This window comes from Falco peregrinus, chromosome W (genome assembly GCF_023634155.1).
Source record: "Falco peregrinus isolate bFalPer1 chromosome W, bFalPer1.pri, whole genome shotgun sequence".
In the NCBI taxonomy this organism is placed as follows: domain Eukaryota; kingdom Metazoa; phylum Chordata; class Aves; order Falconiformes; family Falconidae; genus Falco; species Falco peregrinus.
In genome coordinates, this window is record NC_073743.1 from 26,068,189 (window position 1) to 26,123,468 (window position 55,280).

The window sequence follows — 55,280 nt, forward strand, 5'->3', positions numbered from 1 at the left end:
TCTTTGGCTGGTCACCTTCTGCAACAGGAATTCTTAACACTATGGTACACCCCATTGTGATCTTATTGATCAGTTTAGGAATTTCCTTAATACTAACCATTATGTTATATTTGTGGGTTTGGAAAATGTTTAAAAGGGTAACACTTATGTATGATGCTTTATATAATTCGGGAAGACTGCTTAAGTAAAAGAATTTACTTAATTTAATAGAAAAGGGGGGATTGATATGGAGAAATAGTGTGAAATGGGGATAATGGACATGGATTGTGATTGTATGTGTCTGCTTAAGGAATGTGGGTATGGTGACTAGTCATGGGTGCGGTGACAACTACAGTTTTGAGGAGACACCTTTCCCTCCTCCTTTAACAAAGGGGAGATGGGGAGACGCCTGCCCCTCTTCCTCTAACAAAGGGGAGACGCCTGCCCTTCTTTCTCTAACAAAGGGGCTATCTAAAAGAGAATGAGAAAAGATGAGAGACATTCAAATGCTATCTAGAGGGAGTGAGTGCTAAGTCTCCTTGCTGGAGAAGATTGGATGGTCACAAGGACATGAATCACCTACAAACCTGCAAGACCACCACATTCCAGGAAACGGACTGATAAGCTAATTAACATACGAAGCGGGGTTTAGGTAACGAATATGTATAGGCGTTAATTGAATATTCATTTGTTCATTGTATAAATGTGAGATGGTTCGTCACTTCGGGTATGCACGCTTGTGGAGGAGCGATCCCCCGTGCATCTGCGCGCAATAAACATACCTACTTTATAACTTTCGAGTTATAGAGTCTAATTCCGCACGTCACTTGGCTGCTCACCCTGCCAGTCAATTCCCAATTCATGTACAGGTTTTTTTCCACTTTCTTCAAGATCACCCTGTGCATCTGTGGCTTGACTGCCACGCTGCAGGCGGGAGGGAAGTGTGAACCAAAGTGAATTCTCACTGGAATCACAGCGAGTGCCTCTTTTGTGAACATGCATTCTCTCTACTGACTCACACAAAAAAAAGCAGCTCTCCCTGCAGACTCCATCGTGATTCCGAGCTGCAGCCCAAACACATGCAGCCCCACTGAAGAGAAAGCTATACATCCTCTGGTTGCTTCATACCTGTCATATACACACTTCATTTTTCAAGTGACCTACATTGACTTTACATCATACCGAGACACACGACATTTTATTCTTTTCAGTGGCACTCAGATTTGCATCTATGCAATCAGCAGCTGTGTTTAATTTAAAAAGCCAGCCCAAGCAGCAGCCTGATAGAAAGCCATTAATACTGTGAAATAATTGAGAGATGAAGAAACGATTGTGTGACCTGACCTTTCCCACTGATCAGCTGGGGAGTGGTGCTTCCCTGAGAGCAGATGCAATCAAGAGCTGATAGAGGTGGAACTGATTAACAGGGCAGATATTATTTGAAGCACCCATCCTTCCCAAGGATGGGGAGAGGGGATTTGTGTAAACTGATCTTCTTTCCTAATGAAGGCATAAATAACAAAGCCTGCAAGGATCCCTCTGCAGGGAGCCATCAGCCCTGCACCTGCAGCAGCAGGGTACTTTGCACTTATGGTACTTATATGGTATATGGTACGTCCCGTTCAGAGGTCTTATAGCATGCCACACCATCAGTGCATTTACCCCGTGGTTCTCTCAAGAGCTGTGCAGAGGATGTTACTGGCATTTTAAAGAAGAGGACACAAATTGGAGCTGAGAGGTTAAGGCTGAAAAAGGATTTTGTGGCAAATCCAGGAAATACAGCTCCCTCCTTCCAGATCCTCACCCCATCCACGACACCAGTCTGCCAGCAGCACTTAAAACACCCACAGATAATAGCTTTCAAAAAGCATGGTGACAACTGGGCATCTTAATCCATACCACTGTCTCTCACCACTCCTGGTATACATATCTCTGTGACAGATAAAAATCTGGTGCTTTTTACTTTTGACCCATCCTGTTAGCAGACATTTATCAATTGGGAGCTTACGGTATATCACAGGCAAGTATGTTCCACCTCCTTAGTCTCATGTTTAGACCATTAATTATGGTATATCCTTATTTTCCATTTAAAAAGGCCAGTTTCTAGACACTGATTCAAGATCTAGCTTTTTCATGGGACTGAATCTATTTTTCAACATGTGGAGTTTTCTTTTGCCACTCCAAGGGTGATAGCTGACTGCAGCCTGCACTGCAGTCATGGTCCATGGCTTTCCCTTAGGCGTCCTCCGGAGAGCCCTGCTTTCCAGAGCACGGCTCTCTTGATCCCGAGGGAGTAAAGACACTTTTCTCCTGCAGCCCCAGCTCTGGAGAGGACCATGGGTTTCATGTGAATCCTTGGCTAGGTGAATTTGGGGCTGGCAGGGAGCAGCTCCTGGTGCTTTGTCTCAGGTCCCCACACCTTACTGGCCCCACAGAACATACAAGGAATTTACTACCCACCTTACATGTTGTCTTCCAAGTGACCTTAATTGTAATTTCAAGACCTCAGCCCTTGCACTGAATCTGCCCCCAGCTCTATACTAGCTGGAAATGCCCTACATTTGCCTATGTTAAGTACGGTCAACTCAGGATCACAAGTCTCTACACAACCACCAGCTTCCAATCCCATAATTAATTAAACCTTATCATCCCTGTATGAAGCCCAGCCTTAGATGCAATACGTGTCACCATGCAAGGGAAGTCAGCATCTCTGACAAGTACAGGTACACAGCCCTGGTGCACTCATTGGGGGATGTGTAGGACCCCATCCATGGGTAGCACACACTGCCACTGGCACAGATCTCACATGGGCAGACACCAGTTGAGTCAGACCTGTCCCCAAGAGTCACAGCATGGTCATGGCTCCATATAAATAGATGGGATGGACTGACCCCAGATTTTAATGCCAGAAATGAGCCTTTATAATCACCTGCTATTTTTAGCATCTGACTCAAGAATCTCACAGAACAGCATTTATAGCCTACTCCAAACAGAAGCTACCTTGTAGAGGGGCAAACACATTTGGCTGCTGGACTGCAGGCAAGGGTGTAACTACAATACCTCTGCATGCATATGCCCATGGGCTGCTCTCTGCATTGCCCCTCTAGAAAACATTTGTGATTCAGTTCCCATCACAAGAACCTTTCTACTAGTGAACATCTGACATCTTCCAGTGGGTTTATCGTACAGATCTTCTGTGTGGTCAGGACACCTACTATGGTACACATACACATTATTGTGTTAGTGTAATGGGCTGGAAATGCAGGGACAGGGCCTGTGCTACCAGCACACATGGTCTATGTGCATCCTAATGCCATACTAGAAGCCCAGGGCACACCAGCATCCTTGCCCAGTGCCCTGGTCTACATGGAAAGGAAACTGAGGCAGACACTAGAGATACAGATGGGTCTGGGTGTCAGGGGTAGGACTGCAATCACACTATAAACCTTAGGTCCGGACTAAGGTCCAGAGCTTTAAATGTTGATAATCAGGCACCAAATGTGATTAATGTCACTGCATGAAAGCCCTGCACACCTCCAGGGGTGGCCTATCTGACAGCAGAAAGATGGCTCTCAGAGGGCTGACCCTGGGTTTTTTGAGGCATTTCACAGTGCACGGATCACAGCTGCCTTCTCTGTTCCTCGGCTGCAGTCACGGTGGAGGCCCCAGAAACAGCAATAAGAACCTGACAGTGCTATACAAAACTCCTAAATGCAACATGGTGATTTCCAGGCTCATGTTTGACCAGGCGGTAAGATAACCCCTGCCTTCAGACATACATACCATTTAACCACACACTTAACACCTCTGCAGCTTGTTCACACATTACGTGCTCACGGTCTTACCACCAGCATGACAACTGTAACAAAAGGAATTCTATTTTTAACCCAATTACTGTTGATAGCACACCACAGACATTATGGGAAACCTGTGGGCTATGTTTCCTGAAGGACAGCTCAGTCACCAGACAACAAGCCATGCTCCCAGGGCCAGGTGACGCCACCGTCACGCCTCCAAGACCCACCTTGCTGGTGAGAGCCACCGACTTCACCTTCCTGCACCCCCTGCTGCACTTTGTCTCCTGGCTCTGCCCCATCTCTTCCCCTTGCTGGAGCAGCCCAGCCCAGCTCAGCCCCAACTCTTCCTCCTCATGGGATTTCTTGATGGCTGGCAGCCCGCCTAGAGGCAAGCAGGAGGTTATCATATAACCTATAGCTAGACACTTTGGGAAATAGAGAAAAAAACAAAACCAAAATAAAGCTGGCAGATGTGCTGGCTGGAAAGAGAGGACACGGCCAGGAAAACCCAAACTGGTGGCAGCTACCGCCAGCAAAACCCTCCTCATGATGTGCCTATTTCCCACTGAACAGCAAACAACAGTGATAAATATATGTAATGTTTCGTTGCTAAAATGATTTGTGCTTTAGATAAGGATACTGGACTCCTCACTGTAATGCAGGCATGTAAATTACCAGTTCACAAACTCAAGCACAGAGACAATAACTGATGTGGCACAAATTGTCACTGCTGCATATTTTTAGACTCTTGTAGGCGTTTGTAGTCATACCAAAGTGCCTTGATGATTTTTCATGCATTTTTCCAGCAGGAATGAAGATGGCTTCTTGAACTGGAGTATAATGACCAGTGTGCAAAAAAATGACCAAGTTACTGTGTTTTCCCCTGAGGGCAGAACAGATTTGGGGGGGACAAGAGCAATTCTGAGGCTGCACGGCCATTTCTTCTGCTTTCTCTCTGAAGGTCTTTCTGATGTCAGCCAGAAACATTTTTCATTACTCTACCCATTTTACCATGCTCTTAAGTAGAGATGTACTCCTCACAGGTTGCAGAAAGATTTCACTTACAGAATTTTAGGCATGGGCTTTCTCCCTTGCACTCCCTGAAGGCGTGCAACACAAATTAAACCCAGATGCTTTAATTTCATTATAAAGGAAAACCTCTGAAAAATTGATTTGAGTGGGTAGCAGGCTCACAGTTCCTACAAGATCAGTGCCAAGTGGTTCAGGAAATAATGTTGTTTCTCCCCAGGACTCTGGCAGGGCTGAACCAAGCCCTGCAGTGAGCTGGGACTGAGGAGCAGTGGGAGAGCTGGAGGACAGCACTTGGCTCCTTACAGTTCTGCCCATTGCAAGGATGCTCACATCCAACAGCTTTCTTGGGGCTGGGGACAGGATTCTAAGATGATGCTCAGACTGTGGTTCATCTCTGATTAAATCAGGGTTTGTTGGGAGAGAGAGGCAGTGAGAGCAAGGAATGACTCCGTTATATGTGAGGCATTTGCCATCATGGAGAAGCTTTTCAGCAGCTTCCACCAAAAATCCTCATCTCCAGATTAAACAGTAAGTGCCTCAATGTAATGATTACATGTTGATGGTTTTTTAATATCTATAACTATATTTGCCTGTATGTGCACACGTGTGCAAATGTGTATCTGCAAACAGGCGTCTCTGTATAATAACACCCACAATCAGACTCAGATCTGCCTGAGGCCACATATACTTTAAAAAGTGCTTTTTGCTCAGAGGTTTACTCTAAGGGCTCTACAAGCTGGATGAAATTTCTAGTGCCTCCACCCGCAGTGCTTGGATGCTTTTCATGGCCTGCTTTTGGGCTCCTCTGATAGGAGGATTCATGAGATACAGAGGGGAAAAAACAAAATGTATTAATAGAGTCATCCCGTTCTTAAAACCACCATGCATGCCTGGGTGTGCACACAGATTGCAGGACCCAACCTTGCTTTCAAACTGTCCGTATTTATTTTTGGCTAGTGCATAGTGAGCCCTGGGCTTCAGGAAGTGCTGTTGGAACACAGTACAGCAACATTTCATGTCTCTGAAATCGCCTGTACAGAGCAACTCGCACCACCAAGATGGAAATGTGGTTGTGCATAAGGTTACAAGCACTGAGTTTTCACTGCATTACAACTTGATGGGTCCGAAAGGCATGGTGGGATCATTCAACTTGAACCTACGCCCCCCAGCCTGGTGGTTCATCTCATCCTTGGCTGTCTTGGGAGAGAGGGCTGCCAGCAGTATGGCTCTGCTCACTTCTGTCAAGGAGGCTTTACTGATATGAGGGAATTGTGCCCTGTGATGCTTGGAAAGGGCTTGGACTATTATCTTGAAAATAATACATTATCCCTGTTGGATCAGTTCCAGTATACGTTGCTGGTTTTCCATTTGAAAGTCATAATAATAACTCACATGCATTTAAAATCAGTTTGCTGTGATTTAGTGACAAGGAATGCAAAAGGCAGTCATGTAATTATGCTCCAGGGACAATGGGTCTGTGTGAGCTTAATGTCAAGGCCTTCTGTGCACGAGGTGCTGGCGTTATTTTGGATATCTATCCCTTTTTCTGGAATGGATCCCTGCAAATGGAGGTGAGGGCAGTGGGCAGCAAATGCCAGGGGCAGATAGAACAGGGAGAGGGGTTGGGGTGGAAGGTAGGGACAGGAAGGGGTGGGAAGGACCCATCCAGGGCAAGGTGGGGGTCACAGGTAGGCAGAGCAGGAGTGCTCAGATCAGTCAGATCCACACATGCAACTCCTTCCCAACACTACACTGCTAGGGAAGGATATCGGTCCTTCCTCCCTCTCCCCTGCCCTGCCTTGGGGGTCTGGCCAGGAGTGCAACTGGCAGTCTGTAATACATAGAGCAATTCAAACATCAACACAGTGGTCAAAGGGGGCCAAAGAATCAAAAAAAAATGTTGGGAATTAACTGGAAAGAAAAAGAGTAGAGCAGAAAATGTATGTATGCCACTGTAGAATTCAGTGGTGTGTCACCTTTTGGACAATGTGTGTGGGTCTGTTATACCCATGTCCAGGAGCAGTAAGGATGAAGCGGTGGGAACCCATGGAGTGGGAAATGTGGGACAGGTCCTGTGCAGGTCAGCCTGGAAAAGACGTGAGTGGAGACAAACTAAAAAGTTCTGTAAAGTCCTGAGGTGCACAGATGAAGCTACTAGTCTCCACTACTACAAAATTCAGAAGGCATTGAAAGAAGCTTTCTTTCATGTTGGCATGAATGATATTCCCTGTTTTAAGTGATCAGCATTTCCTGGTTTCCAGAAATTTAATCTTGAGCCCTTTCCAGGTCTTCAGAGGTTTGAAGTATGGGATCATAAACATTATGTACCAGAGGCAACCTTAATTCCCCTTTAACCAAGTTCTGTTTCAGAGTTTTGCACTGAGTGCCAGCCAACCAGCCATTTCCAAGGGCACCTGGAAATGCATCAGAGAGGTCCTGCCTGATTTTTAGCTCACTGTATGGTGAAAAATCCCCCCATGCCAAAGAATAATTTCTATAACCATGAGGGATGTTACATACCACAACGAGCCCCACTGTATGTCCACAAACAGAAAAGCCAGCGCAAAGCAGGTGAAGAAGGGAGCATCCATGCAATGTCACGTCACTGCTGTGCTGTACCACATCCCTGTTCCCAAGGGCTCTGTCTAACCTTGCCACATCACTCCCAGGGCTGGCACAGGGCACATCCGTGCAAGGACAGAGAATGCAAGAAACAAGAAACTCTCGGTAGCAGCCGGCTGGTGGCTGCCCCGGGGCTTCCCAGGCACCCCAGGTATGCAGCAGTCCCAATTTCTCACCACTCCACTGCTAGACAAGCTTTTATTAGAGCCTGCTAGGAGTTTAGGTAAACCCATTAATTATTTTTATTACTGCCTTAGCAAAAGCATTCCCACTCTCAGCTATATCAGGAAAGTTTTATGGGTTCATATGGAAGAGACCAACCCTGGCATCAGTAAATTCTCATTGTTGGATTATTATATGTTGTAAACAATCTCTTTGGTGTCAATGTTTCTTGTCTTAGATGCTATCAGTGATTCTGTCCCACTCATCCATCAATTAATGTTCATAAGTAAAATCTACCTAGCCAATTAATCTCACTAAGCAACTCTGCTGTGTTTGTCATCATGGCATCTGAATGCCCAGTACAGCAATTGCAATCAAAAGGTAGAGATCATCCACCACAGTATGATTTTTCTCTCATTCCCCAGAGCCAGCCAGAAGAAAAGAGCAGTGAGAGACAAAATAACACTCTTGCTGCTTTTAAACATCAACCACAGCCTCTGAGGACCTGGAGAAATGGACCTCTCTTATTAAACTGTAAATTGCTGGTGCCGTATCTAAAGAATTATGTTGGACTGTTTATATTTTGCTACATTAAATCAGCATTGTCTTTTTCTTTTCTATTTTACCCAGTTTGACAAAAGAGGTGGATTGTGACTGCTTGTGTTAGTTAAATTGTTCAGGACATGCGAAGCATGCCCAATCAGTTGTGCCCACCTATCTTTCTATGTTAAGGAAGAGCTGCAGAGGTAAGATGCTTTCCCAACCCCAAAACACTTTTGAGGAGCCAGGCTGGAAGCTGGCTCCATGCCCTAACTAATACTGGTAGCTTCTGCGATTGTTAAAGAACTTATAGATGTTTTGCCTGAGGTTGGGGGAGAAGGCGAGTTCTTGCAAGTACTTACTGTGTAGGAAGGACCAGATGGCAAAATACTACATCAGTAATAAAGCCTCACCAGTAGTCCACTTGCAACATAGCTGTCCCATAACACAGTTAGAAATATAGTGGAACTGGGATCTTATTGTGTTTCATAGGTTTTCTCAAATACCTGAGAATAGTTGCTATGGGCACAGCTAAAGAAAGATTCTAGCAAGGTTTAGACATGGCCTTAAAACACTATATTTTCCTCATTATTATTTTCATTCTCAAAAAGAACTTCTAAAGGATTTCAGGAATACTTAGTTTTTTCAATGCATGCACTGTCTGCCTGGGGAGAATGCCCTGAAGGCCTCCAGCAGGCATCCTCCAGGCCTGGCCATACCATCTGGAGATGATGCCATCTCAGAGTTGTGCCAGTGGGAAAGACCAGGGCAGCAGATAATTCAAATAGGGAATAGCTGTGTAAATACTTTCTAAAGCAAAGTGTGTGGTTGCCCATAAAAGCATTTCTTTGCTATGCTGGCAAGTGTTAAAGAAAACCTGCAGCGCCTGTCATGGCAGTGCCACCTCATGCTCCTGCGGCTGGGCTCTGAAACATGGATGCAACTGGGAGATGTAGCTGAGAGTGGGCTAAACTGCACCGTTTAAAGGCAAACCAGCAGATTCAGGCAGCTCTCAAATTCAGCCAATGCCTGGGAGTTCAAAGGAAGGCTAAGGGGTTGCATGCTCCTCCTGGTGGGGGGAAAAGCACAGCTAAGCTCCCGGATCACCAAACTTTCAGAAAGGGGATGTCTCTGCTAGAAGAGGGAAGCCTACGAGTGTACTGGGAAGAGCAGAGATGGCCAAGTCTGTATTACTGAATTGCTGAATTGCTGCTGCAAAGGGTTAATGTGGATGATGGGGCAGAGCGCACCCTCAGCAAGTCTGCTGATGACACTGAACTGGCAAGAGAGGCTGACATGCCAGAGGGTTGTGCTGCCATCCAGAGGGACCAAAACAGGCTGGAGAAATGGGCTGACAGGAACTTCATTAAATTCAACAAGAAGAAAAGCGAAGTCCTGCACCTGGGGAGGAACAATTCCAGGCACACCCAGCTAGCAGGAAAGCAGCTTGGCAGAAAAGGACCCGGGGTGCCTGGTGGACACCAAGTTGACCATTAGACAACAACATGCCTTTGCTGCAAAGAAGGTGAATGGTAAACTGGCCTGCATTAGCAGGACTGTTGCCAGCAGGTTGAAGGAGTTGATCCTTCCTCTCTGCTTAGCCCTGGTGAGGCCACTCCTGGAGTGCTGTGTCCAGTGCTGGGCTCTCTAGTACGAGAGAGACAGGGAACTACTGGAGAGAGTCCAACAAAGAGACACAAAGATGATGAAGGGACTGGAGCACCTCTCCTATGAGGAAAGGCTGAGAAAGCTGGGACTGTTCAGCCTGGAGAAGGCTCAGAGGGGTCTCATCAATATACATATAGATAACTGAAAGGAGGGTGCGAAGAGAGCGGAGCCAGGCTCTTCCCAGTGGTGCCCAGTGACAGGACCAGAGGCAATGGGCACAAACTGAAACTCAGGGGGTTGCCTCTGAACATCAGGAAACACTTTTTTTCCACTGGGGGTGTGACAGAGCACTGGCACAGGTTGCCCAGAGAGGCTGTGGAGTCTCCATCCTTGGAGATATTCAAAAGCTGTCTGGACACGGTCCTGGGCAACTGGCTCTAGGTGACCCTTCTTGAGCATGAGGTATTGGACCAGAAGACCTTCAGAGGTCCCTTCCAACCTGAACCGATCTGTAGTTCTGTGAATCTAATTGCTCCACCAGCATGTGCTCTTAACACATTACCCTTTCACATTAAAACTTTCTTAGCAATGAGGTGGCATGGAGAAAAGCTGGTAAATGTTGGTTGACGTTTATTACCTCTTTCCAGTTCTCAACTTCTGGAGGCAGGGACAAGCAGTGCATTCCCATATGGCAACAGGACTGTCTCTGGAAAATGTGTGTTCCCAACACGGTGATACGTGATCCTCGGCACGGGACCAGCGATGGTGGCAACAGCGCATCTGACGTGGACAGAGGCACAGGATGTCCACATGGCCTTTTGTGGCTGAAACACATTCTCCAGCTTTCTGAGGCCATGGGAAATGCTGGTTCCTGGTTCTTCCTGTAGGCAAACCAACCTTTTTGAGTAGGAAAGCCAGCTCCCAGATCCCTGGTAATTGCTTTTGTGGTAAATACAGTTGGGGCTGAATAGCACTAATAAGGATAGATTTTCTGCAATTAATTATTTTCAAAAAGAACTGGGATTCAGCCAAATGCTAACGAAGTCAGATGGAAACGGGAGCTGGGCCATGCATGAAGCAATGAAAAAGCTTTACCAGCAGTTTAAAAACTGTAACATTTTCTTCACAAAACTAGATGGATACATCTTTCTGCAGCCCTTTGCAGTCACTTTTCACACTTGAGCTCTCCATTCCTTCTGCAAATGGCATCACTCAAATCCTGCACTAGTATTTTAAAAGAGAAACTGATCTAAGAGGAAAGACTGCCGTACAGTGGGAAAGCCTGAGCCAGAACTTGAAAGTACTAACAGAGTGAATGAGAAATATCTTGTTTAGTCTGAAATAACTTGCTTAGCGTGGAAAATAGGATGGGGAGAAAGGCAAAATGGAAATAAACCCATGCAAGCAGGGGGACTGCCTAATATTTTTTAAGCATCAGATAGAAAAGAGATGTAGGGACTCAGGGGCTTGCAGGGCTGTATGTTGTGCTGTCATGACTGGCCTTAGGTTAAATAAATGAGAGGGGCTGGTGGTTTTGATCCTACACCCACCTGCAAGAGCAGCAATAAGCCAAGGTAATGAGAACTGTTTGACCACACAGAGCTACCGGGGAGTGGACGGCAGGGTGAGTGGTAGACAAAATCCCTGTGCTGACACATTGCTAGTGACTGGGATGACTGGTGGTCTGTATATTTCAAATGAGACCATGTGGATTGTCAGCTCTTTTTTTCCCAAAGGTTTTCAATCCTATTTTGGAGTAACAGTCAAAGTGTATGGCTCATCCAGCACATGGGTATTTACTATCTGGCAGCCAGGTTCTCAAGTTTTTGCTGTATAGAAATATGCTCGCCTCACTTTATGCACCTTCTGTTAGGCATGAATAACAGCTTCCCTGAAACCTTCCCATTCATGTGCAAATAAATAACATGGAGGTCTTGCCAATGTCTCCTCCATATTTCAGGAAAGCTCTGACAGCCTCCTCTTTTTCCAAATCACCCAGCCTCTATTAGAAGCATTTTTTTAATTATTTTTTTTTTAAATCAGTTGTTTGGAATTGCTGGGTTTCAGAGTCCAGGAGAGGGTAAGGCAGACAACTTTGCTGGGGACAAACAGATGAGAGCTGTAAAGACCAGAAAAGGGAAATGTATAATCACCCTGATAAAAAGTGTTCTTACAATCCGTACTAAGTTATTGAGAAATAACTAGTTGCCTTCACGCCCCTTGACGGTGGGCTGCCATTAGCCAGAATTATTATTGTGCTTTAACCTGGCAAGTAGCTAAACACCACACAGCTGCTCACTCAGCCCTCCCCCCCAGGGTGGAACAAGGGAGAGAACCGAGTCACTTGACAGAGAGGGCTTGCAATCAGACTCTAAATTGGAATATGCATTGTCCAAAAACCTACAACGCCCAAGAAAGCTTGTGTTTGTTTCTTACTAGCTGGTGGAGGCATTGCTGTTATTTTATTGATCACATCTGTTGGGATCTCACAACATCCATCTTGCCATTTTATTCCTGAAAACTGGGTCTTCTGTACAGGTCCCTTGACCTTGCTTTGTTTCATGGCAAAACTGGCTTGCAGAAGGGTTTGGACTATTTTCTTCCCCTTCTCAAACAGGGTGACAACTTACTTCTCCCAAACATTGTACTACTTTTTCTGGATTCTGGGCTCGCTCAAGGGTGAAGTTCCAAACCACTAGAGGTGCCCACTGTCCTAGGCACTTGCCCATACTACCCCACACACCCTGCCACTCATAAGTAGCCAGCCTCAGGGCAGATCTCTGGGTGGTATTCTTAAATAGTTGTTTTAACCTTAAACAAGACCTGGAACACATTCAGGAAGCATAGCAATAGGAACATGCTGATTTGAACATCCGGAGGATATTTAAAATTCTCAAAAGCTATTGTAATTAGCCTGAAGGAGAGGGGGAAGGTGGAGGAAGGTGTCTCCCCCATAGATTGGCTCTCTGAGGAGAAAAGGTAAAAGGTGTAATTACTAATGTTTTCTGATAAACAGCTCCCAAAGCACAGAGATAATGGCAATGCTGAGTACAAATACCAGATTAGTTTCATGATCAGCAATTCTATCATAGCATAAGCCAGTGTTACAAAGTACAACAAACCGATAACCTTAACCCAGCCCCCAGAGGTGATAAACAGCACAACAGGAAACATATACAGCAAGTGAGGTGCTGGACAGTGCAACCCTGAGAACAAGCGCAACAGCTCTGAGGGCAAATAAATCAACATTGTGACCAGCAACTATTAAATTAATATAATAAATGTTTATAGCAAATTTGTTTTAACACACTGTGGTCAGATCTGTGGTTATCTCAACCCTTCCTGCCCCCGTGTTGGGCACCCAGAAAAGACAGTCGTGATTTAACTTGGCACATAGCTAAACACCACATCACCACTAGCTCACTGCCCCCACCTCAGTGGGATGGGATGAGGGAGATAACTGGGGAAAAAAAGTAAAATTCATGGACCGAGGTAATAACAGGACAGAAGTTTAATAGGACAGAAATGGAAGGGAAAATAATAATAATGATAATAATGATGATGAAGATGATAATAATAATAATAATAATAATAGAATTAAAACATACAGAACAAGTGATGCGTAATGCAGTTTCCCATCACCCGCTGACCGATGCCCAGCCAGTTCCCGAGCAGCAGCCCCCGGCCAGCTTTGCCCCTGGTTTATATGCTGAGCGTGGCACCGTATGGTATGGAATATCCTTGTGGTCAGCTGGGGTCAGCTGTCCCGGCTGTGTCCCCTCCCAGCTTCTTGTGCCCCTCAACCTACTTGGTGGTGGGGTGGGGTGAGAAGATGAAAAGTCCTTGCCTTAGTACAAACACTGCTTAGAAACAACTAAAAACACAGTGTGTTATCAACATTATTCTCATCCTAAATCCAAAACACAGCACTGTACCAGCTACTAGGAATAAAATTAACTCTATTCCAGCTGAAACCAAGACAATGATACAAATAGAATTACTCAAACCAGGCAGTTTGAAAGTCCTTCCTATTCCTCTGCTCCACGTCTCCAGCTATGTCTCTGTCTGGGATTTCCAGGTCTGAAATATGTTAAAAGATGCCTTGCAAATGTCTACAAGGTTTGATACAGTATGCATGTGTGGGATTTCCTGCACATACTGTATGAAGTTGACCTGCATATGGACAATGGCCATTTGCCAAGGACACGGCTGTGTCTGGCAGCTGGCTCAGAATTACTGTGAATATCCAGAGGCTATGGGCAAATGCTCAAAATCTTCCAATGCTGTCACAAGTTTCTAGGCAGAAAAAGAAACCACCGCATGTGGAAAAGACCCAGGCATATGTCAGCCCCAATTACATGTCTGGGGATAATACACCTGAGTTCCACACTTCTGAACAAGGTACACTAGTCCACTTCAACCTTAGCAGGGTGAAGAAAGGGGAGGTGGACCTGAAGCCAGTGAATGATGACCCAGGCCAACAGTGTCAGCATTGCTCCAGTCTGTGCGCCCCATAGCACTGAAAAAATAAAGTTGACACTGGGATCTGCAAAAACTGCACATAATCCACTGGTGATGCTGGAATCCACCTTCAGAGGCAACAAGGAGGCTTTTTCTCTCAGTAAAACAGAAGAAGTGGCATAAGAGCCTGGCAACTTAGGTTTGGTTTCTCCAGACTCTGCCCTTGAGCTGCTATGCATGTGGCAGTATCTGTTGCATTTCCACACACAAATTCCAAAGCATGTTGCACACGGGACACCAGCTAAACCTGTAGGGGAAGATGAGAAACAGAGGAGTAAAGTATTACGAATTTAACTGGCCTATGTACATCCTCTTGCCAGGCCAATGACTTAAGCTTGGAGTGTCCTTATTAAGTAAATGGAAATATAATTTTCTTTCTGAGGCAATAGGACACCCTCATCAGAGGAGAAATTATGGTCATCAAAGCACCAAACTGTAAACAGGAACCTTGGGATCAATAGAAAACCAAAAAGAAAAGAAAAAGGACTAATGTTCTCTCATATTAACAGAGGATAAAACGTGATAGCAGCTGATGCAGGTGAAGCAGCCCTCTGGGAAATGTGCTACCACTTTCTAGTTATTGCTTTGGTACTGCCCTGTATGCAGGTGATTGTGTCCAGAGCTGGAATTGCTTGGAGTTTCATGGCTTGCTCTGTCTTGCTCTGTGCCCCAGTGCCTGTCTGAACAACTCACCAGAATAAAGAGAATATATCATTTACTGTGGTCTGCTATTTATGCCTCTTTTTTTTTTTTTTTTTTTTTGGTTCTTGGGTGTTAAAAACACTTTTTTTGCTGAAGCCACTCTATGCATTGCAAAAATACTGTGGCCGGATGTGTATACATATAGCATAGTAAATTAAATGGTGAGAGTGTTAATACTGGTATAGGTGCAGTCATTCTCATTACACCTACTGCCATTTCTAAACATGTGTTTTAATAAAGAAGTAAGCAGAAGAGCGTGCAGAGGGACCGCTGTCATCAGCACAGATGGGTAAACGTGATGCACAGAGAATACACACCTCGTAGCAGAACTTGTAATCTTCTCATTTCATTACTCTTCAGGTCTCTTATAATGGGGTTTTTCAACGTGTCTCTTTTCTGACTTACACAAGAAGTTGAAAATGATGGAAGAGCTAGTGAGAATGGAGAGGGGGAAGAAGTTGTTGGGGAAACAATCATACATGTCTGAATCAGAGACTAGTAACTTGTCTGTTGGTGAGCTATGTTTACGTTCCTTTGTTTTTATGAACCCAAAAGTGAGTTCTTTTAAATTCAATTTTTATTTTATTTGGTTTTTTTACAAACAAGACAAGCAATCAGGAGAACAAGGCAAGATGGTGGTGAAGAGGCATGGCTGAAACACAAAACGTCCCAGTCCCTGCTGGGGTCAGACACCACTCAGGTCACATCACCTGTGCCTCAGCTCAGCCTTGTGTAAGATGCGATCAGCTCTTTCCTCGTGGAAGTGGCTTGACGTTTTATTGCTGTATAACACCTTTATCTCAGGGCTTACATTTAACAAATGCACAGGGAGTTAAATAACAACAGCAATGACAGCATTACTAAATCAGTGGTGTGCTTTCTCATAGAATTTGACACTTTTCAAAGGAGGAAAATAGTGAGGCTGCTTTGGGCTCAGCCTTGTTTTCACCTCCCTTCCCATCTCTCCCTCCCAGCAGTGCTGTAGAGGCCTTGCCCTCCCTGGGCCAAGATCCTGGGATGAAACTTGCAGAGCAAAGCTGCTTTTCTTGTTACTTCTGAAGATCTCTCGAGAGCAAGCCTATTTTTCTACTGACTTATATTGGTCCAACCTGCTTACTATTTAAGCAAGAGGATCTTTTCTTACAGCCCAGTGTGTTCAGAAGGGAAAGCTCTGTCAAATTCTCATTTTCTCCCTTCTTTTTAAGCACATGGAGTTGTTGCTGTAGCCATTAATAACTGGTTAATGGCTTGTGCAGAGAAAAAACTTAACCTGCTGCCTCTGCAGTGAAACCTGCCTGGAAATCACAGGGTTTGGGGTGCACCCAGCTCCAGCTGTAAGCTGCAGTGGGTGCCGGCCAGACCCCAGCAGCCCTCTGAACAGCTGAGGCTTTCCACCCTCTGGGATCCCAGAGAGAAGTGCTGCAGTGGCCTGAAAATCTGGGTGTCCTCTCCCTACAAAAGCCACCCACACATCTCAGTTCCTCTTAGCTCCGCACCTGGGTCACAACAGCCCCAGGCAGCACTACAGGCTTGGGGCAGAGTGGCAGGAAAGCTGCCTGGTGGAAAAGGCCCTGGGGGTGCTGGTTGACAGCTGGCTGGACATGAGCCAGCAGTGTGCCCAGACAGCCAAGAAGGCCAGCAGCATCCTGGCTTGCATCAGGAACAGTGTGGCCAGCAGGACAAGGGCAGTGAGCGTCCCCCTGTACTGGGCACTGGTGAGGCCGCACCTCGAATCCTGTGCTCAGTTTTGGGCCCCTCACTGCAAGACAGACACTGAGGTGCTGGAGCGTGTCCAGAGACGGGCCACGGAGCTGGGGAAGGGTCTGGAGCACAAGTCTGATGAGGAGCAGCTGAGGGAACTGGGGCTGTTCAGCCTGGAGAGGAGGAGGCTCAGGGCAGACCTTACTGCTTTCTACAGCTGCCTGAAATGGGGGTGTAGTGAGGTGGGGGTCGGTCTCTTCTCCCAAGTAAAAAATGATAGGATGAGAGGAAACAGTCTCAAGTTGCACAAGGGGAGGTTTATTAGGGAAAATTTCTTCACTGAAAGGGTTGTCAAGTGTTGGAACAGGCTGCCCAGGGAAGTGGTTGAGTCACCATCCCTGGACATATTTAAAAGATGTGTAGATGTGGTGCTTGGGGACATGGTTTAGTGGTGGACTTGGCAGTGCTGGGTTAATGGCTGGACTCGATGATCTCAAAGTCTTTTCCAACCTAAAAAATTCTGTGATTCTGTGGTTTCACTGAAAATTTTTTTCATGCTTCAAGCAGCATGATTAGCTGAAATCTGGCTCTTTTAATCATCAAACCTTTATTGCCAGGGCAGTAGAGCTGTAGAAGCAATGTGGGGCATGATGCTAATGACAGAACATGGTTTGCCAACACCTCTGCAGTAAAGATGGAAGGGGCTATAATCAGTCCCTTTCTTATGCCAAAGACTCATGGCACGAATATATTGGCAGGTGTATGTGTTTTTTTTAATTCTCCTGACATAGTGAGAGGATAAAATTCCCAACACAAATGGCAGCTCTGCAGCATGTATCTGACATAATTACAGTAATTACATTGTCTCCGCACTTTTTTATAAATCAGTGACAGTATATATTTAATGAGTTTTTTCCTGTTCAGCAGGTTGTTCCCAGCTGCTCAGATTTGCAACTGCAATGCAGAGATAACTTAAAATAACTTTAACCCTTAGAAGCGATGCCCCTTTCTGCGGGGACGCAGGCGAGTCTTTTGGAGCAGGGCCTAACTCTGCACGCCCTTCCCTTCCCGGCACTGCTGGAAAGCACAGACAGGCCTTGGAGCAAGCCCCCACACAGGTCTCGTTTCCCCTGGTGAGTAAAATTTTGCCAGTTCTGCCTGCATGAGCTGGATGCAGTAGGTGTGAGCACTGTCAGGATTAACCTGCTTGTAACCTGCGTGCAGGACATGAGCCATGCACTGTGTCACACTTAAAAAGAGGTAGCAGTGGAGAAAAAAACCAGTTTGGTGAACTTCTTTCAAACCCAGCCTATTTATTCATTTTACAGATAGTCATCTGGATTTGGGGTAGCTCCCTAAGTGTTTAGGGGTGTCAAATATTCAGATTTATGCCTAATTTTTTTTTGTCTGTCTGTCATGAGACACATGCAGCTGTAGTTCAGAGAAGCACTGCGCATGTCACCTTATCTTCATTGACTCCAGAAGGATTTACACTTGTGCTTTGATGCTCCCCTGAACAGAAACACGTTCCTGGAGCCTTACGGTGCAGGTCTAGATGGCGACTTCCCCGAAGGTAAGAGTTTGTTTAAAACAAAACCCAACCAAAGAAGCAGTCTTGCACCCTCAGCTGCCTGTGGAGTTTAAACTCACATTGTGCAGGTTTGTTCTGAGGGTGCAGGCACCATGCTTTGCCTTCCTGCAGGACTGCTTTTCTTCTTGAATATCAGCTTGTTGAAGGCAAAAGAAAGTTAACAATAATTTCAGCAGACACCAATTATGTGACTTAAACTTCCCCCTTTGCATTTTTTCCCTCACTGCTAACCAGCAGTGAATGTATTGTATCTTTAAATGCTTTACAGATTAAGGGGATTCTCTGGCTGGGGCTGGACCTGCAGTGACATCTCGTGGTCCCCCATGAAGCAAGGTGCTGGCGGACCAGGCAGCATAGCCTCCCAGCCTGAACCTCGCACCAATGCCCCTGGACCACAGCACTGACCAGCACAAATCTCCCAGGGGATTTACCTCCACCTGGGGCAACTAAATGCCCAAGTGGGGAAACAAACACACACCTCCTCCTGCGACACCTCCTTTCCCTTCCCCTGCAGTGCCACATGAAACTTCAGAAATCATGAAGATAAACAAATCATGAAAATCAGATCATTACATGGAGAGTCTGTGGATGGGCCGTGCTTGCCCGCAAAGTCTGGGTGCTTTTAATTTGAGACAAGGAAAGGAATTAACCTGCCTTCTCCCACATTTGTGCCTGTCTGAAACTCACATGTGAACAGGATGCTTTGCGCTTTACCACTTCTTCTTTTGTTGTGACTCTCAAACAATTTCCCACTGAAAACCAACACGCTTGCTGTTGGCATCTTAGTAGAGGAAATTAAATCCAGCATTTCAGTGTTATCTGATTTCCCATCCCTGTACACCACTGTATAATTTCACCACCTACTCACTTGTTTTCTTCACAGGCAAGTGCATTCAGAGAAAATACAATCTTTGGAAGAATATTTAGTCAGAGAAAGGTTGTAATCAGCTTGGATAGAAATCAGACAGTTAATTTGCTTGAAAAAGGGGGAAGGGAGGAGGAAATTAAATGGAATAATTTATTTCCTGTGAACCTAGGGCACCAAAAATTTTATGGCAAAACTATAGCATGAGAAGGAAAACAGTTGAAAAGCTTCACAGGAAACACTGCTCCTTAGCTATTGCACTAAAAATAACATGAAAGCCAAAGTAAAAGATCTGATTCCTTAGACATCTTCTGTGTTCGTTAAAGAAAAAAGTTACAGAAAAAGACTCATGAACTTTTCCCAGGGCAAAATAACTAGACATCCCATTTAAATCATCAGATATATCAACATGTAGAGTCAGATCAGCAATGACTGAGTCATGTTGGGAGAACGTCCAGAATGTAGACGCCTAAGACCAAAACTGGGATTTAAAAAGCTCCTCCACACTGTCTAATCCATCTAAATAGTCGTGGGAAAAAGGAGAAGCATGGTGCACTGGCGAGCAGCCAGGACACTGAGCTTAGGGATTACCCCAAGAGCCTGTCCTCTTGGGCACTTTCCTCCAGCCCTTTTACTGGACTGGGATCACAGCGCAGAGGAGCCCCAGCCACAGGCCAGCACTTCACTCTGCCAGAGGCTCCACAGGTGGATGGACCTAGTGAAGATAAGGAAAGCTCATAATTATGTTACATGGAAATGCAGATGCTGTCCTCCACCTCATATGCCCCTCCAGCGAGTCAGCTCAAGTTCAACAGTTTAACAAGAGCACACGATCACAAGTGTCAGCACTACACTTATATTTCTTTTTCTTGACTATCTGTAGTTATTCTAACTTCCTTTAGGCATTTATGCAAGTTTCACAGCAGTTTACGGTCTAAGACATTATGCAAATATAGTTAGGAAAGCTTAACGTATTTTCTAGTTCCTTTTGAGTTATTAAACAAAGTCAAAGCTGATCTTTCTTCCAGTCCTTTGGCACCTCTTGAGAGCAGGATATTGTGATCAGTCCTCTACTCCAGTAATTTTCTAGTTCATTGTATGTTCACAGAAAGAAGAGAAAGCCTGGCAGGAGAGAAGGTCAGGAGATTGTCCAGGACAGTCGTCTGCCCCAAGGCAGGATTCACCTTTAGCTAACACATTTTCATCAGGTACGTGCCTGATTGCCACACGCATCTGAAGAGCCCCCCTCAGCAATCTCTTCCAGCACTCCACAATCTTTCCTGTTACATGGTTCCTCCCTAGTGACTAATCTAAAATATTCTTTGACTCAATGAGCCTATTCTTTCTTGTTCTAGCCACCACAAACACAAAAGACACTGAAAACATGAAAGGAATAAATTGTTCTCTTTGTTTGGAGACTTGTATTTCCTTTGAGTATTCTGTAGGCAAACCTACTCAAACTCCTTCGATTTTCTTGTATTTCTCATTCTCATGTACTTATGTTCTCTAGATTTCTGTTAAATCTCTGCTCTTCTCTGAACTGCCTCTGGTTTTTCCTAACAAGTATGACACACAATACTAGACCTGATACTTCAGCTGATGCCTCTTCAGAGCTGAACAGAAAGAAGTATTTCACGTCATAAGGATGATATGAAAGGTCTTTTCCAACCTAAATTATTCTGTGATATAGTTTTTATACATCTTAATGTTTCTGTTCATTTTTCAGCATCACTATGTTGTTATAATGGCTCACAAAATGAAATGCCAGCCATCTACCTGACCTTTTTCTGCCAAGCTGACCTTTATTCCCCTTTCCTGTTTGCAAAACTTGTCCGTTCTGCCCAAATTCTCAAGACGATTTTGAATCCTAATTCCACCTTTCAACATGCTTGCAACCTCACGTACCTCAATATACAATTGTATATTGTGTGCCTCAACACTCCTTTCCCTCTGCTATATATCCTGCCTGAAATAGATCACAAAGCAGTCACAAAATCTCTTGTGCATATGTATCCTGCAATCCAACAATCACTGATTACAGTCTTTTTTTTTTTCTGTATCCCTCTGAAAAAAGAGAAAAACAAAGACACAAAGTTATTTGTTTGCTTGTTTGGTTTGGGGGTTTTTGCTTTTTAACACAGTAGTTTTACTGTAAGCACGGGTAAGAAAACATAAAACAGTGAAACAGTAAACCATCTTCCTCACAGGGACATGTGTAGGCACCTACCACATGTTTGAAAAGTGTGTGCGCTGTGAAAGTAGTCTCTATACATATAAAGAGATTTTATCCGTTTTAAAACTGATTTGTCATCATTTTTAAGACAGTGCCATCAATGATTACTAAGGAGAGCTCAAGTTAATACTAAGAGGAAGAGATAATAGGAAGATCTGCCCAATGCTTTCAGCACAATTCTTTTCCTCTCTGACTTGTTTTTCATTTTTACATTAGGAAGAGCAGGATTTGAACCCATACTGGAAACAGCTCTATATTTGAGTTAGTGAAAGTAAGTGGTTATGTCACATTGTTTAGCATGGTAAGTCCTCTTCTTTTACTTTTTAGATTAGACTATAAAACTGTGGTCTTCTTACTTCACAGTCCTACAGCTGAGCAACACAGCACGCCAGGATCGGGTTCGGTGCACCAAAGTCATTGATTCCTACTGCTGTGATTCTAAAAGGTGTTAAGGGAAGAAATTGACATTCACAGTGATCAAGTTACTGCAAGCTTTGGTAAAGATGTTAAAGTGAAGAACCTTGGTTCTCATTAAACTCGAGCAAAGAGGAAAATTTAAAACAATTCAAAACAAATTGACATCAAATTTTAAGCTATTACAAATATTCTTAGTTCAGGTCCTCTGTCATCAGAAAAGGCTATTTATATGATAGCAAATAGAAGCCCCACATTTTAAGGCTGTTTTTCTACCTTTACCATTTAAACTTTTGGCTCCATTTTAAGCAGCTATCAACCTGGGTTTAACTTATGCAACAAACTCATTCCATTCAGCCGTGCTGGAGTCACACCAGTGCTAGTTCTGTTCTCAGTCACACCATGGCAAGTACCACCTTTGTTCACACTGGCATAAATTCTTCACTCTGCTAGAAGGAAGACACAGATAACTGCCCAACTGTCAGGAGCTTCATGGGGTCCTGCAAGGTATCCACAGGAAAATGATATGCTAACTTGAACCAGGAATTGCTCTGCCTCTGTGGGCTTCAATAGGAACAGAAAAGTTCCTGGTGACTTAACAGAGTTTTTCCAAAACAGATATATCTATAAACATAAGTAACTCTAGAAGATATCTTGCGCAAAAAAAAAAAAAGAGGGGGAAAACAGCTGATATGGAGCAAAAGATAAAATCTAGGAGAGCAGTGGGAATCACAGAACAAGTTTAGCAATGGAAATGTGCATCAGAAGGATGTGATATCTGAAAGCAAGTGAAAAGCTTTGAAAGAGACCTGTCAGAGAATTATAGTCAGTGAAACACTGAAGCTTTTTTGGTCCAAGGACATGCACATGAATCCTAAATACAAAATGCTCTCACAGCGACATGACTAGTTAGGATTCTGTATAAAAATAAAACTTCTGACCACAGAGCTTCTTGTGCCATGGCTATTTTCACTCGGAGACAGAGAACGGTATTTGGCGGCTCTGAAAATGCTTTTGTTTCATGTGCTCTTAAAAGAGTAAAGTTAGAAAGAGTGAAAAGTATGAAATTTGATGCCCAGCAAACAGTCCAGAAGACAGCAGCATTTTTAGACTCTGAAAATTACAATTTTACATTATGTCACTAATTGCTGTGTGCAAAGGAGCCAGTTAATTATAAAGTCACAGATTCTTTCTGTGACTAGAAATAACTGGTGACCTGAAAAAAACCCCACAGTCCATACAACCCAACATTGAGCTGAGTTGCAATTGCTTTATGAGCTGAAGGAACGTTTTCACTTAGAGCCCTGAAACTCTTGATGAAGTGTCGGACCCTCCCACTGCTAGTGAGGAGGAATGTTTCCTCCAGTACTAAAAATACAGTGCTTCAGATGTACTGTTCTTCATCTCCTCCATTCATGAGCAATGACCACTTGTCCCCTTCCTCCTCAACAAAACCATTACATCTCAGTAGCCTGTCTGAAGTCAAGGAAGAGAGAGACACTTGGCTAATCTGATCCAAAGGAGCTGATCTAGATGAATCCCTCCTCCTATCATCCATTCCAATATGAACACTGATTTGGGAAGGAGTAAGTGGCTTCATGCGGCCTTGAGCTTGTGCTTCATAACTTTCTGTGTTTGGCTTCTTGTAACTAAGAGGAAAAAGAGAAAAGATGTTTGGAACTGATGTGCAGAAGTGTCTTTGGCATTAGAACAACTCTGAAACTTCTGATAACCTAAATGTTACCTGCACTTCAGACACAATGTTAATGACTGAGAGTACTGGTCCCATTGCACTAAGACATTTCAGTAGTAAAAGAGAAGGACTCTCAAAGCGACGTTCCTTAAGAAAAAATATGAGTTTGCTGAATTATGAATTATGAAAGGGTTCATAGCAGACAGTTGCTGGGGAATGGACTTGATGACCCATTCAATGTATTCTAGGTCAAAAAAAAACAGCAAGGGCAAGTTTGCATGGTCTTCTTCACATACATGTATTATCGTGTTCTTTGGAATCTGAAGTTCTATTCAGCTGATGTAAAGCTTCAAGAAAGATTACTGGCCTACAGGTTATACTGGAATACAGCTTCCATAAGTCTGAAGCCAAGTATGTTTTGGGGGGTTCTCAATATCTAACCATGATTGTGTCTGATACTTAATGTAATCAGCAGAAGATCAAAATGATTGGAGAATAAAGGAATCCCTCCTCAGAAATTTCTCATCCTTTGCATAACTACACACAGAAAGTTCTTAGGATGAAAATTCTATAGTGGTAGGGCTGATTCTGCAAACAAACATAAGCACATGTGTAGTTTTCATTCTAGATTGTGGTCTCACTGAGCATTTACAGGATCAGAAACATGATGCAGCAACAGATTTCCTATATTAGTTTATACTATACTGTACTACACTATACTATAAATTACACGACACTACAGAAGACCCCAGGTGCTGTAGGAACACGTGAAGGTTTGGACTAATTTCAGACACTGTAAAGAGTCTTATTTTTGAAAGTTGTTTGCTCACAATGCTGTTAAAAACAGGCCCACTGTAACTGCATCCAAAAAGGGCACCCAAAAATCTAGCCTAAAGAAATTAATAAAATTAACGTCCCTTCCAACCCAAAGCATTCTGCGAGTCTATCAATTTGAAAAATCTTGCTACAGTTCAGAAACTGGTTCACTTCCAAAAAAATAGAGTAAGATACTTTATCTACAGTAAGGTGCAAAAGAATAAATACACTGCTGCTGTCTTTCTCTCTGGCTAAGTTAAATAGACAAAAAATAAAACCATGTACAAATCTAGATTTTGAATGATTTGTTCACTTGATATTCACAGCAAACCCAGTGTTGATCATTACCTCCCTTGGTACTGAATTACATCTCCAACACAGTGGCATCCAGTTACACTTTTAGCTGCTAGTTAAAGAATGCTCAGTACTGTCTTACTCCAGGTCTGTTCATGATAGTGACACATGTCTCTTTGGAGCCAAGGATTAGACAGAACAACGCTACATTAAAGGACTGTCAGGTACTTTTAGGTATACAAAGCCCAAAGTAACTTCTCACTTGAGTCCCAGCAGCAGAGCTACCTAAGGGTCCCCAGCTGATTAGTATAAGACAACTTGCCATTTCAGCTGCAGGGAAGACAGCACGACAGACACAGAAGAAGCTGCCATTGCAGCTGATCCCATCCAAGGCTGAAGCACAAGGCCAACAGGCATGAACACACCTAGCAAAAAAACATACGGGCATGAGCTAGAGCTGCCTGTCCCGATACAGACATTTCTGTCCCTGGACATTATAGAACAGACTGGCAGTTCTGCAACATGAGCTGCGGAGATCTCCATAAACAGAGCTAGATTGATATATATTTACTTACTTATTTTAAAATGTCCCTTCTGTTGCAAGGGATGACCTTAGCACCAGTTCAGTTACAAGACTGCAGCCACAAGGTAAGACTGTTTGTCCCCTTCAGCTATTCTGCACATATGAAACAAAGCAAAAGCAACAGAAAGACAAGGCAATAGTCCAGGCAAAGGACAGAGAAGTTACTCATAAAGAAAGAATGCTTGAAGTAAGTTTTAAAGAGGAATCTGGAGCATGAGATGTCTGACAGAAACAGAGAATGCAAGAAGTAGAAGAGAAAATGTGTGATTCAGGGTGAATAAAAGAGGGAGCACCCAGAAGTCAGATAGTATCTCTGATTAGAGCTGGCTTTGAATATAAAGAAACTAATCCCCAAGTACCGCTATGAGAAATAAGAGCATGGTTTTAATTTCATTGCATGAGAACTTTTTCCTAAGAGTTTAAAATTTGGGAAACAAAGATTTTTTTTCTACAACATGAGAAACAAACAAAAAAAAGAACGTATTTATTCTGTCCTCCTCCTGCTAAGTTTTAACTACTCTATGAACCTCTATTTGGTTCCTTGAGCAGGAGATCCTGTAAGATGCACCACAGAACTCAACTGTGCTGCCGTCTTCAACAAGCTGAGCTCTGGCAGTCACATACCTGCTGCTATGGGTATTCCAAGCAGATTATAAATTAAGACAAGAATCAGATTTATCCGTATTCTTCAAACTGTTCTCTTTAATAAGTGAATACTGGCAACTACATCCAGCAAGTCATTCTGCAAGACAGAAGAGCATTGAAAGTTTTCCACATGCAGTCTTCAGAAAACAAACCAAAAAGAGGAGTGTCAGTGATAAGATAGGACAGGTCAAAACTAGTGCTCACTCGGATAAGAACATCTGCTGCTTCAATGGCAACATCGGTGCCCGTTCCAATTGCAATTCCATCATCGGCCCTGGCTAGTGCAGGGAAATCATTGACTCCATCACCAACCATTGCAACCTTCCTCCTCCCATTTTGGAGCTCCTGGACCTTTGCAACCTTGTGAGAAGGAAGAACCTCAGCAAAGACTTTTTTGATCCCAACCTATGTACAAAGAAAAAACATATCCAGTTGGTGATATGCTTCATGCTGAAAGGAAGAGCCATTTGCTATTCTGGGTGAAGGAGAAGCAAAGGAAGACCAACTAAACCAATTCCACTGGAGACAACACTTGCAATCTACACAGGAAGCTGAAAAGCAACATGTCTTTGGCATAAGAAAGGGACTGATTATAGCCCCTTCCATCTTTACTGCAGAGGTGTTGGCAAACCATGTTCTGTCATTAGCATCATGCCCCACATTGCTTCTACAGCTCTACTGCCCTGGCAATAAAGGTTTGATGATTAAAAGAGCCAGATTTCAGCTAATCATGCTGCTTGAAGCATGAAAAAAATTTTCAGTGAAACCACAGAATCACAGAATTTTTTAGGTTGGAAAAGACTTTGAGATCATCGAGTCCAGCCATTAACCCAGCACTGCCAAGTCCACCACTAAACCATGTCCCCAAGCACCACATCTACACATCTTTTAAATATGTCCAGGGATGGTGACTCAACCACTTCCCTGGGCAGCCTGTTCCAACACTTGACAACCCTTTCAGTGAAGAAATTTTCCCTAATAAACCTCCCCTTGTGCAACTTGAGACTGTTTCCTCTCATCCTATCATTTTTTACTTGGGAGAAGAGACCGACCCCCACCTCACTACACCCCCATTTCAGGCAGCTGTAGAAAGCAGTAAGGTCTGCCCTGAGCCTCCTCCTCTCCAGGCTGAACAGCCCCAGTTCCCTCAGCTGCTCCTCATCAGACTTGTGCTCCAGACCCTTCCCCAGCTCCGTGGCCCGTCTCTGGACACGCTCCAGCACCTCAGTGTCTGTCTTGCAGTGAGGGGCCCAAAACTGAGCACAGGATTCGAGGTGCGGCCTCACCAGTGCCCAGTACAGGGGGATGCTCACTGCCCTTGTCCTGCTGGCCACACTGTTCCTGTTACAAGCCAGGATGCTGCTGGCCTTCTTGGCTGTCTGGGCACACTGCTGGCTCATGTCCAGCTGGCTGTCGACCAGCACCCCCAGGTCCTTTCCCACCAGGCAGCTTCCCAGCCACTCTGCCCCAAGCCTGTAGTGCTGTGTGGGGTTGTTGTGATGCAAGTGCAGGACCTGGCACTGAGCCTTGTTGAACCTCATACAACTGGCCCATCAGACCATCCGTCCACCCTGCCCAGATCCCTCTGTGGAGCCTTCCTGCTCTCAAGCAGATAATGCAACACAGGAACCCCATATGATCAGGCAGTTGCAGTAGGGGAAACACAGAAATGCCAAGTATGTCCAAGTCTCAAGGAGACTATGAAGATCAAGCAGATGGCTGCCTTAACACTTCTACCCATCCACATCTCAACTTATAAGGAGTTGTTACCAATGGCTTTAGCACTGGTGGTGTACAGAAGAGGGCTGGCATAATGCTCCTGGTTTGGCTGCCTCAGCAGGCAGAGATCAGCTTTTCACTACACAAGGTAGGAGCTCTCTTTTAACCTTTGAAAAAGTAACATTTTAAAAAGTTTTTAGGACTGGCTTACTATTTTTCCATTGGAAAGAAAGTAAGTGCCAAAAATTCAATGAAAATATAGGTTGGCACAGACTAAGCTTGTTGGAAAACTTCACCTGAGTGCCTGGAACCATAAATAAAAGCTTGTTTCTGAAAGACTTCTCTTAACAAAGTTGAGTAGGAAAGCACTTTACCACAATTGAACACAAAAGTGAAAGTGTGAAACAAAATAGAAGGATTAAAGCATCGCACTGATTTAAAAAACAGACCTCACAACATGCGAGAACATGCATACCACAGTGCTGGCTGAGTTAGCTGTGTGGTGAGATATCTGAGGAAAGCGAGGTAGCACACAGTAGATTAGAAGCAGATTGATGCAAAAGGGAAAGAGAAAAATTAAGGTGGAGAGAATAGAAATGTAGCAAGGTGGAGTGAGATTTTGGCTTTGCCTTTCAAGCAACATTTATAGTTTGAGATCAAGGAAATCTCATGTAAACCCAACATCTTTTAGACTGCTATGCTTCTTAACAATTCTTACTGTTATTACTGTTGCCCTTAATGACAAATCCCCACTTACCTTGTTGGGAACAGGACTGGACCTTAAAGCAAATTTCCTTCATCACTAACCAAACATGACTGCCCTTCAGTGAAGGAAAGCAGGAGGCTTCAGTTCAGCAACAGATTAATTACTGCAAGAACCTCTGTATCTCTGAAGAAGTACTGACTGCTTGTCTTCAGTGGGATCTTGAGGCAGCCACTGGCCTCAATCCAAGAAAAGCTAATCTTCATTTAATGCATTCAGTGAAACTCTGATTTCCTGCCCCAAATTCACTGCAGTAAGCAGAGTTTTAGAACATCATAATGTATTTTTTAAAAAATGTAAAGAAGCAGATACCTGAGTAGCAATGGCTTTTGCAGTTTTTCTGTTGTCCCCGGTTATCAGCACCACATCTATTCCCATGTTTTTCAGCGTGTGCACAGCAAGGGCTGCCTCCTGCTTGACAGTGTCTGCTATTGCAATCATTCCACACAAAACGCCTACACAAAGAAATGTCCTCTGTTAGAGAGAGCTGTGGGAGGCAGAAAGGCAGTGAGAGAACAGGACTTCCTTCCATCACATCATGTGCCCACATTCTGGGCAAAATTGACACTCATAAACCTGAACAACTGTCTACAGTTTTCTAAGTTATGGTCTCTTACACACACACACACACAAACTTTTCACACTTATCTGCTTCAGATCAAACAACAAACACCTTTGATGTTTAGGGACCAGGAGGAAGGGGAGGAGGGTAGCTTTTACACATGCCTGACTTCTAGCTTTTATGGTACAGACAAATACAATAGCGGGCTAGAGAAAGTTTGGATAATTGTGTCCAGGTCACATGTTGAAGCCATTCCTCCAGAAGGAAGTATATAAAGTATCTGGGATTATGTCTCCTAATCTTTCAGGGTTGGATCTCTATTACAATTAATTACTTCCATACAAAAGTGTTGCAGCTGCCTTCCAACATAGTGACTCAAAGGTGCATCCACATGTCTTTCATGTGACTTACAAAAATCTCACATTGGTTTACCATTGCATGTTACCTTTTCAAAGGACTTAGGTAGGTTTCGTACCCCTGCATCTCTATCTGCTATCATTAACAGTGATAGGAACACCAGTTGTACATCAAAGCCCTTACTTTCATGTTAAGAGCATTCAGTACTACTGGACTGATGATGGAGCCCAGGCCAAGGCATGCAAATGCCTCTCAAAATTGCTCTCTAGGAGCACCAAGTATATTTATTCAGTAATTGAACCAGAGACCTCACTTCAAGACCACAAATGCACTGGTAATATATCACCATTACAGCAGTTTCTCATGTTGAGGTATTGTCTGGGATCTTTTTCTGTATGTACAGCACAGAACAGAACCCCTTTGGCAAAACTCTTTTAGTCAAATCTATACTTTAATGATCTAATGTATCATCATGTTTATTCATGAAATGTTTTGAAGTCAGTGATGCAATAGGTTGGCCTCTGATCCTTACGTGATGTAAAATCAGGATGGACTAGCTGCACTAGCACTGCTTTTCTGAGCAACAGACCTAGACAACAGGAAGTCCAGAAATAAATAGTTAAATTTAAAACTGCCCAACAAAATCTTATGAACAGTGTTCTGAGGTGAAGGCTTCTTTCAAGAACACCTTGATACTTTGCAGTTCACAAGCAGTTCTGCACTAAAAGATCAGTAGTTTCTTGACACTAAGTCACTGATCAATTGCTCCAGAGTTTCTTTTTAAGTTCCATGGTTGGATCAACTGACAATTTCTTAAGTCACTCCAAAGAACAGCAGTTACCATCTATAGCCACTAGTATGGCAGTCTGTCCTTTCGTTTCATGGTCTGTCATTGCATCATTCACGTCATTTGCAATATGCGTCGCATCCACTCACGATTTCCAATCAACACCGAGTATGTATGAGAAGCTGATGGACCTTTGTGCACAGACATAAAGAAAAATGAGCAACTCAAAAATAGTGAACACAAGCCAGAAGTGTTTGAGGAGGACAATGTCTGGCTGCATTAGCTATAGAAAGTTATTCTGAAGATGTTTTCCTAAAATTTTTTTGTGTATGTGTGTTCCAGACTGGCAATGCTCACACCAAGACACAAACAGAATTAGTCTTGTTGATGTGCTGCTGTCATGGCCAAACACAAACGCATAGGCACTACCTGAAGACAGCCTCATAAAACTTTTCTCCTTCAAGACTCAGTCTGTGCCTGTTTATGCACAGAACTGCATCATGAACTAACATACTTAATGGAAGTATCTGCCTGTATTTGCCTTTGCTAGTTGACATTGTTTTTCTGAATAAATGCAGTATGCACATTTCATAAATGCCATGCTGCTTTGTTCTCACAACTAATGACTTCTTTCACATATAAAGGCTATTTCTGGTAAGAAAAAAGTAGTTTTGTTCTAACAAAGAATGAAACAGTTTGTAAAGCACCTCATTATATATTCAATCCAACTTCACAAGAGCTGTATGAAGCAAATGAGAAAAATATTACATTAACACCATTCACAAATGGCACAGTTGTGATGATTAAAGTTCTTATTTTATTTAATTCTTCTAATAGCTTTCTCAAAAAGGTCAGGAGAGCCACAGCCTTCTGAAGAGAACTGATAAGCTTCTTAAGGATGGCTTTAAATACTTTTTCTTTCTCTCCTACACTACAAAAGAGCAAAGTGGCTTCCACAGACCCTGAAACAAAAACAAATGTATTGGCCTAATCAAAAACATCAGGCACTGAAACTTGGTTTGCAGATGTAACATGCTTTATTGTGCATCTGCTGAATAGGTTTTATTTTTGATTAAGTGCCTTGAGAGATATATGAACAGAAACCAAGAGGTCCAAGTTAATAGGGAACTAAAGGGTAGGATATAAGAAGTTGCAGTAAGACAACATATGTTAAAGGTAACTGCTCTAAATGGGGAGATAATGCTAATTGGCAAACTTTGCTCTCTGCTGGACCATTCTTCTACACAAAAAGAACATTGCTGTGTATGCCTTATTGTCTATGTATTGTAAGGACTTTCTGAGTACCCATCACAGTAGCATTTAAATTGTTATTTAGATTTCTGAATTGCAGAGAGATCAAGAGTCTCAAGAATAGGGGAAACAGAGAGCTTCCATTTTTGTTAAGGCACATTTTTGTCCACCATGTTCTTTGCCTCCTCCTGCCATATATTCACCTTTCTGTTGTTCCTAGTCTGGTAGGATTGTTTTACAGGGGTCAGGACTGTTGATTCATTAGCTCTCACATTGTGACTGGCGGTCACTTCAGGGGCAGACATACCATGTGATTCCGAGAGCGTGATCAGCACGTTATCTCCCAGAGGAGCACTGCTGTCCCTGCTCCTGTTAGCGTCCAGCTTACTGAGACCCTCCTCAGCCATGCCCAGGACAGCCTCAACACCTCCAACTTTGCAGCTGATGCCACAGCCTGGGACTGCCTGGAAGTCGGTGCAGTATCCCAGGCTCTGAGTGCCAAGCTCCTGTGGACATAACCAGAGTCCATCATCAGTCTGTGCTGCCCACATGGGGTATAAATATTAGATAACTCCTGCTGAAAAGAGGCTTCATTCCTCTCCTTGACAATGACCGACTGACTGAAAAGCAGCATGGAGTATCAGTAGCACAGAACTAAAAATAAGGATGTTCTGGACATGCTGTGGTTTAGACTCCTAGAAAGGGACAGCCATACAGATCACAGCCCTAGCACCAGAAAACCATAAAGGACAGCTATTCATGGCAGTTCAAGAACAAAGCAGTTACATTAGTGGTTCATGGCCTCAGCCAAGACTAGGAACTAAAGAGAAATACTGTACGATAAGCCATACAGCTTCTGAAAAGATGCAAATCCTAACTAACCTCACAGACAACTGGCTGTGGGGGATCAGACCTTTTATATATATATATGTAAAAGTATAGTGAAAAGCTGTATCTAATTCCTGGAGTGATCTGGCTGGATGATAAGGAAACTGGGTCTTTCTGTTGAATTAGAAAGAGAAGCCAGTGAGTACCTTCAAGATGAGAAAAGGGATTACCAGGACCCTGAGTTACAAAAAGAATGGAGAAAATAATAATTTATAAACAAGTTATTCTGGGTTGTCTTTGGAAGTTGGAATTACATGTACCTTTCAGTAACCTTATTACAATACAGGGATGATAAGGCACGTGGTAAGAATATTAGCAGACAGTATAGCATTGCAATTAATATAAGCCAGATCCAGTAATAAGAAGTGCATGGGATGACTACAGCAGTGTACTAAGACAAATCTGAAACCAGAAAATGTAAAATACGACAAAGGCAACTGAGTCATTACCCATACTCTCTTTTTACTTCTACATTTATATGTTAGCTTCTAAATTTTACCACTGAAAGATCTACCACTAATAAATTTGACATATTCTTGCCAATGAATTTTTCCATGAATCAATTAATTACTAGTCTTAGCAGAAATAAATTGTTTATTTAAACCACGCTTCCTATTTTGGTTACTATTTGTGCTTTCATTCTTCCTGAAACACTTGAGGAACACATGCAACACATAAATGACCTTTGAGCATTTGCAAAATTTGCAACAATTTGAGTGATCTATTAATTCATTTGTGAAACTCACAAATATCACGGTTTAAAGCTTTTTGACTAATCTATTCAGATAAGCAAATGACTAATAGAAGAGACTAGAGTCAGGTAACATGAAATGTCACCACACACATTTGCTTCACAATGCTATTTGAAGCATAAGTATCCCTCCTGCACATATTCCACAAACCTGAATTTTCCCACTAGTTCAGGAAAAACTTTTTAGTATCTTGCTTGAGAACTCCACAGCATTACCAGAAAAGCAAAGGTTAGAATATGCCTTCTGGTATTGTCCAGACTAAGATGCACAATCATAAAATCTCCCAGCTTTCCAGCCTATTATTTTTCAGGCAGGCCTGTCCCTCAGGGACTTGCTTTTTTTCTGCAACATTGCTACATTTGCACAGATCCCTTCAGGTCTCAGATGAAACAGGAAGGCTAAGTACCTCTTTGCAGTATTTAGTGACTGCCACTCCTAAGGGATGCTCGCTGCTGGCTTCTGCAGTGCCAACCACTGCTAGTACCTTCTTCAGAGAGAGCACAGCCATGTCTCCCAGCAAAAGCACTCTCATGACTTTAGGAACTCCACAGGTGATGGTCCCAGTTTTATCAAACATCACAGTCTTGATCTGCAAGAAATAAACCAGCGCTACTGCCTAAGCCAGAGCTACTGCCTAAGCCCTGCAAGCATAGGGAGGCACATAAATACAGGCAAGACCTTAGTAACAAGGTGACTATATCCACACCAAGACATAATAAACCTACAAAAGTAGAGATTCCTGTATGTACTTTGAACTGTCTGTAGAGCAGGTGATTTCACCTGCTTTCACCATCCCGTACCTATATCAGGATCTCAGACAACAGAGTCATTGCAGGACTTCTACTGTCCTTTGTGTATGTATTCACATGCAGGACTCATGTAATGGCACTTCAATCACTTTTACCACAAGGGATATGATGCAAGGATGGCTTTTACAAATGCTGTTCTGAACAATTAACAATAGCACTGAAGAAAGAGGACTCAGGAAGTTATTTGGTGATAGAGCAGGTAGGAAGAGTACAAGAAGCTGCAACAGGTTCCAGAAAAAACAATCTAACCAAAACCAGCCTCATGTTATTCACCAGAATCTTCAATCACTTATTAGCCAGCACAAAGGGTCTTGAGGAATCGGGAATGAACCAGAAAACACACCCCCACATACACTGAAACCCAAACCAAGTCAATTCTAATCCTAAAATACACAGCACAGAGAAACACAAGAACCAAAAAAAATTAATAAAGTAGGCACTATTTCCATTCCCAGCTCTTCCAACCCATCGACCTTGCAGAATCCAACAGGTCACCTCATTTTCCAAGCCCTGACGCTAGCCTCACTTAAATTCAAAAGGTAGAAAGTTCTGACACTAATTAGTAGTAACTTTTTGGTTTTTGCAGAGCCTTGGAAAAAGTTCTGGTTTATGCTTTATAATGTACAGTAAGAACAAGAATTACCAGTCTGATTAATTTATTCTTACCACTCTTTTCACTTGAAAGGTTCTGCGTATGTCTAATCCAGTCTACCATAGCATGGTTTAAACTCATATTCTTTTCACTGGCTGTGAATATGTCAAACCTGTTCCTTCTTAGATTTCCTCCTTCTCTTTTCATCTCTTTTCTGTCTTTGAAGGGCTTTTTCTGCCTCCCTCCCATCTTTTTTCTATACACTAAACTAACTTCAAATCTTTCTGTTTTTCTCTTACATACTACATTTTAAGCTACGGATCATGAACATTTCACAACATTCCTCTGAAGAAAGAAGGAAAACACTGGATTATTGGGCTTTTTTGCAGAAAAGGTAATGAAAGCACAAAAGTCAGAAACCTCTGAGGTCATGCAGAAAATTAGCAGTCTCACTCAACACTTTGCTGTGACTATGAAGAAAGAAGGTCAGATTTGTCTTCTTTACCTAATGAGCAGCAAACAACAGAAAAAAACCCAAACAACATCCTGCAGTCTTTCTCTCCACCAGCATGACTTTCTGGGAAATTATATATCATGTAGCAACAGCTGGGTAAGCTACCAAAGTACAGAATAAACTATTAACTTTGTGTGCCATTTCCAGGGGTTTTCCACCTTTGATGAGAATACCATTCTGCACAGCAACTCCTGTGCCCACCATCACAGCTGTGGGGGTAGCCAAGACTAAAGAACAGGGGCATGCAATGCTCAGCACAGTGATTGAGGTTTGAAATGCAAATCTCAGTATTAGTTTAGCTTTTGAAACGTGTTTGTTCTGATTCTGCAAGAAAAGGGAAGGGGGAAAAAAAAGAAAGAAAGAGATGGATGATTGCTAATAGAAGATAACACAGATGTACAATCAACCATAGCCATTTCAAAAAACATTTACCTGGAAACCTCCCGTATAGGAAAGCAATCTATTATTGTTACTGTAATGGTAGAGAAAGGTCAATGTTATGAATTGTTTATGGCAGTATTTTCTGGATTTTTTCCTGCTCAGGCACACATATACTTGACTCTGCTCTCAGGCTGCCAGATGACGATATAACTTGTTGACATTTCCTTCATAGCTTAGCAAGGGAGAACCCTACTCCCAGGCACACAGATCCCCACAGCTGCTGAGCACAGCAAATACACATCCTGAAGATAATAGAAGCTCATCTTCTTTCTAAAGCCAAAATCACTATCTGCCATCAGGAACAAGGATGTCCAGAAATATTTCAGCCATGATAGGAATGGTTCAGCTCCTTGCCATGCAGCTATAGATTATTTTTAGTCCAGAAAGACTGCCAATAATTTGTTTGTAGAAAACCCATTCAGAACTAAGGGGTAAATGCAAAGGTATATTTATACCTGCAGATAGATTTTAATTAGTGTAATTATCTGCTCTGTGTAGAAAACACCACATTGTACAAAAGTATTTGCCAGGTTGCAACATCAAACCCACAGATGGTATGTTAATTACACTGGAAGGTATCCTAACACCAAAATCCAGCTCTTAATGAAATTACTTACAGGAAAATATTTTTTAATAACATCAAAATTTATAAAACCAATTGTGATCCACACTAGCAATGTCACTGTTGAAATGATGATGATAAATAGAACAAAATATCCACTAAACTTATCTGCCAGTTGCTGGATGGGTGCCTATAAAAAAGAAAAACAGGTATTTTCATGTTTATGATCAAAACACATAAATATGCAGAGTTCATTAAAATATCTAATAGTCTTAATCTGATTCTTTTTAGAAGTCTGGAAAAAAACACAGTTTCCTGAACAAGTAAATATATCAAAATATAGACTCTTTTCCTTATTTAATCAAAATATGGGACTAAGGTTTTCTTTTCTATTATTTTTACCTTTGACATTTGAGCTTCTTCCACCAATTTCACAATTTGTGCCAGGGTGGTATTGTTACCAACATGGGTTGCGTTAACAAGAACTGAGCCATGTGCATTTATAGAACCAGCAATCACTGTGCTCCCAGGCTTTTTAGTGACTGGCATAGCTTCCCCTAGAAAGAAAAGGTAAGAATAAATGAGCCAATACCCCTAATAACAGTGAACATAGTCCATTAGCACACAGCTCATTTTTTTGGTAGCAAAATCAGTATGCTAACTTGAAATGCTAACCCGTATGCACGACCAGAAATCACATATTGTGTATCTCTGTCTAGTGAAGACATATGTAAGTGGTCTCGTACTTCTACAAACATCTTCCTAGGTTTAGTTTCAAAGCAAATGCTGTTTTCTTGATCCTAACTCTCCAGTATGCCATCCCTCAAAAGGGCCAGGAGCAAACTGGTTGTAAAAGCAGCTTCTAGGAATTTCTCCAATTAACACTTTGCATAGCCTTTGGAGTTTGAACAATTTATTTCCACCACCCTCAGTTTTCAAAGACTAGAGAAGTTGTCTCTGTGGCAAAGCTCCTGTTCTCATGCTGCCTCTCCAAAAACACTAGCTCAACAAAATCTTTATTTTCTCTCTTTTTAGAGTTAGTGATAGTGACTGGTTCTCTTAAGCTAAGGGCGTCCCTGTTTCCCAAGCAAAGTAAATACATAACTAAAACAAGTATGCCAATGCCAATGTAAAGTTTTTATATCCTTTACCTTATTTCTGAGAATTGCATGATGCAGGAAATTCTTATTATATTTACAAAATTAATTGAAAATATCAGAAGCTGTGAAAAAGTCTCGTGACCCTTAATGAGCATCAAGTTGTGAGGCTCTCTTTCCCTCTCCTTGCTCACTGGGAGATCGCTGTCAGAAGCCCTGTTTGGTGCCCATGCATATACACCCAACATCTCAGCAATATTTCCCCATTGCCCTTTAGATATTATTTCTGAGAAGGTACCATCTCCACAAATACATTCCAGGGGAAACTCCCACCAGATCTCCAGAATAAACTCTATCCATCCCATCAGTACATTAGTGAAGGTGACCAAACTGAGCAGAAATTCTTCAGCATTTTAGGGTGTGTGCAGCTGCAGGATTTGGATTCAAGCTCAAGAAGGCTAGGCACAGAATCCATTAAGGTGGGAGTTTATTCAGACTGCAGCTTTTGGGTTGGGTCTGCCCTCTTCCCTTGTAAGAAAGAGTTCTAGAAAATGTCACTTCTTTGTGTAAGGGAAGTTACCAGTAATAAGAGACTCATCTGCCATAGAGCTGCCTTCAATGACCTTTCCATCTACTGGGAACAACCTTTACGATATCACCCCTTTGAACCAGTTCAACAGCTACCTGCTCCTCACTGCAAAAGACACAAGTAGAACAGACACATTGTTTACACCGGTAGCTTCAAAAGAATAACCAAGCTTTCACATTAACTGTAACAAGCCTAGTCTGTGCATTCAGGCAGGCTGAAGGGGTTTTTGTTCATAAATATATACCTGGTGATAGAGTGGTCAGGTCCAAGAGTCACCACAGTGGCTTCTGTGGCTTGTAGAGATATAAGTTTAGCAAGAGCTTCTGAGGTCTTACTCTAAGAAACAGAGAAGAGTGTGTAAGATATATTGAGATAGATAAATGCTGATGTCCACTTAACCCAATGAACTAAATGACCTTCTATAATATAGGCTACATCATAAACGTCTGACTCAAAATTCCTCTGAATAGTTCTATTCTACTTTCATCACAAATACACAATTAGTGTGAAGATGTGTTACCTTTGCTATGTGTTCCAGCCATCTCCCAAGGGCAATGAACACGAACAGCGTCGGAGGAGTGTCAAAGAAAGTGACAGGGCTTTTCTCTGCCTTTTCAATTATCGCTAACACCAGGATCACACACGAATACACATAAGCAATCGTCGTGGCCAGTACGATGAGCACATCTGTTGCGACAGAGGGAAGACACAGTCACTCAATATGAGTGATCAGCAGACTTCGTTTATTGTCCCTTACAGTCACCTTTTATGCCTTGTTATAATTAGCTCATACATATTACAAAAGTTAAGCTCATTATTGGTTAGTTGCCTAAATACCAAGCCCGCCCCTAGTTTCTCTTCTGTAGTTATCTGTTCCCACCTGCAACATTCTTTTCCCACCGCAATCTTCCTGTTATTGTGTAACAAGAACAGCCAAGGACAGTGTATTTTTGCTTTACTTCAGATAAGCTGAGAGCGATGTGCATTTTTGTCCAGCCAGCTGGACTATGTCTATGTGAACTTTTTCAGCTAGCCAGTTATCCACACACATCCATATTGGCTGTCTTGTGCTTCAGAGATTTGTAAGCTTGTACATAAAAATACCATCCACCAAGAAACTGTTGATGTAAGCATGGACAGACGCACATTAAGATTACAGCAGTGAAAGCAGAGAGTACATGATGCCGCCTATAGCAGAATTATAAGCATGTAGTATATAAGGGAAAGCATTGCTGTCCCATGCAAGTTTTATATTGCTATAACTTCAGTTGACTGGTCTACTAGGAGGCTGACTCCATTGTCATCCTCTCACTTGCCCTTCCCCATTCTCAAAACAACTCTGCCAGCTAAATATCATCCTTTTCCTCAGCAATGAAAAGTAAACAAGGCACAGAAGTTGAAAAGATTTGCCTATGCTACCCAATTAGTTTGCAGCTGATCAGGTATTTCTTCATTTTAACACTACCTTCCCCACTTGGAAAACTACCTGATGCAGCTTTGGCAGGAATAAGTCCTGTGAGCAATTACAGAATGGAAAACCTGCAGAAAAACGTCACTTTATTCTGTGTAGGTGGTACAGACAAGAGAGCAAGCCTAATCCACTAAACCTTTCCGGTCTTTTCTCTTTATCACATGTTTTTACAGAACAGAAAGCAAACCCCTAGGAAGTACTGTGGACATACCTGAACAAACGTGCACAGGACAAAGAAGAGAAGATTTAAAATAGATAATCCAGGAATGAGATTCTGTTCCAGCACCATAGACCCATGGTGCTCCCCATTGGGTATTAGCATATAAATCATTAGGATTAAGACAGGGATACCAAACAGTAGGCTGCACAAGAAAGACTTCCTCCACCTGAAAAGTAGAAGCTGTAAATCCCCAACTGTCATACACCCAGCAGTACCCAGGCCAAACAGTGTGCTCACAGTGTACAGCTTGAGCTATTAGTACTGTACACACAGCTTTGGGATATTTTGGAAAGATACAACATTTGGGGACAGTTTCCGTGTCTCCTACGTGTTTAACTGTATAGACTTCTATCAGTTGAAAACTGAAACTAATGAGAGTAATAAAAGTACTTGAATCAAATGGCAAATTGTAAAATTGAATATACTTTACACAGGATAAGCTAAATTATCTGGGAAGAGTGAGGGGCAAGATGAGTTAAAACAGATGATCTATACATGTTCATTAGTGAGAGAGAAACAGAAATACTTACTGCTGTATTTCCTTTTTATGATCCAGGTTATGTGCATTTGGAACTCTTCTAGCCACAGAAGCATGAAAGCTAATTTCCTTTTTATTGAAAGGGGAGGGAAGATGAGTTAGTTTGGATTAAATTAACAAGATTACTTATACTTAAATTACACTACTTCTATAAGAAATGTCAGAAAAGGACAGTGTTGCATATTTAATAAATGCTAACTTCTTATTTTAGATTCTGCCAACATGAGAGGATATTTCAGACAGTACTCAAAATGTGGACTGCAAAGGATTTCTGCTATGTATACATGGACACAATGTATAGATGCAGTAAGTGTCCCAGGACACTGGCTGCTGCCCTCCTCCTCAAGGAAAATTAATGCCCCTTCATCTCCACTGGAATAAGTATGAGAGATGGGAAATACCACAAGGGAAAGTAAAAACATACAAGCCACTGGGCTAGTCAACCTTGCAATCATCTCCTTAACACTACAGGTGAGTAGATACACCTGAAGCTGAAAATCAAAATTACTAGAATCAGTTTAAACCTGTAAAACAACAAACCACAGTGCAAAGCATCCCAGAAACAAATACAAGTAGCAAGCCAGTTTTGACAGATGCTTCAGTGAGTTACTGCGCCAGAACAAGGCCCCCACCAAAAGTCAAAAGCCACAAAAAACCCAAAGCACACTTGCAAGCACAATACATTTAAACTGTACCTGCATCACGAGATGCTCCTGTGGCAAAATACACTTTACGGAAATACTCTGCCAGCCTGAACAGTGTACTAGTTAACACGTTAATCACTACTGCTGCATCAATTCTGTGGTCTAGGAGCTTTTTTTCTGAGTAAATACTCTAGAACACGAAAGGCAAACAGTCTCTGCTGTCCTCCTGACCACTCACTGCATGCGCCTCATAGAGTAAGTTCTCTTCCCTTCTGGTGGGGCAGAGAAGCAAAAAGTTTTGTTCACACCCAGGCTATGATAATGGCAGATTTTATGATCTGTGTGGTTACTGGTAAGCCAGGATGGTTTTCTTTTAGTGGCTGTACCACAAGCTTTCAGTTTAAAAAGTTCTTATTTGAATTGATGTGGGAATAAATGCCAGCATATACAGAGATGTGTAATACTTGTGGTATGAGCTGTTGCAAAACTTCTTTTACAACCTCTTTCACTGGCAAGAGAAAGTGGTAATTTATTTTCTGAAGTATCAACACTTCACTGAAATGACTGGAAATCAGAGACACATGATTCTACACAGAACTGCAAGGAATTAATATATGACACTTTTATCAGATATAAATAAAAAAAGTTTCTTTTTTGTAGTTTTTAGGGTGTGGTTTTAAAGTAACAACCTGGGAGACTATGCACTACTGTGGAGTATAACAGCTTCACCACAAGAGCATAAAAATATATGGCAATAACTATGGCATCTGCAAAAGTCAGTGAGAGCTCTCAAATACCAGCTCCTTTATTTCCTTTTTAACTTCACCTTAGAACTGTTCATACATAAAAATTTTCTAAAGCCTACCTCAATAATTTTTATAATATCTCGAGGTCCAGTAATTTCAGGATCAAACTGGATGTGAGCTTTGCAAGTAGCAAGTGCAACTGAGGTGTAGAATATGCCATTTGTTCTCATGAGTTTGGATTCAATATTGTGAACACAAGAAGCACAAGTCATCCCTGTAATCTAAAGAAAAGACAAATTTAGGTACAGTTAGCAGTCCCCCACATTCACCCAATATTTGTGGATGAATTTTAGACAAGGCTTCCCACTGTCACAAAGGTGCTAATGACTGTTCAGGCTCTTCTGGTACTGACCCACGGCCTCAGCATCAAGATTTTATAGAGCTGTCTTAAATGAAACAAAGCTGAGAACATAACTGTCCACTTTAATTAAAAAATTCTGTAACCAGCAGTTATAGTCACAGCTATATATTTGTATAGCAGCACTTGTACATTGTATTAAGTGTAATGGTATAGCTAATACAGTTCTATCAACAGCTATATTAACATTGCCAAACTCAATCTCTGCATGTATGACTTCGTCTCACTTAAATTTTCCTGTGGCTTCAGTAAGTAGGTTCTCACTTTCTGATCTATTAGTACAGCTGCAGACTGTTGTTATCTGACTTGTAGTGGGTATATCAGAGAACAAAAATAGATTTGTGAAGAATCTGTCCTTCATATAAAAAAATTATTAATTTTACCCAAAGTTCTCAGACCTCTGTACAAAGCCCCAGGCATTATCAACACACATTTGGTGATATGTTCTCAGTTGCTCAGAGTCTGTACTGTTGACTGAAGTCACAGAAAAGTTCTGTTTCATTTCTTCTTGCTAAGTCTATTATATATGTACAAATATCAGGTTTTATTTCACTGCCTTTGGACAGGTTCTTCTAAGATGAATTGATTTTGTCTTTTCAGCTATTAAGAAAAAATAGTGTCACCAGCCAGAACTGACTTGCTGAAGCCGCAACTACTTAAACAAAAGCATTTGCAAGTAAACTACCCTTCCAGGCTTGACTTTTCCAAAACCAACATGTAATTTCAAAACCACATGACTTACAAGAAGCTCCACACTCCCTTCTGTTTCTGCATGATGTTCTATGACAGTAGCTTCAAAACCCAAATTCTGGATCAGCTGTGCTATTTCAAGAGGCTGTATGAATTCTGGCTTGTATTTTACCTCTGCTTTACCTGCCATCAGTGCTATCAACACTGAAATAATTCCTGCAGTGTCAATAATAAAAAATATTAGATAATGCAGCTCCTTTGAGGGTAAGAAAAATAAAATATCACAAATGATTGCCAATGAGGGCTGGAACAACTTAGAGATGTTATAAACCTAATAATTTCCCTCTGCCTCCTTCTAGCGTTGTTCCCTAGTCCCAACTGCAAAGGTTTTACCGAGATCCAGCCACACTGCAGTTCCCTTCAGCAATGAAAGGAACTGCAACAGTTACACGTGGAAGGAGGTGAGTTTTGCTACGCTCTAATGAAAATAAATGGATGTTCAGAAGCAATCTTTGCACTCATTGATGCAAGCTCTACCCTGGACTCTGTAAGTTTGGAAAGCCCTAAACAACCCACACCCACTCCCACCCCAGCACCATGTTAGGCCTTTTTATTCTCTTGGTTTTCCCTTTGTTTTGTTTGGGGTTTTTTTGGTTTTTTTAAATAAATAAACACACATAAATTTAGAATTGGAAAAGCAAAACAAAAATCACAGGCAAAAAAATTGTTCTCCAGTGCTAATGGTTTCTTGGATTTTGTAATCAAGGCAGTAAAACCATCACTGGGGCACTGGGAGTGCAGTAATTGATAAGCAAGACCCTCCAAAGGCATGCCTGCACAAATTAAATAAGACTCATCTGTTCATCTTCTATATGGCCAGAGGAAAGGCAGCTCCAGCCTGCAGACTTCTAACCTAATCAGCTTTGCTGTGCCTAAGCTAATATAATTATCCAGGAACTGGAGCCACACATTTGTTTGTAACTGCTTGTGCAAATGTGCCCTGAAGTGCAAGTTTCACATCACACGTGTCAGAGCTCTCAACAGCTCTGGAAGAGATGGATTGCTCTATAAAGCAATAAGGCTCTGAAAACTAAATAAGAAACATTTCTCTGTTCTTGCCTTGAGCCTTATTTGAAATTTTTATCACATTACAACTTACTGTTACAATACAAGTATGTCCCCTGGGTTTGTCTACCAGTGCAGTAGGATAGTTAAACAATGATATAGTTACATTAGCACTAAAAAAGAGCATTAAGTCTATTTAACTTCCAGATGTTGTACCATCCCCTCTTCCATTAATCACATAGAATACCTTTTCCATCCCATAGTCTCTTATAGACTCATTATAGGAATCTCAAATTTATTACCATTTTCTTTCTGCAAATTTCTTTCAATGGTAGACACGCATGATGCACAGGTCATGCCTGTGATTTGTAAAAAACACTTTTCCGCTCTCGCTCCACTGGGCTGGTTTGGCACATCGAGGTGAGGAATGTCTGGAAGACCAGCTGACCCACAGCCGTGGCGAGGAGGTTCTGGAGCTTGAGGCTGCATGGCAGCATTGCTGGTGTCAGGCCGGTGCCTATGTTCTCCAGCGGCGGTATCTTGAATAAATGCACAATACACCGAACAAACACTGTTTACAGTGTGATTGGATGAGGCAAAACTACAAACAGGTCACATTTATCAGTCATGCAAAGTCTCTTAGTTATTTGAGAGGTGACATGGTAATCTCGGTGTCTTCATGGAAATAATATAGATTGTTACTATGCATATAACAATATACACTCACCAGTACCACTTGCATGACCATTTAACTCTACAGAACTAGTTTTCCACTTTCAGATGGCAAATGATTCCCTCCGATTTCAATGCCTAGACCTGACAGCTACCTCCACTTGATAAAGATACATCGGTATCTATAGGGTCCTTGTCCAGCATAGAGAAGGCAGTCCAGTCATACTCATTCTGCCCCTGTTGTCGTCTATGCAGGACTCATAGCACTTCATCTCAGACAAAGAAAAGGACAAGTTTCTCAACAGGTTTCTCTTTATGGCCCAATATTTACACTGCAAGTACTGCAAAATGAATAGTGGAAGGATCTGCAGCACTCAGAAGACCTCCACACATGCAGGCCAGTTGCAATAATTTTTGTTCTTACCAGATACTGTACAGACACACAACAGCTCCAGCTGCATTCACAACCTGCCTCCTTTGGGCAGAGGTGTTGCAGAATGGCTGTGTGATCACGGCCATGACTCCCTTAAAGATCTTTGTGAAACAAAGTTAGCGTAAGTTAGCTGAAGCAGGCCTTGCAGCTATGCTGAGGCATGCTGATAAGGAAGCTGAGAAAAACACTGACCTTGTGCCTAATGTTGTAAATAACTTTGAGGAATTCACGTAGACAAGAGAGGAAAAAAAAAAATGTAGCTAGCTATCCGCAGAAACCGCAAGTAGGAGGATGTATGAAAATGTAACCCTTTAGAGCTTAGCCAATCAGCAGATGACTAGTAGGCATAATTAACTGGAACTGTATATAAGACATAATTGCGCCGTAATAAATTGAAGCTTGCTTTATCACTCATATTGAGTTTGCCCGCTTGACTTCCCTCGCCGTCAACACAGAGGTTTGTGTAGAGGAGCAAGAGTTGCTTCTGAACACGTTAAACACAGGGGGTCCCCTCCTTTTCCACAGATGAATTGGAAGGTCTTCCACCAACAAATTATAAACAAAAAAAAAAATCATAATTAACCACCACATATGGTCTCCTCCTCATTTGTAGTATAAAAGATTCAGAGGGATTGGGCCCATGAGAAAAGTGAATAGGATGTGGGCTATTGCCATCAACCTAATTTGTTGCAGGTAAACTACATCAGTATCTCAAAGCAAACGAGTTGAAGCAGATACATGTTGCCACATTTGAAATTCACTGGAGAGGAGGTTGTGCACCATAGCAACTTCTTAAACATTGAGCACATGTACAAAATGTACAAACTGTGCTGCAGCTGATATGTAAAAGCACCTGCTCCCACCAAAGAGTACCTGCATCTTGCCACTCACCTTGCTTAAAATAAGGCTTAGTAAAGTAGGGCTAGTAAAAATAAAGAAATAAAGGTCAAAGGATTAGGACACTAAAAAGAGATTTTAACTAGGTAAGAAGAGGTTTAAAATGAAAGAGATTTCATTAAGTTTGTCATGGGTTTAGTATTCTAGAACATAAATGAAAACATTTGGTTTGATAGATCTACTTACAGCAGCCTGTAGACATAGGAGGAAACCTACTTCAGTGGGTAAGGGGATCAGCTATTTGAAAGACCTTGTACCAACTTCCAAACCTTTTGGCTTCATAACATAACTCAACTCTTCCACCCACTAGTGCAGTTATTAAGGGCTGAAATAAGGTGCTCCACATCTGAAATCTCTCTCCCTTGCTAAGTGAGATCAGATCAGGACAGTTCCTTAGAAAAGACAGTGCCAATGGGATGTTTCGAGAGTTTCTCTCGAGAACAGAGTCTCAATAAGGTGTTGCATGGCCCAACCTGGCACACTACCCACAAAACTAAAAACACTGTTACCTGTCAGCACAGAAGCATCAAACCCCATGTCTTCTATGGCAGCTCTTAACTCTTCTCCATTAGTGACAGCTGGATCATAATGTATGGTCCCAGTTCTGCCAGCTAGAGAAACTGCTATATGTTGCACTCCTTGTCTCTGTGATATGATCCCTTCAATAGACTGTACACAAGAATTGCAGGTCATGCCATCAATCCTGATAACAGCTGTGCATGTCGTGTCTTGCAGTGGCTCTCTGAAGAGATCGCATAGGAAAGCGGATGATGGAGATTCTCCTTTATTTGCTTCTGAACCATTAAGGAGGCATACTTTAAAGTTTCCAGGTGGAAGGGATTCAATAGCTTGCTGCAAAGCTGACAGGGTAATCAAATTTGGGCTATACTGTATCACAGCACGTTTATGTTCCAAAGATACTTGAATACTTTGTATGCCAGGAAGATCTGATATATTTCCTTCAATGTTTCTGACACAGGACTTGCAGTGCATGCCTTCTATTCGTACAGCCACCGTAGCTGTGCTACTCATCTCAGCGACCGAGGGATCCACCCCATCACACCCAAGACTTCCTGGTGTCTCCTTGGGGTTTGCATTCTGCAAGCGCTCAAGATCGAGGACACACAGCTTCAAAGGAGCTGATTTACTTTTAACAGTGCAGGCATACCCCAGGTTACTGATATGGCTCTTGAGGTCATCAGGTTGTATGATGTAAGGACAGTAAACAATAACTGCTTCCTGGTTACCAAGTGACACCTTGATTTTTGCCACACCGTGCAATTTCCTAATCTTTCCTTCAATGTTGGTGACACAGGACTGGCATGTCATGCCTTCTACCCGAAGCTTAACTACTGCTTTTCTCAAGCATGACAAATTTACGGTCGCTGTTGTCAACCTCTCTTCTGCTATGTTGGCATCAAAGCCCATATCCTGAATTTCCTGGCAAATCTGTTCAGAACTTATTTCTGACTGCAGATACTTTATTACAGCATTGTTCTGTTCAAGGGAGACTTTAATACTCACAATGCCCTTCACCTTAGAAATTTGGCCTTCTATTGACTGCACACACGATTGGCAAGTCATTCCCACAATGTTGATTGTCACAGTGTGTTCTTGGGAAGATGACGAGGGCACAGGTTCAAAGCTTTCCTCATAGCCCATGTTGTCAAAAGCAAAATTGTGTTTCATTGTAGGCTCCAGCTCACAGCCAGGAGGAGAATCAGTGTTGGACAAAGCCTAGGGAGCAAAAGGAAAAATAAAAATAAAATGTGTGTAACTTTAGCCCTGCTTTTAGAGGGCAATATTCTGCATGTGCTTTCAAGCACACGCTAGAAGTGCTCTCAAGTCAGCCTATACTGCCAAAACGCTTCACAACATTAACTTACACTTTGAATATATTAACAGTGAGCTTTGCTCACAATGATGAATCAGGCCTCTGCCACTTCTCTTGAGCAGCAATTTAAAAAATATTCACTAGGGATGTAAAAGCAAACTTGTCTCAATATTCACACACCAATCCAATCATTGAAAACTTGAGCTCTCTGCAGCCACGGGGCACTTTCACCATGCAGCCCACGCCCTGCTCTTCAGAGCACACTGGCACAAAGGATCACAGCAGAGTGTGCTGAACGCTTCTTCTCAAATGTCAGAAGCTGGCTTAGCTTGGCCAACCTGCTACTGCTCAGAAGGAGCTCAAATCAAACCAAACCAAACCAAACAAAAAACCTCACAGAAAACAGAATCAAGAATTTCCCAGGAGCCTGAAACAAGCTTGCAGAGGGAGGAGCAGTTGCACGATATCTGAAGAGCTATACACATGCACACAAAGGCCTGGGCTGTCTGCCTATATATAGGTAAAACATTTAAGTTAAAATCTATATCTGATAAAGATTTTAAAAGACACAAAACTATATGCAGATGCTTCCACTCTGGTTTAGTTTCATCTGCCTCCTTGTGAGGCACCTAAGAAAGACCATATATTGAGCTACAAGAACTCACTGGTTTGATCCAACACTGATTTTCAGGATGTAATGGCCAATACTGAAGCAGATTGGCCAGAAGTGGACTATCTGACTCTCAGCCAAATCACAGGCTCCACAGTACTGAGACTCTACAGTTTAATGCACTGAAGTCAATTGAAAATGAAATATTAAAAAAAAATATATACTGATAACGGCAATGCTTCTCACCGAACAGGTGACTGGAGCACAGACTCCAAAGATTGCCAAAGGACATTGCTGGTCCCAAGTGATATGGAGGACTGAGAAGGGGAGGGACAAGTCCCAGACTGTCAGAGAACATCAAAATTCATGTCCATGACTTAAGGCAGCTCTAACTACTAAACATCTAGATGCAAGCTACTACAACGAATCTATTCTCTCACCTGTAATGCTGTGGGCTCTCCAGCATTCAGTAAAGCACCTGATGCTGGGCATTACTGCAGGAAGGGGCTGGAGAAGGGGCACTAGATCAGGCTCAGTACCACAAATCTTGTTCCTACCACCGACAAGAAAACTCCCTCCTTGGTACCACAGCATGAATGAGAAGCATTTAGGGTGCTTATTAACACTGTACTGCATCCAGTTCATTTGATGCAGTATTCAAAATTCATTAACTTGATTTTGTTTCACACTTAGACAGCTTGGGAATAATGAGGGCTGGGGTCATGACCAAAACAGCAAAAATTTAACATGAAAAATTTGCTTTCAGCCTTCTCCATATTTTATTTATTAGAACAGGAGAAGGAATGAGCAACTTTAACTCTTCAGCATTCCAGTGCAGCCCCTCACTATCCTGACCACGAGCTCTCCCCCCTGCCCCCTCCCCCTCCTCTTCGCCTCAAGGCTATGCTCCAGAGATGCTGGTGAAGAAGAGTCATGGGAACATTTTAGCCCCACAGGTCTGGCAGCACCGGGGGTACATACCTCTCTCCTTGCACTTCCCTTACCAGAAGTTACTAAAATCCCCAACACACATGGCATAGCTAGCCCCTCCTTCCAAAACAAAGCATATACAGTTAATTGGACCTCCCTGCAAAAGTGGTTCCCTGTTTAACCACACACAAAGATGACCACATGCTTATTTCCTCTTATTTGTGCCTTCCCACAGTTTAAAATAACAATATGGCCTTGTATATGGAAAAGAAGCCCATCTGAAGATGTGTAGTCTCTCACCCACTGCATTTCAAATGCTGCTGAAACTCAGAGTTGCATTTATCGTAATGTCTACCTTGAGAAATGTTATATAAACATTGTCCCTGTCTCCTCTTCCCTATCTCCCATCCCCAGTGCCCCAAGGACACTCTGCTCTCAGGGGCCAGCTCTTCTTATCACAAACACCCAGTAAAGCAAAAATCTGCATGCAAGTTACAGGAGCTCAGCTTGTTCATTTACTTTGGCTCCTACAACAAAGGCATTTGCCTTCTGCATCCTTTGGTGAAACGGTGAGAGATGAGTGAGACAAACATCCTCCACTCTGCTGCTCCCCTCCACCGCGTTTTCTGTCAGCCACTTGTAGATGAAACCCAGGAACCATCACTGGCCTTATGTCCTCCACCGTGTTCCCTCCACCCCCACGCTCACCAACCACCTCAGTTTTCCTCTATATATAATAATACAAAAGCATTAAAGAGTATTTCTGGTCCTCCAGTCTTTTGAAAAACATAAAAGCAATGACTGATTTTACTATTTCAATGCATTGTAAGCCACAAAAACATAAAAACTTGGCTGCCACTTTATATTTTGGATAAAAAGCTATACCAACATTCAGAAGAATTGGCAAAAATATTTTGCTTGTTACTTGACAAAGCCTTATGTTTATGCTCTGTAGGAGAAAAATGTTAGCACACATTTTAAATGACAAGTTAAAAATAGAGAGGGGACATGGATTAAAAAAAAATAAAAGGCTTATTTCCCTTTTAAAAAAACACAACCAAAAAAAATTGAAGAAGCTTCTCCCAATAAAACCTTTAGTATTGTTTAACAGCTTCCAAAAAATACAGAAGAGGCACAAATACATCTATGTGTGCATTTGCAAGAAGGGGTGTTTCTACACTACATCAGAGGAAAACAGCAGGTTCACATAAGGACACAAAGACAAGGCACACAGAAATGTGCCCGAAGTTTGCCTCAGGCACATGCTAGGTCTCAGAAGAGGGTTTCCTGATACCAGCTAACACCCACACATAAAATGGCACCTATGGGCTGTAAAGTAATTCAGAGACACCATCTGCAAGAGGATCAGAGAAGCAATCACCTTCAAAAGTGCCAAAAAAAGGTACCTGGGATTCCCAGGCATTGCTCCTCCTGCTTGTTTCTGCCAAGAGGGAAATCCCAATCAAATAATGAAAATGCTTTTGATTCTACATCCCTATGGAACTGTGAAGGAACTGGCTACAGTAACCAGCCATTTTATTTCTCACACCAAATGAGACCTGCTTACTTTTAAAGGCAAGTGTACACCAAGTCTGTTTGCTCTACCAGTCTCGTGCATATTTTTGCAGACACTATGTAAAAAATACGTAAATAATGAAAACATGAAATGATGACAATTCTTTCTCTCCCTTGTTCTGCACACAAAAGTTGCAACTGAAAATGCACAGCCGAGCAAGCCTCTAGTCTGAAAACTAAGAATCCCTACAGAAAGCAGTGTTATAAAGCTCATTTAAACAATAGGGAAAAAAAAAAAAAGAAAAGAAAATTAAGAAGCAGCCCATTGACAGAAAAACAGCAGTAGCTGCAGAGAGCTTTAAAGGAAGCACCAGAACTGGATGGAAAACATTTGTATCTACAGGAGACAGCTCTGAACTGGACCCAAGATGAGTAGCAACTGAAATTGTTGACGTGCATGAGTGTGGCATCTGAAGCCTGGTGTCAGGCTGCCCCACTGTCCCCCAGAATGAGCTATTTCTTTTGGGTGGTCCCATTCAGAAGTTCAAAGGTTGATAGTTTAACACAGCTGTGAGGGGATACAGAATAAATGTGAGAAAAACAACTGAACTGAGAAAAAAAACCAAAGAGGAAACCACAGCACTAGGCTACACCCTCATGTACGCACACATGGTGCCTTGACATGGATGCAACCCCATGGCTGTGAACACAACAAGGTTTGTGCTCTCCTTGGCCTCAGCCTCCAGCTACCTCTGACTGGGTTCCCATGCTGCCTCCACCCCTGTGCTCCATGGTGACCTTGTGGTGTGACTTGTCACCAGGAAAGCCTTCCCTCTCCTCCTCACTTCCCCTTCCCAAGAGGTGCAGCCACCTCCAAAACACCACTGTAACACCTGGCCTCTGCAGCACAAGGCTGAGGCCATGCCGGGTACACCCCACAGCTCCCCAAGCATCACCCACACTGACATCCCTCATGGCTGCTGCTCCTCTCTGGTGCTCCAGCCAGGCTCTCCACCCAGGACTGGCACTGCTCTCCTGCCCTCCTTCACCTGGCCTGCAGGGATGCCAGTTTCCATATCCTGAAATTCAGGCACCAGACTTCTCACCACAGTGCCAGGCTGACATGGAGATGGGGCCCAGCCCATTCCGCACCTTCCCCTCTGCCTCTCCCCATCTGCTCATCCATGAATGCCAGATCTCACTGAACCTCTCATCCAGTATCTCCAGAGGTTTTGGGCTGCTTTTGTCCCTGTACCTCCACAGGCTGAAACCAGCTGTTGCCCCCTCATCTTCAAGCTCACAACTGCCAAAAAATTATCTTATCTGTGTCTTTGCTTTAGTTTTCCTGCTTCATTCTTTCACAACCCATGCTGATTCATGGCTTTGGACTCAGGCAGGCAGTAACACACAACTGAAACACCACATACTATTAATTAAATGCTTCAGATGCTTTCCCAGTTTGTTATAGGCAGCCAGTGAACAATAAAATGAGGACAGAGCAACCTCAACATCAAAGGTCCCGAGTCTTCAATTTCATTCCTACAACAGTAGCACTTATGAGTGGGCAGAAATTCAACCCTCATCCTCCCTAACAAATTTCAGTGCAACTTGTCTATCTTGTTAGCGCATACTGTTTAAATGTATTAGATCTTAACTGGTTGGAACACAACTTGTTATTTTTCAAACAGTTCCTGAGTGTTAAATGAGGGAAAACCCACACTCTCCACCTGGATATCAACATTCAATGAAAATATTACTTTAAAGCAGCTTTCATGGTGCTTTTGTTTTCAAAATACTAAGTTAGTTGCCCTAATGCTTCTGCCAAGGGACTGCTATTCCCCGTCTGGGAACAGGTTTCTCTAACCGTGCAGACGATGGGGAAAGATTTAGGCAGTTGTAGCCAGTCTTACTAAAATGATGCCTACACTGTAGTTAACAAAACTTAGAGACCTTAACAGGTACTTCTAAATTAAAGGGAGCTATGTAAACCATGCTTGCTTTAGTGGGAAAGGGGAAAGCCTTGTTGTAAATGGCTTGTTTCCAATTTAGAATTAAAACAAAGCAAACCACTTTGTGATGTTCTTCATGGCTCCAGTACAAGCAACACATATATCCCAGTGAACTGAACACAGAGAAGAGATCCTTTGGTAAAACAAAGTCATTTATGTAATTGGGGAGCTGATAATTTATATAAAAGTCTAAATCAGAAATTGATAGGGCGGAACTTGTATACTGTAATAAAACAGGTGACTTCAGCAATGTGAAATGTGTTTGAAAATTAGCCAGGGCAACAGTGGCAAGTTGATTTTTCCAGACTCACAAGAAAAGGGGGGTACCGATATTTATTAAATGGATGGACACCCCAACGTATCATACAGTATTATGGAACTGCAACTTGGAATCCTAATAAACTCATTAGCGGTGCTCAAGAACCTATCTACAGTCTGACAGACCAAGCAACTCAAATACGAAATGCAATTTATTAACACAGGATGATTCTCGATTACCTGCTAGCCGAAGAAGGAAGTGTTTGTGGTAAATTAAATGTTTCCAATTGTTGTTTGAAAATTGATGACAATGGTGAGGTAGTTAAACAAATCACATCAGAGATAGGGAAGTTAGCCCATGTTCCCATCCGAACTTGGAAAGACTGGAATATTGACTTGTTTTCCTGGCTTCTCAGGAGCCCCTGGGTAAAATGAATCCTATTTTATTTGTTATGTGTATTAGCCACCTTATTGTTTTTGCCATGTGCTGCTCCATGTTTTATAAGATTAATTCAACACGTTATAACTAACATGCAATTTGCTACTATGGTTTCACCCGATGGCATTAAACAAATTCGAGTAGCACGCCGAAATGTACACACAATAACAATTTAATAGCCAACAAGAATTTGGGAACAATTGACTCTTAACAATTCAGATAACAATGTAGGCTGAGTAAGAATAAAAATAGAATAGCAGCAAAAAAACCCGCCAGGAATGCATAGACGAGGATATGGTAACGCCTTTTATACTTTTCCACCTCCGCCATAAGTTCTTGATGTGTGACAACAGAAAAACGCACCCTCTGCCTAAACAACAACAGGAAGAAAAAAAAAATTTTGATCCCCTTTCTAATGAACCATATAGGTTATACGTTTTGAGAACACTCACCTTACAGAATGTTCAGAGGGGGAAATGTGCACTCTAGACCCTTCTTCCCTGGCAGGTGACATGGCGGTCTGGTGGTGAGAAAACATTACATTGAAAGCAGGGACCTGTTGTTTGACCACAGTGCCATAAATGTTACCATTAACAGACTTAACCGAGCGGTAAGCTCGGGAAATGGGTCCGGGACTTCATCTGGACACGCAGTAGCCATTTTTTTATCATATGAATGATCCGTGTATGCCTTTGAACATGCGCATGCGCAATTTTAAAGCCCCACGGAATGTGTTGAAAAAATCTGGAAAGACCGCGCATGCGAAATCCCTATAGTCTAGCCATGATAGTGACGCATGTCAAAAAAAAAAAAAAAAGGGGAATGTGATAAGAAACTATAGTGTTTATAGTTCATTTAAATAATATTGATTTTATTATTACTTAAGTGAAACGTATAGCTATAAGTGTTGTTTTTAGGTTTTGTTTTTGTAGGTTATTATTATATGTATTACCCAACCCTTTGGATTTATTTGAAAACCGTGTATTTGACGCAAAGTAACTTCAATGAATCATTTGACAAACGCATGCGCAGCCACAAATTGGACCCAACATTAAAGGGGCATGAAAATTTAAATGCCCACCTCCTGGCTCTTGATTCTTAGTGGGAACAAGGGCCAGAGGGTTAGATCAACCATTCCACTCCTTTAAACCTGGTAGCAGGACAACCCCTAGAGGAAAAATGGAATGGACCGTATCAAGTGTTGCTGACAACCCATACCGCTATCAAGATTAGGGAGCAAGCCACTTGGATCCACTATTTGAGAGTGAAGAAAGCTCCTGAGAAATCATGGGCCGTTGCCCCGACAAGACCCACAGGACTACGATTCTTCAGGTCATAATTATAATCGGGTGGTTACCAAATTTGTACTTAACTTTTTGGAATAAGAATGCACATATATTTCTGGTGCAAGGAATCTTGTAGATTCTGAATAAAACTGATTGTTGGATATGTACACATATGCCCGAGAATGGAGAAAAGGGCATATCATTGACCAGAATCCCATAACCTACTCAATTCCTGGGAAGCAGAGATGTTAATCTATGGAAATTTGGGCTCAGTTCATTTACCATTCCCTCCTGGTACCTCCACTTGTTGAAAGAAAAGGTAGTGCGGCAGGGAACTACTTTTAAGCAGCCCTATTTCACCCCCCAGAAGAGGATCTTTGATTGACTCTACTCCATGGGAAAATCAGCGACCTTGCGAGCTTTCTTCATCCCCAGAACAGAAATAAGTCAGAGGAGGTGACGAGGCACAGTTTTCATCTCTCATGTCTGGACTAGCCAAACAGTCTCCTCCAATGTGATAAACGCAGTCATGATTCATGTCAAAAATAGCATGTACTGTGATAAGTGTAATTGTTGTACCCTGTGTAAATCTGGGACCTGTATTGCAGTTGTGGTGAGTGGGCGCGTGTGTGGTTCTCCTTTGAGACAATGTGGTGGCTTCCCCTTCCCCTGAGGCGATCGCTGCCTGGAAAAGCCCACCAAAAGGAGATAAGGAAAGCAAACCATGCCAGAGAAGGCCCGCCAGAGAAGGCCCGCCGAAGGAGACAAAGACCTTGAGATTTGAAAAAGCGAGCCCAAGGAGAGCCAATAGGAGGAGAAGGTGTACCCTAACGACCCAATGGGGAAAGAGCAGGACAAACATCCGGCGAGAAGAGATTGGTCAAGATCCGGGGATAAAAGACGCTGCTTTTAGGACTCAGGTGTGCGTGTGGTGGAACTAATTGAGTTCTCCGCGCACCCAGCGCTGTTTTTGCTTATTGTTTCTTAACCTAAATTGATTGAACCCAAAATAAATTTGTTTTAATTGTTATTGTTTATAACAATTTGGTGACCCTGACGTGATCTCGCTGTGCTTTCCTGGACTGTGACTTCTCGAGGGGCGCCCCACAGATTGTGGCTCGAGA

General features: G+C 42.5%; 1 protein-coding gene across 1 annotated transcript; it reads right to left on the minus strand.

Moving 5' to 3' along the window:
- Positions 1 to 21,832: 21,832 nt before the first annotated feature.
- Positions 21,833 to 47,006, minus strand: LOC129782585 (copper-transporting ATPase 2-like). The gene is given in 23 exon segments (XM_055793037.1): positions 21,833 to 23,416; positions 24,893 to 24,995; positions 25,778 to 25,895; positions 26,003 to 26,203; positions 28,593 to 28,735; positions 30,041 to 30,118; positions 30,121 to 30,177; positions 31,545 to 31,743; positions 33,284 to 33,466; positions 34,922 to 35,116; positions 35,851 to 35,985; positions 36,198 to 36,352; positions 37,473 to 37,534; positions 37,536 to 37,586; positions 37,726 to 37,817; positions 38,002 to 38,168; positions 38,527 to 38,599; positions 39,164 to 39,338; positions 39,703 to 39,779; positions 41,220 to 41,381; positions 42,261 to 42,424; positions 43,576 to 43,812; positions 45,785 to 47,006. Coding segments are annotated over 23 exon segments (4,272 nt in total). The 5' UTR covers positions 46,965 to 47,006; the 3' UTR covers positions 21,833 to 23,151.
- Between the last annotated feature and the right edge of the window lie 8,274 nt (positions 47,007 to 55,280).